We start from the raw sequence: 72,089 nt of genomic DNA, 5'->3' as shown, positions 1-72,089 counted from the left end.
TGAAAACTTCAAGGAAATACACTTGAAAATATGCTTGTAAATACTTGTGATAAACTTGCAAAGGTAGTTTTCCATTTTTGTATTAATGCTGATCATTTCCTAATATTATGATAGTCATTATGAAGACTACATTATAGTTTTCTTCCCTTCTTTATGATTCCTATATTGAACACTACAGAGTTGTGAATCAGACATGAACCAGGATCTTGAAAAAATGAGAACAGAACAGCATATTTTAAATATAAACTTTATAAAACCAAACAGGAATTATTTTTTATCATATCACCTTCTAAGGAAAACCATTGATGTTTTGCCTCTTTTCCACTCTATACTTCTACATGCCCTATTTCTTCAGTTTGCCACATTTTATATCACTTAACCCAGAACTTCACCTTCATAATCACAGTGATCAGCTGAGAAGGATGTGTGATCCATAGGAATAGTGACTATGTCATCATGCTTGGATAAAAAATATCACCAATGTAGATTTCTTTACTCAGGAATTTGCACTAAGAATATATACAACTTATGTTATAAATCAATGTTACCTCAGTAAAAAATAAATCTGAAAAAAAAAACCAAAACAAAAACATGAAGAATTTGCCTACCAGTGGCAAAGAAGCTTCTGAAAGGCCGTAAGTTAGGATGAGTGAGACAATTACAGGACACATGTTACTAAATGTTGGGAGACTACTTTACTTTCTGTTAGGATCCTGAGTGGTCAGGAATGGATAATTGGGGGTGGATTGGACAAGATAGCTACACACCAAGAAAAGGTTTTCAGGTATGATTTGTGAAATGATTGGTGCCCAGGTAGACTGTAATCGTGGTAAAAATGCTCAAAGTCTATGAAGAATGTATATAGTCAAATCTAGTTAATTTGGTGATCATTAGTCAATGCCAAAGTCAAACCAAACTGACCAATTTCTCATTATGCCAACTTAAGGGCTCAGAATAAAGAATGCCAGTGCCAGCTATAAGGAGGATGCTATGGAGAAATGTTGTCTCATAGAAGAATTCTCCCAGTGCACAGAACCCAGTAGAGTCAGATGTGCTATCCATTGCACAATCATAATAATACAACCCATTAGTCACTACTCCATATATTCTAAGACAGTAGGTTAATAACCGATAATATGATCAGCAGGAAGTAGGAAAGAAACCAGTGAAGGAGTGATACATGAGATGAGCTGGAAAAGTGAAGACTGTAAAAAGGAAATTCAAGGCAAAGATAATATCCTAAGTGAATTAATATGACATTCAGAAGTTTAGGGACCTAAAATAACTTTACTGTGGCTGAAGCAAGAAGTTCTAGATAAAGACAAGTAAGAGACATAGTTGGAGGTAAAAACAGGCCCAGATAATGGAAGGGGTTTTGGTCCATTCTATGGCATTTGTATTTGGTACATAAAGTGGTGATTATTCATGTTTTAATCAGGCAAGTGATCTGCCTAAATCTGCATTGGAGGAAGACCCTTTGAAGAACCTAATAAAGAAACCAGGTAGGTCAGTTTGCAATCTGTTATGGTACTCCAGGTTACACATAAATATGGCAAGAACAGACTGCAAACACCTTAAGAAGTTAGGATTGGAAGTCTCGGTAATTAGATGTAGGGAGTAGAGAGAGTCTGGAATAATACCTAATTTTCTTAGTTGACTGAATAAAGAAGGCTACTTTTCTCAAAGGCTGTAAGTAAAAATTATCAGATTGAGTCAGCAATAACAACTTTAGGTTTGGTCATGTTCTACCTGTGGTGGCAATGGACCAGACAAGTGGAATTCAGGTTAGTTATATCAAATAATCTTCCTGACACTTCCATTTAGATATCTGACAGACATTTCCATCACACCATGTTCAAAGTTGAAATCCTGATTATGCTTGTTTATTTTCTGATATGCCCAAATGAATGTAATGTCCATAAAAATAGGAAATGCATTTGCCTTGTTGACCCACTGTATTATCTGTTCAGCATTGTGCAAAGCTCAAAATACGCATATAGTTAATATTTAAATGATAAGTAAATACAAGAGGGAAAAACTGTAGTTTTATTAAAAGTTGTAAACAGCCTCAAGATGGCAGCTAAAATCCTAGGTATAAATGAAATTACTGAGAACCAGGGAATTGATAGTCTTAAATACAAGGCAAAAGGGACAATATTGTCATACTAACGTTTTTTTCCTAGAATACCATAGAACCTGAACCAAAAAGTTAAGAACTAGCAATACAGAGATTGAAAAGACTTATCTAATGAGCATCAGACACTGTGCTGGACACTTATATCACATGATCATCTCATATAAATTGCCAAGAACCTTACCATGTTTTCTTTGATTAAGTCAGATAAATTTTTGAAATATCTATTTTAAGCACGAAGATCTGAATATAGTGTAAGTAATTATAACACTATGAAAACACATTACATACAAATATAATGTGCACCAGACGAGATAAAATAGCTAACTCTATTTCTGCAAAACAAATAAAATAACTTGTTCTTGAAAAAGCATTTTGGAAGTCACTAAAACATTTATCATAGTTGATATGTTTATACGCATTTCATATACCTCGATTTGACCAATAATTTAAAAAAAAAATCCCATAGTTAAAATGCCTCAAGAAACACTGCTGACATGAAATGTTAATGGACACTCATGCTGGCATTGCCAAGACATCAATTACAGAATGCAAAGTTGATAGCACTGCTGTCCTTTGTACTCAGTTTTGTACTTGTGATATATTATGCTGCTTTGCTATATATCACACTGTGGTTCAGACATTACCTACGTGACTACTGTTCTTTATCTACACTGGAAAGTATTCCTATTTTATCCAAAAGCTGCAGATGCATATTTCTGACTTAAAAAAAAAATCCTGAAGGGCAACATCAGTAATTTATTAAAATTCTTCATGGTTTATCAGCAAATAAACTCTAAAGTAACTTTTAAAATAAGTTAACAAAGTACTATGAAGTAAATGAGATTTTGGAATTCATTTTAATAAGACATTGTGCAATGGTGTTCAAGTTCATTTCTATACATGTTCCTCAGACTTGGGAGGGAAAAAAGATAGCAAGTCGTCCTTTACAAAGTTTCCCAACTGTATAAGTTTAGATTATCTTCTTCCTTGATTTAAGATTTATTTTTAAAAATAGATAAAATCATTATATGAAATAATTGGGATTTGGAGTTGAAAAAACAAGAGAGATTTCAACTCAGGCGAGGTACTGTTATTTTTTGTTGTTCGATTTAGGTTATTTTCTGTGTGTGTATGTGTGTATTTACATTAAAAAACCTGAAAATATTATGAAATATACCAATTTACATCACACAAAAATAATTACATATGTCTTTTTAGGATTCTAACTCATATATTATGTTTTAACTTAATTCTCTAGGACTGAAAGCATGTTGCAAACCTCATGAAAGTAGAGGGGACAAAATATCTAGAGTGAAAGGTGAGGTACCAAATGCTTCTTGTGCTTAAATGAAGGCAAGTTTGACTTTGTTTTATAAATTGGGCATCCAAGATCCTTTCAAACAGAGATTCTTACTGTGAAAATATACTTTAAAACACTAATCTAAATTATATAGAGGAATACTACATAAATATGGTAACAATGGACAAAGTCTATCAGGTCTTTTTTCTTAGCCTTTTTGGAAGAGAGAGCGAGCTATCTGCTATCTCAGGTTCTGATTTTAAGGACTCAGCAGCACGATCCCACCTTTCAGAGGACGCTTTAAATCTTTGTTATCTCAAAGAGGTAAAGCCTTTTATGCCTTCTTACTGATTCAAACCTATCCTACCTATATATTTTACTCACTGACTGCTTTGTATCTATCTTGAATTTAACTTGTCCCTTTTACATTTTTTCTTTTAACATTTTTTGTTTTTTATGACTTTGTGTTTTGAGTGGGATAATCAAATCATGGCATTATATTTGGCATGTTATCTGACTAGAACTTTATTTTCATGTTGAAAATATACTTGCTATTAAATAGATTTGTCCACCTATTGAAGGAAAATCTCTTGTAAGAAAATGTGTCTTGTGCCCGATGTTCTTTTATAGAAAGATGATGTAATTATCTTGCTACTAAATATTGTGAATTAGAAGATATATGAGCTACGACAGCTATAAAGTATATGTTAATTATGTTGATTTACAGATAAAATGGGACAAAATGTATTGCATTTGGCAACATAATGCCTATAATAGATATGTAGAATAATTTACTATACAGTATAATTGCCTATGTGTTACCTTATAGTTCTGAAGAAATTACTTGCAAGTAAGACCTATTCGGTCAACTGTGGCATCACTTTGCCATGCAAAACCATTCTCTACAGCATATTTTTCCAGGAATTGGTCCAGTTTTAAATGATACAAACTGTAGGTCTTGGTAAGTGACTTCATAGCTGATAGAAGCATTTTATAGTGACAATGATGATATAAATAATAGCTAAATATAAGCTGATTTTACTTTTCTCTCCTAGTGTTGTAGGGGTTAGCACAATAATTGCAGCCATTAGTGAACAATCTATCATTCTGTTAACAAGGACAAGATCTTTAAGGTCGTAAGTTCTAACATTTCAATATTTCTTGTATTCTCTAAACATCCCCAAGGCATCCTCAGTTTTAACTCTTTTAAAAAAATAATTTTTTCACCCTGAGAGGCAGCTCACTAGATTGCATCTACCTGGTATTACTGTATTCATTTTCTGTCTTGCCAGAATCATGCCAAATATATCTAATTCCTTTTTCCAGTCATGATAGTCTTTTACATATTTCCTTCTCCTAGCTAACCTTCTTCCATTTCCTCCACCATTTCCTAAAATGTATGGTTCTAATTGCTTCCATTATCCTTAAACCAACTCGGCACTCCAGGGGAAAATAATCAGCACAGGGAATAATGCAAACATTATCTCTCCTGTTAAATGCAATCCATGTTTGTCCTACTTTCTATTATTAGACATTTAGAATGTTATTTCCTTTTCTAGGTGCCTACAAATCAATAAGCTAATATAACAATAAACGATATTAAATATTACCAATATTAACCTCTCACTGGAGTTTCTACTTACCCTGCTTTTGGGGAGAAATTTAGTTTATATTTTTCTGTCCACCATCTTCATAGTCTCATAATTCCTATCATACAATTGACATTGCTTTAATATCATCTACAAATTCTTTCAGTATACTAAGGGGTAAATGGTCTGAGCTATTTGTCTTAGACTGATTTAGCAAGCTAGTTGTTCTTTTTAGCTTTTTCTCAATTGCCTTTGAGTATCTTTTTCTCATCAATTTTTCTATTAATTTTTATGTTAATATAATTGACTGAAACAAAAGGAAGGGAAATAAGATGGATTTGATGATTCTGTGGCTGTATTTTCTATCAACATAGATAGATGTTGATAGAATTTACCATCCATCCATTCCAAGCAGCAGACTCAGATCACATTGTTCTTTTTCTCCTCCTCCAAATAGTGCCAAGAAAATCTGCTCCTAATTTTTGCATTTTTGCAAGTAGTAGTTTAATATTCTTATAGGTTTATAATGTCCTTATTCTTTCTTAAGTACTCATTCTCTGTTCATATTCATTAATTTTATATATGTATCTGTGCTAGAGCTTTGTGTTACATATGATATCCTTAAATAATTCATCTTTTCCTTCTTATTTTCACATCCAAAATCGCATTTTCAGAATGTCAATCTGAGGAGCTTTACAATTTTTTTTTGGTATCATCTTTCAAATTTAAGACTTTGAAGAGTTTATAATTTTTTCTCTGAAACTTGTGAAATCTTTCTTAAATCTAAGATATCCTGGAATTTCATAGTCCCCCCAACTCCACTCCAGGTTTCATTAATGTTAATTCATTGTGGACTTATTCTTTCATTTCTTCTTAGGAACTGGTTATTAATTGACCATGAATATTGTGTCTTTTATAATTACATTCTTTGGTTTTTCAACTTTCCAGAAAATAAAATTTTTCATGAGGCAAGTTAAGAATGTGTTACCTGCTACAGAGCATCCTTACAAAGAGCTACTTGTTTGATGTCTCTTAAATTTGATATAGTTTTGGAAATGATGGATAAATAGATGTTAAAACATTTATCAGCTTATCTTTTGTGCTTGAAGCCCTGCATTTTCACTATTATGTGTATAAGCATGGTTTTCATTTCACTTATATTGCATGGGGCTTCCTCCTTCCTGAAGTTCGTATCTTTTATAAATTTGGAATTTTTTGTTATTTTCTCTCAGAAAATTCTCTCTTTTCTCTTATTCATTTTTAGAACTCCAATATGTTAGAGACTTTTTATTTGTCATCTTTTCTTTTTACATATCTTTCATCTTTTCTTTCTCTTTGTTTCTTCTGCTGAGTTCTGGATAATAAATTTAGCTTTATCTTCCTGATAACAAATATGTTCTTTAGTTCTACATAATTTGCTTTTCAACCTATCCATTGTAGCTGGGAATATGAGGATGCAAAACAGATACAAGAATACAACAGAAGCAAACTGAAAGAAAATGTTACAAATTTACTTTGACTGTGAGTTTAAAATATTGCTTGGATATCCAATGAAGATTGTCATCAGGCATTTGGAAATATGAGAATATAGAACAGAAGTCAAAACAAGAGACATAGAAGAATTTGTGCATTCCAAGTATCATATAATGTCTTAATATACTATATTATTTACTTGTATTTTGTGCTGATTTTCAATGCTATAAAAATTAGTTTAATAGTTTATAGTAATACTAATAGCAATAATAATTTAATGTAATATAGGAAAAACTTTATCATACTCAAGGATTGCAGGCTAACCTGTTTGAGAATAATTTTAGAAGTACTGTTTAGAGAAATTGGGAAAGAGTTGTAAATAGTGAGATCTCTATGATTAACTGTACAGGGGCACCATTTATTAGAACACAATGTTATTCATCAACCCTGTGGCCATGGACACCAAAATCTACTAGTTGGCTTACATAAAAATTACAATCTCTGACTCGCGTTTTTATTAACCCACCAATTTTTTTTATTCCATGACTGTACATTATATTTAAAAATCATTTTATGCTGAACTTAACATTTTTCTTCATTTAGTGTAGGCATATTATTTATTTTTCTAAGTATAATGGCTGAATTATGTTTTATATATTATTACCTGGGATCTATAATGAGGCATCAACAAACCAACAACTGACTTAAGGAAAGTAAGCTTGAATCACACAAATTTCATCAGAGGAGTGAGTAAAACTCCATTTAGGAAATTAAATGATTCCTAGGCCTGCAGGGTTGACTAGACTTATACAGACACATATAAAGAAAGACTAGTAAATGAGAAATTGGTAATTGAGTCATCAAACACAGAAAAGGAGAAGATTTACATGGGCTAATGCTTTCAGAAGGCATCTGTGGTAGATTATATTATCGCAGAGCAAAAATCGACTCTCCTTTTCCTTCCTGAATGGAAGAAATATTCTTCCCAACCCCACTGATAGTGGGCTTAGTTAATTTTGTTCCTGCCACCTCCATGAAAAGAGCAAGTCTTTGGTAGCCACTGTCATGCCAGATTGAATCCTGAATGAGAAGACTGGGAGGACAGAGCTGAATCCAATCTACAGCCTGGACCAGAATTACTAAGAGCCATCTGCATATTCATCACTGGGAAGCAATATTAATTGTTATAAATCACTGAGATTATAGCTTATTTTTATGTAGCTTTATGCAGCTAAAGATAACCAATATTCAAAATCATGGTTAATATAGCAGGAGAGGTAACTTCTTAATTGAAAAAATTGAATATTCTAGCCACACTGGCAATGACCTATTTTTTGCAGAGATAGGTACATTAATACATTAAACACCAAATAATTTTCTCTGTTCTGGTTACACAGTTTTTAAAGAGCCTACCAAGATGACTGGACTACTCATAAGATTAGAGAAAAAGGATGTATTTTTTATGCTAACATAAAAATTGCATTGTTATATGTAATTTCTTTTCTTTCTCACTTGAAATGAATAAAAATTTGTCAGTCTCATATTGTTGGTAAAAGTTTCTGCTCAGATTTAGACATGGATTTATTCTATTTGAAAAACCTTCTCTGGTTTCTGAGCTTGCAGGACAAAGAATCCAATTTGAGAAAGTGGTAAATTCTTAAGGTAACTAATGATTCACTGTAGTTGCTTTTAGTGTTGGCTGTAAGCCAAGGGAAAATATCTCATTTTTCTATGCCCTGCAAGTGTGAGTTATAAATAACAGCTCTGTAAATGAGGAAAGCCTGAAATCTCAGTCAAGTGTTAAATGCAATGTTTATGTTATAACTATTATTTTCTATTTACCAATCTAGAAAACATTGTGCATTGAGGTTTCAAGGAAGATGGAGAAATTCTTGTGACTCATTAATAAAATTCATGTTTTTTAATCTTGCACCAGGAAGTGTAATAAAAAAAACAGAGTAGTGACAGTTTTGCCAAAGACTTGGTTAAAAGGCAATATCTCTATAGATAACAATTTGCTCTCCTGACAAATTTAAAATCACTTTTAAAGATAATATATGTTATATTGAAATCAGAGGAAGCTTTCTACCTTTGTTTTTCCTTTTATGAGACATACAAAAGACAAGGCTTCACAGGACACTAATGGGGATATTAGATTTAAAAAGTGTCTTTAACTGAGAGGATTTTAAGATCTTTTTACCCTATGTCAATTATCAAATTGTCCAAATAAAAGACAAATTTAAGAAAGGAATCAGTTATGAGGAATCATATAAAAAAGAGGGAAAAAAGACTTGAATGTAAGTGAAAGAATGATGACAGTGAAAACTAAAAGAGGTTCAGAGTTGCAGTTACAATGAATTATGCATAGACTACCCAGAAATTGCATGGAAGGAGTTAATATCGTCACCACCCAAAATAGAGATGAACATAAACTTAACTGCAGCAGATGAATAACAAACCCAAGCGCTATTCTAAATACTTTTCATAAACTATTTCATCGAACCTAACAAAAACTCTACGAGGATGACAATTTAATATTACTTTTACAAATGAGGAAACTGAAGCTCAGAGTGATGAATTATCCTGTTCAAGACTGTATTGTCACTAGGTCACTAGGTGTCAGAGCCCAGATTTAAATGCAATATGTCTAATCATGGAATCTAAGTCCTACGTTGTAACTTGGAGGCAGGAAACATACAGAGATGTGCTAGCACTGGAAGGCTGCACCCAACTGTAAATGTTGGAATTAAGTGCATTTTGTCATGATTCAAATACACCTTAGAAACAATGGAAATGGACAGCTCCAATATCCCTGTATGATTTTTTTTTAAGTAAAAGTGTTTATAAAAAGTGGCTTTAACATCCATTAAATAGCATTCTAAGGTTCTAAATGCACCAAGTTCATCATTTAGGATTGAGATAATACAAAATTATCAGAATCATTGTGCTATCTTCTTTTCCCATCATGGATTTGCTCTTATCTTTGTAAGCTGAAGTTAAGTAAAAGATAGAATCATGCCAAGACAATTTAGGCATGACCAAATTATGGCTTAACTCATTTATTATGTTTCATATTGTCCCAGAGGCACTAAGAGTTCCCTATAATAAGTTCATAAGTATTTAGGTTGCCAAGTTTTTTTCTCTTTACAAATAAGGAAGTTATACCAAGACTTAATTCTGCATATGTTGTAGCATCACTGTTAACGCTCAGCTAGATGATCAATCGTACAAAAGAAGAGCAGCACTGATTACCAATTACTGTTGCTGATGGAGCAGACATTTGTCACTTAATCCCCAGCTGAGCTTATTACAGAAAACCCACATCAATGATTTTGCTATTGTTCTAGTAGGAGAGTCTTCATGGTTCAAGTAATTTGCTGAATGTAATAAAGGACCGGAAACATGCTAAGAAATTGGTTAGCACTTTCTTTTTTGGTTTTCCAAATTAAAATTTGAAAGGTTTTTTGGCCTGTGGTATGTCAGACACATATAGTGCTTATGCAACAAATCCTGCATCTAGCTTGAGGCATCTGAGTAGTTGAAATATTTTTGTTCTTCAAAGTAAAAATGAACTATTGCTCTCAATTTACCACATACTGGAAATCACAGTGACTTCTATTCACATATAAGTGAAATCGTATGGTGTTTCTCTTTCTCTGTCTGACTTATTTCATTTATTATAATGCCCAAAAGTCCTTCCATGCTGTTGCAAATGGCAAGATCTCATTCTCTTTAATGGCTGAATAATGCCCCATTGTGTGTGCGTGTGTGTATGTGTGTGTGTATACATATATAGCCACGTTTTCTTTGTACCTTATGCTTCCATGGACATTTATGTTCTTTCCATGTCTTTTTTATTATAAATAATACTGCAATGGACATGGGTGGGTGGGTGTCTTTTCCCCATTATGGGTAAATACCCAGACATGGAATTGTTGGATTATATGGTATTCCATTTTTAATTTTTGAAGAATCTGCAAACTGTTTTTCATACTAGCTGCACAAATGTACATTCCCACCAATAGTGCACAAGTATTTCCTTTTTCCCACATTCTGCCCAACACTAGCTATTTCTTATCAATTAATAATAGCCATTCTAACAGGTGTGAAGTAATGTCTTGTGGTTTTGCTTTGTATTTCTTTGATGATTAGTGATGTTGAGCATCTTTTAATGCACCTGTTGGCCATCTAGAAAACTTCTTTGGGAAAATGTCTATTTAGATCCTATATATTGAGTTGTATGAATTTTTTTTTGTATATTTATAGATATTTACCTCTTTTCAGATATATAATTTACAAATATTTGCTTCCATTCCATAAGTTACATCTTCATTATATTAATGATTTCTTTCCTTGGGTAGAAGACTTTTAGTTTGATATATACAGCAACGTATTTCTTTTTAAAAATTAAAAAAATTTTCTATGATTGTTAATGAATACATAATATACCAATCATGTAGTGGTTTTAAAAGGAGTTGTGAGCTATCATTCTTTTTTTAATTTTTATTTTATTGTTATAGGAATACTTCACATGAGAGCAACCTCCTAACAAAATTTTAAGTGTACAACATATTATTATTGAAATTGGAATAGTTTTAAATATCTTATTTCAAACAAATACTAAAAAATCATTTATTAATCAATGCATCATAAATAATGTACATAATTAAATTTCCAGTGTATGTAATCAATGCATGCTAGGACTTTGTGTATCAAATATACTCACTGATGTAGTCTGTGATTTGAGTGAACTATAATATAAATATAAAATGTTATAATTTCCTTTTTCTAATCTATAATTGGAGAAATATTATTGGACTTGAAATTTTTGGTAAGGATCAAACCAGTGAACATTTTTATTACAGGATATTAGATCATTTGTGATTGATGTTTTGGTGAAGCACAGAGGTGAGGACTAAAATTTTGCTGTCTGATCCTCTGCGGCTGCCCTCCAGTTTTGTACAGTTCACACGCACACAGGACTAAGCCACGCATGTGTGGTCGTGATTCGGCCTGTATGACTTGTCTGATCTCATTTGCTATTTCTACCCCTTTACTTCACTCACTGACAGCCTTCTCCATTGTCCCTTGAACAGATAGTTATGGGCTCAGCTCAGGGTCCTTTGCAAATGCTGTTCACTTTACCTGGAACACTCTCCCCTCGACATAGTCCCAGGACTGGCTCCCTTTCCTTATCTCTACTCAAAAGTCTCCTTTTCAGTGAGGACTTCTCTGGATACCTTACCTAAAAATTATCCATCCACTTTTATACACATACACGTGTGCTTCACATTCTCTTCAGTTTTTAATTTTTCTACTAAATACTTACCACTAACTAATAATATAGTGTTCAGAATACTTCAGAGAAAAATTATATATATATGTGTGTGTGTGTGTGTGTGTGTGTATCATTCATCCTATATATTCTCTTAGTATATATTATGAGATTTATTTTAAGGAATTGTCTCATGTGATTGTAGGGTATCGTAACTCTGAAATCAACAGGGCAGACTGCCTGCCTGAAAACTCCTATAGGAGTTGGTGCTGTGGTCTTGAGTCTGAAACTTAATAAAGGGCAGGCCACAAGGCTGGAAATTCAGGTAGGATTTCTATGCTACACTCTTGAAGTAATCAACTAATTAATTGGACAAGGCCAAAGTGATTTCCTTAAAGTCAACAGGTTGTATACTATGTTAGTCACATCTACAAAATACCTCCCTAGAAAATTCTACACTAATGTTTGACTAAAAACCAGGCACATAGCTTAGCTAAGTTGATACATAAAATTTAACCATCACACATAGTATTTTATTTTTTTAAAGTCTTATTTGTTTTCTGATTCTCGCAACAGGCTTTAAGCTCAATGAGAACAGAAGTTGTTGTCTGCTTGTTTACTGAAGTTTCCCCCTGTCCAGAATGGTTCCAGGGAACTCAATCAATATTTGTTGATTTAATGAATGAATTTATGTTGGATTGTTGAGGGATGTTTAAAACTGATTTGGGAACCCCATTACCTATCAGGTTTTATGAAATTCAAGAGACTGCTATCGAGGGAAGTGATCTTTAGGGGAGGGAGTTCCTCGTGTGCTGTGCAAGCTGATACCGTCAGAGAGTCAATGTGGATGAGGCACCAGCAGCCCAGGTGCTGAGGGAGATAACTGTAAGCAGTAGTCATGGGGAGACTCAAGGAAATGTCAGTAAGAGGGTCTGAGGGGAGGGAGAATCTAAAAAAAGAAAAAACCAAAAAGACTCCTAAAAGTTCCCATGGAAGAAAGAATGAGCTCTAACCTCCCACAATGCCTTGATGTCAGAGCGCAAAAACACTTCCAAGCAAGAAAATCTCCTTTCCATTAATCACCTTATCCCTGGATCAAATCCTGGAGGACTAGAGAAACCCAGGAATGTGTGGGGAGAGTGGAAGTACAGCGAGAACGGGGATCAGACACAAAACCAGCCACATCCACTCTGTCATTCCGCATCCCTGGGCCTGAAGCCGTACCCAGCTGGGAGGAAAGGAGTTTTAATTTTAATTATTTTCATTTTACACTGGAATGGATATTTAATTATTGACATGGGCCATTTAAGCTTAAAACACCTAAAGGGATTTTTTTTTTTTTCCAAGAGTGACTGAGAATGTTACTAGGCCAGCTCAATTGTTCATCTAATGGCTTGGTAGAAATAATCATCTTCAGATTAGTTTTAAAAGGGTAGTGAGAAAAATAATCCTTCCATCCTCTTGAATTTTGTCCATGTAGAAGAATAAAACGTATATATTGGTCTTAAGGTAGTATTAGACCGACAGTAAGAATTTAGTTAATAATATCTTTATCTATACCATCAGGAATGGATGTTAACTTTGATTCGATGTTTAATATTCTACAAAATGTATGTTACTGAAAATAAACAAGTTAGACAGAAAGTACATACCCATTAAACCTGTCTTTATATGTTTATATTCATCATTTTTAACCCATTACAGATGCTCTGTTGCTATTTTTTGAAAGGGTGGAAATAAGAATAAGAATGACAAGCCATCAAAATGAATGAAAAACCATAGACACTGTAGGAACTCAAAATCAAACACCAGCATTGGCTAGAATGTGAGAGAGGATTCATAGGGTAGGTGAAACAACTGGTCACTGGAGGATTAATAAGCTATGGATAGAAGAAAAGAGGTTTGGTGGAGCTGGGTGAATTTGGAAAAGACAGGACAGGTAACTGGAAAGAACACAGGCACCAAAGTTATATTTATGTTTGCAGTGGATTGAGAACTTTGATGTAGTTTATTCTGAATTTCCAGTGATCATATCAGCCTGCTCAGTCAGCTGGACCCCCGTGTGCTTATGAAGGCCACTTTTTTTTGTAAACAACATAATATTCTCATGTCCAATAATGTCCATGGTTCTGGTAGTCATAATCCATTTTAATTATTAATTAGTTTGAATTTTAGCTGTATAGTAAATCGACATGTCTTATTATAATGAGTATTGATGTGTAAAGAAAGCAATTTCATTTTAATTTTAACATCAAATATCTTTTAGGTGTCTAAAAAGTAAAGATGGCTTAACTCAAACATAAAAGGAATTTCTGCATTAGAACCACAGAAAGAACACTTAACATGTCATTAACCTAGAAACTGGGAGCAAAACTAACAGCCAGTTCTTGACCATCAAAAAAAAAAAAAAATAATTTAAGTACCAAGACTACTTCTTTGACTTTTTTGTGTGCTTTTTTAAAATATAGCTATAAGCAATATGTGATGGTGTATCCCTAGCAGATGTTTATCATAGATCTCAGTCGTTTTACTCAAGAAACTTGTAACATGAAACAGAGATCCCTGTTATAAGACATGAGTCAAATAAGCACATCATTAAAAATTAAAAGTTCTTGTTTTATATATATACATATTTACATTTAATATTTTCAGTTAAAACAGTTCAATTTAGAAATACTAATTAAAGAATTTCTCTGGCAGTTCCATTAGAAATCAGAGCTATTTTTTTGACTCTATAAGGATTTTCTTCCCCCAAACTTAAACAAAATTGTTAATGTAAATTGGAATAAACTGAATTATAAGTGTTTATTACAAAACAGTCTTTTTAGATTCTTACTTTTCATGATAAGTTGCTAAATATATATTATAAAAAATCCTAAACAATATTTTTAGATACATGCATTGTGCTCTGGAAATTTTAGCTACTTACAATGTGCTTCAACAGAAAGTCTGTGACTTTAGTTATGTCACCTAAACAGAAAATAACTATCTGTTTTGTCGGGGAAAAAGTACTTCCCTGAGCCCCTGGAGGTTCCTCCGGGACTTCCACCTTTATCTCATTGGCCAAAACGTGTTACATGGCAAAAGGTGAGAAAACAACTTATAGTATCAGTTTTGCTTAAAGCTGGCCTTACTAACAATACAAATAAAATCAGAACTTTGTGGTAAGAAAGTAGAGGGGATATTAGATGGGCATTTAGCAGTCTTGCCAAATTTATTAGCGTAGGAGAATCTTGTTTTGATAACCAGTTTAGTTCTCATAAAGAAAGAATAACATAAAAAAAGGATAACGTGAAGTTTAAAATTGAGGGTGTTCTTAAAGTGAAAGATGACCAGGATAGGGCTGAAAAGATTAAGAAGTATGTTGAATCTTCCTTTTAGGACACCCAAAATCATATTTACTTTTATAGGTTTCAATATTTTTATTCTGAAAACACTCAGGGTACCTAGGTTGTAACCCTCTCTTTTTCACTCACTATTCAGAGTACGTGGATGTCTGATGCCCAGAAGCCATCTATTTAATGTACCACGTGAGCAAAACTGGACTTCTACTCCCCACAAATCTGCATCTGTTCCCAACTTCCCTACTCCTCCCAGTTGCAGGACCATTCTTTGTCCACCTGGCTTAAAACTCCACAGTTAATATTGGTTCAACTTTCTTTTTTATTTTCCATATTTAATCATCTTCCAACTCCTATGGTTTCCACCTCTAAAATTCCTACTGTAGTTCATATTTCCATTCTTACTGCCAGGATCCTAATTGAGGTTCTGCAGCGTTCAATATCCAACCAATTATTTTCCAGATTTGTTTACAATTACTTCAATTCCTTAATAAAAACATAGAAATAATTAAAATTCCTACTAAAAGGTTTCACACTGGCTTTCAAGCCTCTCAATAGCATCACTATTTTTCTGCTTTACTGTGTATTGTTTCTCTATGCTGACCTTTATTCCAGTAAAATTTAATTATTTGTTTTTCAAGTATTTTTTCTTTTTCTAACACCTGAACTTTTGCTCACACTGTACCTCTCTGCCTAGTGAACTCTTACTATTGTTTCTTCCTGTTTATATTTTATTCATTCCTCAAGTTCAAACTCAATACTCTTTTCTCCATTAAAGGTCCTCCTGACTTATCCAAGCAACTCTGATTTCTTCCTTCTTTTGCCCTCCATAGCACTTTATTTTTATTTTTTAAAGGGTTCAGCTTATTTGACTTTTAACTGAAGTGATTAGATATTCCTATATCCCCTGAACTAGACTGCATTTAGCAAAGTGTAAGGATTAACTACATAGTCCTCTCCTGCTCAGCACAATGTAGAAATGAGGTCTACCTACATGCCCAGAATTGCAGAAACTTTGGTATTGTGAATCAGAACCAAAGTGTTCTAAATAGCTCCCAGGTTCCTTACCAGAGTCTAACAGTGGCAGCCCAAGTGAAGAAGGATGTTTGCTAATAAGAGCAGACAGATAACATGGCATTCAGCAAAATTTCTCTGTGTTCAGACCTCCCAAGCTGTAAGTGGTACAACTAATCAAAATGATTTTTAACTCATTCTTGCACTAAATTAGATAAGGGCTATGAAATTATTACAAGAATATTAATGAGCTTTTAAAATATATTTCTAGTTGTGAAAATAGGTGAAATTTTGTTGTTAGGACCCTTAAGTAACATTTGCTAAGAAACGTAAACACATATTTAAAAAAAGAAATCATGTTATATATATAATAGCAATCACTACCAAATATTTTTTGCAATTTTTTTGTTTGTTTTGTTTTTTTAGGGCTGTTACTGGGGTGGAGAAACAAAGATATCCATGTCTCTTTTTATTCACCTTTGAGGACACATAGATTGAGTTCACATTAGAAAGCACAGAATTAGCTTGAGTGGCTATAACTGTCACCAACTACTGAGGAATAAATGCTGAAAGACAGCATTCACAACAGAAAACAAGGTATTTTCTATACATCTCACCAATATCACTAACTTATAACTCTCTACACCCCCTCAAAAAAAAACAGAATAATTACAATTATTATGTATGTACATAGACAAATCATTTAAACATGTCTACGTAATGCAGGACATTGCTTATATTATCTGTCTAGTAATGAAATTGCCATTAAGCCTTTATTATTAAAGCCATTGGGAGTAAAGTCTTTCATTAGAGTTAGTTGTTTAGACATTTAAACTCCAGTTGCATATATTCAACACCTACTCAACCTCCTTACTTGCATAATAGCCATTTTTAAGTTAGCACGTTCAAGAGTTAATATAATGTCATCATGTTCTCCCCCTTCTCTCCACATCTCAGTTAACAACAACTTCACCCTTCCAGATGCTCAGGGTCAAAATATCATTCTAATTGGTTTTACTCATTTTTCACTTCCTATAATCCAACCTATTCTCAAAAGCCGTCAGAGTGATCATTTTAAAATAATAGATCATGTCCCATCTCTGCTCAAAACCCTCTAGTGGCTCCCTAGTCATCCAGAATAATATCAAAATTCTACGTATAGATTGGACCCAGCCCTACCTGTTCGGGGCCCATGTACCTCTTTAATTTTTCCTACTCTTTCTGCTCACTCACTCCATCCCAAGGACTGGCCTTGTTTTCCTGGAACCAGCGGTACCTTAGAACTGCATGAGAGTGATCATTATTAAATTTTAAGAAATTTAGAAAATCAGTTGTCAAACCCAGTTATTATTAAAAAGTAAATTATATGCTAAAAATTAAATGAATTATATTAAAAGCATGGGTAAAATATACTTAAAATTTATCACATACTAATTATTTTACTAAATTTTAGTATGATCTCTATTCTAGAGGCTATTTACACCTATCATGGCTCTATTCAGATCTATCATACATATATGGTAGAGATGTTATAGCATGGTGTCTGAATTCAGCAACTTCATGTTGGTAGGTTGAAACTAACCATGGTCAGAATATTTGTAACACAAAAAATCAAGAAATCTATAAATCAGGGATCTCCCTTTAAGCTGGCTATTAAACCTTCACCACTGTCTAGAATACACAATTAATTTGCATTTATCTTTGTCTGAAAAGCATTCCTCGTGGATATTTTCATGGATGTTCCTTTATATTTCTCAGGTTTCTTCTCAAATATACTTTGTCAGAGAGACATTCTCCACGCATTCTATTTTAAATCACGTCTCACCTCTGACTTTTTTTTCCTTTATTGACTTTATGATGTTATATATTCCATATTCATAACTAAAAAGTATTCTTATGATGACCTCATATGAGCTACAAAATCTGGATCTTCTGTTCAATGCTTTAGCTCCAGCATTTAGGACAAAGCTTAGCATATATGCTTAAAAGATGCTTAATAGAAAAAAAAATTTATTTTCTAAAAGTTTGCCAATTGATATGTTGATTTTTCCTGTAGATGATCATATTATCTGAAAATAATGCCTGTATTAGGCAATAAAAAGTTTCAATGAATTCTGATGAAAGGATATGCTACATTTTTTGACTCTAAAGGAAATAAACAGAAATTAATGACAAAAAAATCTCATATTTGGAAACTAAATTTCCAGTTATTAAATAACCCTACATAAAAATTAATTCCATTATAAATTTTAAAATATACTAATGAGGCACAGCATGTCAAATGTCTAGGACATCTGTAAAGCAACACGCAGGAGGGAAATCTATGGCTTTAAATATTATGACTTAGAAATAGCAGAATCTGCAACTAAATATGATAAAGTTTTATTACAAAAAGTTGAAGACAGAATAAAGAAAATAGTAAAGTTAAGGTCAAAAATAAGAAAGAGAGAAAAACAAAAACAAAGACAAAATCAGAAATTAATAAAACCAAACTTCAGTCTTTTGAAAAATATATGAACAGAACTTTGGTATAAATGAACAAGAAAATAATACATAGGGTACAATAAACAAAATTGGAATGATAAAAATAACACCATCAAAATGATATTGTAAATGAAATTAACATGTATATATTAATGAAATTAAAAATATAAATATTCACAGTTTAAATCCAATTTTTTGACATAATACATAATGATCAGATATTTTTAAAACCCAATTATTTGCACATTATCAATATTCAGCTCATACTTGTATCAACTGAAAATTTCAGAATTATCAGTTTAGTGCTTATAGATTATCAAACAAGGAAAAAAATGGGGAAAATATTTGCAAATGATGCGACCAACAGGGATTACTTTTCAAAATATACAAACAGCTCATACAACTCTGTATCAAAATAACAAACCATCCAATTATAAAATGGGCAGAAGACCTAAGTAGACATTCCTCCAAAGAAGACACAGATGGCCAATAGGCACATGAAAAGATGCTCACTAATCATTAGAGAAATGTAAATCAGAACTACAATGAGGTATCACCTCACACCAGTAACATTTTGCTGTACCTGATAAAAATACATTGTAAATCAACTATACTTCAATAGGAACATTTTTTAAAATGTGTATCAAAGGTGAGTTTGGAGAATATTGAATTATTTTAACTATTTCAGTTTTCTCCCTCCTCTAAGTTAGCTAATAGTGACTTGTTTTCATAGTTGTGAGGTGTGGAAGTAAGCAAAGACCATCCATGTGAGAATAAACCAAAGGTATTTATGCAAAGCTTGCTGTAGCAAGGGAGTCAGCATTTGCTACTTTGTTGTGGTTGGCTTCTTGGGTTGGTCACTGTAGAGGTTGTGAGTCAAAGTTCTATTGTGATATGTAATCTGGCCATTTTTTCTGTATATTTGGTCTCAAAGGAATCTGATGTGAACTGATTTACAGCTACTTTAATTAACCAGCTCAACAATCAGAACATTATATATCAAAGTACTTTAATCTGAACAGAGTGCCTCAATTAGTTAGATGGGAGTCACAAACATTATTTCAGTGTTAATGACAAAAATTTTTATAGAGAACTGTGCATTGCCTAAAGGACAGCCCACTCCAGGTCATGTAACTCTAGTCTTTTATTGTCTTTGAGCTGTTTCACAACCTACAAATATGTCTGCTCTTCTCACTCTATCTTGGCCCAATTACGTTTCTGTTCCTTCATTGAAGGAATTAAATAAGAGCTTTTATGATTTACTCATTTTCATATCTGTACGAGGACCATGATTTTAACTTTTTTAACCTGAAAAAGCATCTTTTAACATAATTTGTGATCTTCTAGGAAGAGTTACTTAGATCTGTATTTGCTTTAGATTAAGTGGAATAAGAAGTATGTAACAAAAAGTGAGTTCAGATACACTGAGTATTCAGTGTTTCAAACAAGCCAAGCAATATAGAATTCGGACCTGTGGTTGTAAAATGCTAAGACCAGTAGTACTTGACCCTACTAATGAAACTGAGTCCCCTTAAAACCAAGTTCCCTTATTGAGCTTTTGATTAATCTATCTATCCAAAACTTTATTCTCTTTCTTGCCCTTCTGACTTCAGTCTTGTACTAACTTAATACTAATAAGCCAGAGTCAGATGACTAAAATTGTTATTGACCACATTGTTAATGTACTAAAATTGCCGTTACAGACATCACCATTAACTGATAATATCAGGTTGTTTCTCCAGGGCCAGTAGAGATAACAGACACCCCCTAGCCACACCTGACTCTTGAAACTGTGATTAAGAAATATCACAGAAATGTCACAAGATGAAAATTAATCCTAGCCTCTTTGTCCTTCCCCTTTAAAAAAAAAAAAAAAAAAAAAAGCTAACTAAAAGGCCAAGTTGGAGTGCATCTGAGACTGGTCTCCACTTTCTTGGTTGGTGCCCTGCAACAAATGGTACTTTTCTTCACCAAGATCCACTGTCAGTAGATTTTCTTTGCTGCTTAGGAGTCCAGAGTGGACTGGCATTGGGTTTACGAACACTAAAAGCATTGGCTTAATATTTAGCTGTAGATGAGGTGCCCTGAGCTTTAACCTTGAATTTATTTCCTGAAATTAAGCCCAGAAACCTAATAAAAAAAAAAAAAAAGCTGCCTATAATCACAAACCACACATCACATCATGACAATGACTACCCATAAATTATTCAAATGATCATTTAATATGCTTCTAAATGGTTTGGCATGAATACTAGAAAGAGATTCCGTTAGCTCAATTTACTTTTATTATTTTACAGCTGCACTTCCAGAAATATAGAGGCCATTTCCACAAGTAAAAAGCCAAAAGATTTTCAATGTATGACACTTCATCAAATGCCTAACCTCAACCAAAACAGTCATTCTATTTAAAAAGTTCTTTCAGAAAATCTTCTCCAACATTGCAATAAAATCTGCAGTAACTGTTGGTAATGACTATTTGTTATTCTTTATTACTAAATTGACCATTTCCTTATTACCCATTTACTGGCTTTGTGTCTTTTTTTCATGTTGATATGAACTAATTACTGTTCATTGCACTTTTGCTTTGATAAAATGGTTGAATTCAATTGAATGAATTGTGGGTTAATAAAGAGTTCACTGCAAAAGTAAGACATTTTGTACCCTGCTTTGTAGCTCTAAAGAAATAAGGAATTCCATGCTATGAAAAAAATGGACTCTCTTAAAATATTTTATTTATATTCATTTTACATAAAATAATATTATATGTATCATGAGAGTCTTCTCTTAAGATTTATAGGAATTTTTTTTATTAGTAGTTGAGTAAATAAGAGTAAAAAAAAACAACATTTGAAGGCTGTTCTCAAAAATAAGTCTGAGTGGATCTTTGAAATGTCTCCTAAATTAGTAAAAGCTTTATTAAAGAATTGTATAGTTTTTCTTAGTTTCTATACTTTTGATATCCTAAGGATATGATTTATCCTGTAAGTTTATAGATACACACACATAAACAGCAACAGCACACCTGCTCATTCTTTCCTAAATTCATCATTTTGTGCAAAATTACCAAGGCATGTAATGAAGTAGTTAAAATTGAGGATGTTAGTAGAAAAATATATCATCAATAAAGTTAATTAACTAAATACATTAACACAGTATGATAATCCCCAGGCCCATCCATGGTGCTGCGAATGGCATTATTTCATTCTTTTTTATGACTGAGTAGCATTCCATTATATATTTATATATCTCACATCTTCTTTCGCCAATCATCTGTCAATGGACATTTAGGTTGCTTCCATGTCTTAGCTATTGTAAATATTGCTGCTATGAATATTGGAGTATATGTATCTTTTTGAATTAAAGTTTTCTCCAGATATATGCCCAGGAGTGGGATTGCTAGATCATATGGTAATTCTATTTTTAGTTTCTAGAAAAATATCCATACTATTTTCCATAGTGGCTACAACAAATTACATTCCCATCAACAGGGTAGGAGGGTTTCCTTTTCCTAAGTGAAATAGATCAGATAAAGACAGACAGATATCGTAAGATATCACTTATATGTGGAGTCTAAAAAAAAAATTACACAAATGAACTTATTTATAGAACAGAAACAGACTCAAAGAATTAGCAAACAAACTTATGGTTACCAAAGGGGAAAGGAGGGGGCAGATAAAAATAGGAGTTTGGGATAAGCAGATACAAACGAGTCAGACTTGTAGTAAGACCACCATCTCTGGTAATAATCTAGGAACCCAAATAAAAACATCTGTAACAGTTGGCCCTAAATGGCCAGGACCTGATTAATACCTGCTAGTTTCCCTAATTTTTGTCTCACTTTCCAACTTAGAACCAACCAATAAAAGCCAAATGTGCAACCCTAACCAATTACATAGGATGCCTATTTCTAGTCAGCTCACTCCAGCTTCTCCATGCCAACAGCCTCCAATCAGGGCACACCTGCAGCCTTCTCTTTTTCCACTGTAAACTCCTCTGCCTGCCTGAGTCTCTGTCAAAACCTAAATGATGGTGGCTCACTCCCTTGTTACAGCAATCTCTGTAACAAGCATAGCCTTTGCCTGGTCTTCATTTATTTCCACACACATTTTAATCTTCTTTGAAAGTTTTCTCTGTGAGTAAACAAAATCTATTTATAGGAAGAGAAAGGCAAAGATTCACTCTAGACTCTTACAGAATTTGTTGAAATTGAGTTTACTAAAAGTCTTAAAGCATCCTTCACGTAGAAGAATGAGTTAGAAGAGTAAAATAGATGGTAGTTATCAAATTATGACTATGAATGAACCACAGTTCTAAGCGCTTTACCCTATTTTATCCACAACCCCACCCTTTGAAAGAGTTGTCTGTTATCATTCCCATTTTAAAGATGAGGGAATTGAGGAATTTGAGAGATTAAATTATTTAATTGAATTCTGTAATCTATCAAAATGTTAAAGCTTAATGTACTTAACCAATGCATTAACTGGATCTAAAATAAAGAATGACTCAAAATTCTGGGGTGGGGAGAATAAATTAGGGATTTGGGATTAATATATTCACACTACTATATATAAAATAGATAAACAACAAGAACCTATCATACAGCACAGGGAAATATACTCAGTATTTTGCAATTACCTGTAATAGAAAAGAATCTGAATAAGAATGGAAAAGAAGTGGAAAATAATATGTATAACTGAATCACCTTGCTGTACACCTGAAACTAACACAACATTGTAAATCAACTACACCTCAATTTAAAAAAAAGGTTATAAATAAATAAACAAATAAATAATGACTCAAAATTTTGTAGCCTACTTGTGTTTTTAAACATTTTCACAGAATGTAGAAGCTACAATAAGCTACATTGTAGCTACAACATAAATGCTATTGTTGCTTACTTGAGTAACTTTAGATTACATAGAAGTGCTAAAATGCTTTATAAATCAGTTTTGAATTAGTCATTAGTTTTCTATTTACAGAAATTGATGAAATATGGAACTCAACTTTAAGTTTTACATCTCAAAAAATGTATCTATTGGCTTAAATATTTAAAGTTGAAGCAACATGTTTACATAACAAACATACACTTAGGTTATAGTTTATATTTTCAAACATTTACCCATAAAATATAACATACTGTAAACTTCATGATGCTGCTATAGTAATTAAATATTATAAAATAAATTTTATCACACTTCAGTTTCCAAAAATCACAAGATTATTTTCTCCACAATTATATATAATATTAAGTACCTCCAAATGTCAAAAATTAATTTAGAATAAATTTTTATTTCTTTCATCACTCTCCAATCTTGAAGACTCAGAAATCTTTGATGATATTCTAGTTTCTTTCCCGCTTAATTAAAAATAGACATGGAGATGACCCAAATCCTTGAATCGGAACTTGAATTAGTCAGGTCAAGTTGCTAAAACAAAACACCATAAACTAGGCGGCTTAAACAATAGAAATTTACTTCTCACAGCTGGAGCTGGAAATTGGAGCTCAGGGTGCCAGCATGGTTGGGTTCTGGTTAACAGCTCTCTTCCTGCCTTGCAGATGGCAAATTTCTCACTGTGTACCGACAAGGCAGAGAGCAAATGGGTACCTTTTATTATAAGGGCACAAATCCTATGACAGAGGCTGCTTTCTCATGATTTTATCCTACCCTAATCTTCCCCCAAAGGCTTTATCTTCAAATATCATCATATTGCAAGTTAGGGCTTCAACATATGAATCTGGGGAGGACACATTCAGTCCCTAAGAGACCTCTAAAGCTTCAGGTTTTCTTTCCGTATTCAAATGCACCTTAAGGTAGGGACTTAAGGATGACCCATAAGTTTCAGGAGTTTAGATTCTTCAAACCTGTTCTCAATTATGCTGAAATCACTACAAAACACAGCTGAAATTTGACTGATCCAAGACATTCCTTTTCATCATCGAGCGTTCCTCCATTTCCCCTGAGAATTCACTCTCCTATTGAGAAGCCTCAACCTAAACTTTTTTTAGTTTTCCTTGCTGATTTTTATTCTTTTCTTCTTAAAATACTATATATATATTCATAATTAAAGCCAATAACCTTCCATTTTTCCTTTTGATTAAACTTTGCAAAGAGACAAAAATTCTTTTCTAAATTAAATGTCAACAATTACAACAACTGTTGCATTCTGAATATCAAAAATGGATATGTATTTCTCCTGAAAACAAACATTGATTACTGAAAGCAAAATGTTGCTAAAATCGAGTGTGGTTGAAGAAAAAAATATAGGCCTCTATTTTTTTCCCAAATAACGCCAGTTCATTTTCATTTTGTCTTTCCAGAAATGTGCTTCCAAAATGACAATGAAATGAGAAATTGAAGCAATTATCTACATCATTCACATCAAACAGACTCATTAAATAAGAACAGATGGTAAGGGCAGAAATTGTAGCTTGAAGTCTATCTTCCTCGTATACTACATATGAAAATAGATTGTTTCTTCAGTGCTTTTATTTTAAAACAGTCGACACCTCCTCTAACAGATGAGTTCATTTGAAATGTTAAGTGGAAGCTTCCAGTCATAAATTACACTTCCTTAGCCATTTAAAATAATAACAAGCCATTTACTCATCAAGCCCACAGAAGTGTAGTAAAATAGGTACTTACTGTAAATATTTTATTTGGGGGCCTGGCATGTCTGATGGACATCATGCAGCCTCCTATACCCCTCTGCAGGAATATGCAGATGTCAGGAAGAATGACACACAAGGCACCAATGGATGTGAAAAAAAGTAATTACTCACAGAGTAAACAGCAAAGCAATTCCTCAATAGGAAGCCATCAGGTCAGATTCTGAGTCAAACAAGAGCGAGTGAGGGCAGGTGTCCCTGATTTCTGTTTGTTTATATGCTGGAGGCAAGGTGAAGGTTCTGCTGGGCTTGGGTTTGAACGGTTTGAATTTCCCACAGGCACCAATAGGGGAAGCTCAGGGGCTTTCAGATAAGCTGGCTTGTCTAGAAGTGGGGCAAAAGGGGAGGGAGAGGAGTGGGGCTTGAAAGCTGCCTATAGTCCAGTATCACAAATAGTGTCAGACCTTTTATCACAGTGAACGTGTAGCTATGGGAGGCTGCTGGAGGACATAGTGACAAATTTCTAAATTATTTTGAATTATGTAAATTCAAATGCTTTTTACAATGTTCTAATTGCATTTGTAATCTAATTGTACATTCCTGATTTTGGAAATTAGTCCAGTAAAATTGTTACGGAAATTCACAAAGATTTTCATATAAAGTTTTATTGCAATATTGTAATATTGCATAACAAATGAATATAGATTCAAGTGTCCCAAACTGTAACAATTAAATTTTTATATTCAATAATGGTTAGTTTTATATATTTAATAACTTTTGTACCAGCACATATTTCATAATGGAAATTTTATAGAGATACTTTTACCCAAGACAATGATCAGATTATAATCATGAATGATGAGGATTATAAAACCTTGTATACAACATGATGCCCTGAGGATGTGTCCATGCATGTATATTGTTTTAGAAGGAAATATACTAGGTTACTAGTGGTTATTCTAATTGGTTAGATCATGGATGTTTTTTTATTATCTATGTATTTCACTTCATTTACTAAATGAATAAATGCTTTTATATAAGTAGAAAAAAGAAATAGCACTTATTTTCTTCTTCTGAACATGCATCACAGAATGTCTTTTGGTTGAATCATAGTCTAATAATTTCTTGTTGCATAATTGGGAAAAAGTTTATGGTAATTTTAGACACCTGTTATTTATAAATATACATGAATATTAAGAACTTTGCTTATAGTAAGATTGACACATTATAATTGACTGTACTTCAATAAAAAAAGAATCTTACTTCAGAATGAAATCAAACTATATTTGCTTATTTTACTTTACTTAGAATTGGGCATTCATGTTAATATTGGTAATCTAGAAATTATTATAACATAGTTATATTAAGTCTGTATTTTTAAACTTTTTTTAAACTGAAGTACAATTGATTTACAATGTGTTAGTTTCTGGTGTACAGCATAGTGATTCAGTTTTACATATATATATTCTTTTTCATTGTAAAGCCTGTGTTTCTAAATCGGAATTCCATACTGGACAGAGAAACAGCTAGGCATGTGAAATAACTATTAGAAGCTCTCCGTAGGACATTTTTTTCTATATAAATTGGAGAATTTAACCAACTTAGTAAAAACAAAAGAATTACTGAAAAATAAAATACAGTTTTAATTATGTATTTCTTGAATGTTCAATTTCTAATTATTACTGTGAATTCTGGCATCTAGTTACTGTTTTTTTACTTTATTACTTTTCTCAGTGCATGTACTCTCTATGGAGCACGATCCTGGACTTGTGGGTGGGGTTCCTTCATTTCTTCCTTCTCTCCCTCCCTCTCCTTTTTTTCTGTACTATATTACTATACAGAAAAGATCTAAAGTGGCTGCAGTCACTTCCATAAAGACATAGGGTACAAGCTATAAAATCGAGGTCATTTGGCAACATAGAATAATGAAAAATGACTACTGCATAGATTTTTGAGATGTGAACTATGATATGAAATATGTGGCCCTGGATAAATTTTGGATCTCAATGTCCTCATCTAATATGTGAGCTATCATACCTTTATAAGGCTTATCACCTGTTTGTTTGCAAGGTTCTTAGCAATGTTTAGAACACTTACTAAGCATTAAGTTATAATGTAACAGATTTTTTCATTCATTCAACAAATATTTACCGAGAACACATCATATTCCAGGTTCTCTTCTGGTTCCTAAGAATGCGGCAGTGAAAAACATAGACGATGCCCATGGACTTTATACATTATAGGGAATGCATTAACATGTTACAGGTAGTTACCTTGGTGAAATAGAACATTATGTTAGATTAAACATCTAACAGTATTTCCTATGTTCAACTAGACCTCATTGATGTAATAAATTTAAGCCACTGCTAAAAGTATATAAAAAATTATTCCACATATTTTCTTGAAATGATTGATGACTTCTTTACAGTTATCAAACAAAAAGGAAAATTTTATATTACCTAATTTCCAGTATTCATCTATTAATCAGAATTAAAAGTACAATGTGGCCTGAGAGATTTCTCAAAGAAAACACACTGAGCAAAGTTCAGCAGGTTTCATTAAAGTAAACATAATGGTGAGTTGTGTAACTGGATTTCTCATGATGTCCCCCCAAAAGCCAATGATGCATTGCTAAAGTGCAAGGGAATTAAAACAAATCTAAAAAGGCCCAACAGTGGGAGCTCATAACTATCTCACTGGCTCAACAGAGAGATTGCAAACCTGCAGATCATATGTTACCATCCACCAGCAGACATGTGTTTCTTTTGCCAGCACACAAATATCACAGAATTTCAGATAAATATCCATACTCCAGGTTTCTCTAGGAAAGCTGGAAGATACACCAACATTAGCCAAAATTCACAAAACAGCAACCATATTCACTGCTTGAATAACTATCCCCCTTAAATAAGCCACAAGTCCTCCAATTTGCTTGCTTCCCACTGTTGTTCCTGTTTTCTTGCCTGATCCTATAGGTTGTCTTAATCAGTCTGGGCTGCTATAACAAAGAGTCACAGGCTAGGAGGCTTATAATTAACAGAAATTAATTTCTCATAATTCTGGACATTGCAAGGTCCAGACCAGGGTGCCAACAGGTCTGGTGTCTGGTAAGAGCCATCTTCCTGCTGTGTCATCACACGGTAGAAGAGGTGATGGTGCCTTCTGGGGTCTCTTATAAGAGCACCAAACCCAATCTTGAGAGTTCTACCCTCATGACCTAATCACCTCTCCTGGAAGAAGACCCCAGTTCCAAATCCCATCATGCTGGGAAACAGGTTTCAGCATACAAATTTTGGGGTGACACAAACATTCAGTCTGTAGTAAATCTCTTCTCCCATATATAAATAGATACTTCAGCATAAGTAAAGGAATGGTTTCACTTTGTCTCCTTCAAATGTTTTTTTAATACTATTTTTTCAAACATATATATGAATACATTTGGATAGTATATTTCCTGACAAATAAGTATCTGTATAATCAAAGTGAACCATTTGAATGTATGGTCAAGCGAGCTGGCATAGGATTGATACTACTTCTGGAAATCTGGGAAGAGTGTCTCAACCCAGTATGGCTGGACAAGGTAGCTTTGTTGGCACTAGTGGTAGAGTGAAAAATGCCAAGTCCAAGTCATCATGGAGTTTACAGTTCTGTGGAGAATACAGAAAATAAGAAAAGAAATAAATCATACAATATTAGATATGTGCCAAAACAATAAAAGACAGAAGGAGGATCAGGAATGAATGAATATGGGTGAGAATTATTTTAGATAGGATGCATCAGAAAATTCCTTCCTGAAACACACTTTTTGAGCAGAGATGTGTTGTGTTTAACATTCATCCTTATTAGGTCTGTCCTGAATGTGCACAGCAGATATTCTGCATCAGATTTCTTATTAATTACCTGGCAGTAAGTAATAAGCGTTGTTGCACACTAACTCCCCTGCCTCAGGGATATTCTTTTAGGCCATGGAATGAAAACCACCAACCAGAGTCTGGAAGCTGGTTTTAGAGGAGTGAGACCCTTCACAGAAGAGAGAGGAGAAAAAAATGATTTTCTGTGCTTGTTAAGTGGAAAGAGGAAGCCACCTCTCTCCCTTCCTGAAAGATTTCTTCCTTACCTGAACATTTATTTAGGTAAATAAAGTCTTCCAGGAGCCAGATAGCTCTGTAAGTCTTGACTTTTACAACCTAGAAATGTTTCCAAGTTCAAGGGTGTCTCCCTTCCTGACATGTAAGGACCCAGGTAGAAAGCACAGTAGTCTCCCAGGCACGTGCCACTTACCCTGGAGACCTAGTCCAGGCTGTAGTCATTCAGGACTCTCATAGAAAAGAAGTTTTACTACTCATTTGGATCCAAGCAAATAATTAGACAAATAGCTATAGACACAATTCTCGTGATGCATGAAGAGTCTTAGGAAGTTGTAGCTTGTTTTAGAAGCACTTAACAATCCACAGAAGTTTGATTTCTCCACAAGAGAATATTTGGGGTTGGGATGAGGGAGATGCTTGAAGTATTCTGTACTGAACACATTTACTTTATCTCAATTCACTATTGCCCAATTAAAAGCTACAGATAATCTGATTATTTTCTTGACCACCTTTTTCACACAATAATGCACTTTGAAACAAAAATCAATACTGGAAAAGCTGTGCTTAAAATTTACATTTTTTCTACTATTAAATATGGTCATAAGGGCTTGAAAGGATTCAAAAGTAAAGTGATATAATATTGTACATGGGCAGTTTGTTAAACTAACATATTTGCTCCTAATTTGGGAGGAGATGTAACTATTTTTTCAAATGGCTCATACCAAATTCTGGGATGGATGGTGGATACACTGAGCCCGACCAAGCAAGGCAGTGACTGTAGAGTTGAAAAAGGTAAAAAAAAATCAAAGATAGGGACCTATTATTTGAAACTATCCCTGAAAGTATTACACAATGTCATTAATCAAAAAGCCTCAATCTACAGATGACAGAAAGGAGCTTAGAGCAAACTCTATTGATTATGTCAACAGATGTTTCTTGAGAGGTTCTGATGTTCAGGTGCTGTAGGTGAGTTGTGAGGTGAGGGAGGGAGTGACAAGGAAAACATCCAGGATTTTGACTGGATTATTTGAAGGTCCATTTACAGGAAACACAGAAGAAGAATGAACAATAATGCAAGATGATTCTGAAAATAACTCAATTTATCTCTTAAGGTACAGTTTGCCTTTTCTATAATACAAAATGGGAAGACACAAACTCATGATGGAGTTCTAAGAGGATGAAATATAGAGTTAGCTGAACACAGCAACTTAATATTAAATCTTCTGAAGATTTTCACATTGAATTGTAATGAAATAGTATTTGACTGCACTAAGGATGCATGTATGTGTGTATATGTATATGCATATGCATATATATATATATGGTGGTATAGAGGTATGGGGATTTCACTGTTTTCCTGAAGAGTTTAGGTCCATCAGTATGGCCAAGAAGGTCTTAAAGTTTCCTTCAGCTTGACTAAACTTTAAATAGGTTCCTTCCTGACTCTAGATCCCTAACTTCCCCCTTTTGTAGAGCAGTTACTTTAGAAAACCTTCAATTATACTTTTTTTCTCTACTCCTTTGACAGGTAAGCCTGTCTTCTCCCAGCCCCCCGCCAATGTGACAAATAGGGAATGTCTTTCTCATGGATGGTGGGGGGTGGGAGTGGGAATTCTTTTATTCATTTGAAATGTATTCACAGAAGTAGATAGCATCCCTCCCCTCCCATCCCACACCACCAGTCTGTGACAGATTAAGAGTCTAACTTCCATAAGAGACAATCAGTAAACACAGATGCCCTGAACACTTCAAATAATCTTCCTTCTGAAGTCCTCTACTGCTTTTCCTCCCATCCTTTGTTCCAGCAGAGTTGAGTTAAATTTCTCTTTCCTATGTCAGCTGTCTTGAATATTTCTTACCTGTTTAATTTAGCTGGTGAATTTTTCTTTGACAGATGAGAAATAACAAATACAACTGAAGATATATTCTCAACATCTGACTCAAATCTAGATGCTTTAAACTGCACCCACATGAGCGGCCAGAGATGGAGCATAAACTCTCTAGAAACACAGAGAGATGTCCTTTTGCCAAATCATCAGAGTATTGTTTTGTACAAAGCTACTTTGTTCTGTTTTCTAAATCATAAAACTACCATGAAAAAATGATGAGAAGGAAGTGCAAGTTGTTCATTTGGAGAAGCTCTGGTTTTAGAGAGGTATTTACTTCATTTTTGTAGTAATCATAATATTGATATGATAATAGTGATAATATTTTATTGAACAATCATTCAATCAATTTTCAAGGGCATCGTTAAAATCTCCTATTATGGAATTATCTGGTTCTTTTTAAATGTTTATCTGTATTATCACATTTAATTCTCAAAACTTGTTTTAAAAATAATATTTTTATACCATTTTACAGATGTGGAAACTAAGACTTAGATTAAAAATAAAACAAAAGTTTGCTTAAGTTACTTTTTCCAGAAAGACCAGTTTTCTGAGTTGCAGGAAACACTCTCTGTTCTTTTATTTGTGAAATCATTTTCCAATAAGGCATTGTGGACTATATTCAATAATATAGTAACAAAGTTTACCTAGATCAAGTTCTGAAATTCAGACAAGTATATGGGATTTACTCAACACTCCCAAGCAATCCAGCACCCAACATGGGTGATCATGGATGGCATAATTTGTTTTATAAAGACTTGATATCCCAAGGGAACAACAGTTCTCTTATACAAGCCAAACTACAGACAATACTATGTACACATTATCAGAAGGTAGACTTACAAATTTACACGTCCCAACGTTTTATATTGTTCTCTTAGCTCCTAAAGAATAATCAGTGTTGAAAACCTAAGGTGCTTAGCTGATGTTAAGAAAAATTTGAACAATGAAAGCACAAGTATGAATGAAATTACTGTATACTGACCAATCTTCAGTATTCCTATGTTATAATACAACAGACAGCATTAATCATTCTTTTATATAAAAGAAAAATAAGCACGTGACCATAGTCACTTAGCTCAGTTATGGGGACCGAGACCCAGATTTATGTAGTTTGATTTTTATGTCCATGCTTTAGTTGATGTTGTCATGGAAAAAAATATCCAAAAAGTTGAATAGAAAACAACCACAGTAATGGGTGGTGAATTCAGTTTTAGAGATGAAAGAAAAACATGGCATTGATCACAAAGTTCTCCTGCAAAAAATGTGGAATTTAGATGTTAGAGGAGATCCCAGTTTTATCCAATGCTATAAGAACTGCCCTCAGACAAGACTTAAAGTAACAAGATTTTACTTTTTTTTAAATTTTTACAATTTTTTGAAATTGATTTTACAATTCTAAATGTAAACGAATAAAACACTGCACAACATATGATACAGGTATGAATAAGGATTTAGGGATCAGCATGCATTTATGTGTAACTTTTGGTGGTAACCACCCAAAACAATAATATCTCCAACATGCAACAGAAAAAAGGCAAATTTGGAAAGAGCTGATATTGCATAAAGTATGCTTTCTTAAAATAAATACAATGTTTTGTTAAATTCTAAGATTTCTTTGAGAAAGATATGACATATTGTTTTTTTTCTACCGTGTCAAATGAATCTTTTCATAGCCCTTCATAAAAATAAAAAATAAAATAAAACTAAGGACTAATGTAGCTTATATTATCAACCATTTTTAATTTGAAAGTCCGTCCCTTGAGCTATTTTTAAATTTTTATCAAGCCGATAGAAAGTTTTTGAGCAATCTTTCAATCACTGATTCCCATGCCAATAATAAAAATTATCATAATAAATGTGTTTTAAAAATCTACTTGCAAAATTGAAATGATCTGCTTGTGAACACAACTATAATAATTTCTTTACTTATTTTTTACAATTAATAAATGGATTTAGTAAAGCTGCATATACAAAAGCAATATACAAAAAATCAGTTGCATTTCTATACACCAATAAAGGAGTATCAGAAGGAAAAATTAAGAAAACAATCCCATTTGCAATTACACCCAAAAGAACAAAATACCTAGGTATAAATTTAACCAAGGGTGTGAAAAACTTGTACACTGAAAACTTTAAGGCCCTGATAAAGAAACTGGAGAATACATGAATAAATAGAAAACTATTACATATTCATGCATTGTAACAATATGGTCAAAATGTTCATCTGGCCAAAGCATATGATTCAATCTCTAACAAAATTCAAATGGCATTTTTTACAGAAACAGAACAAGCAACCCTATCGTTTGTCGGGAACCACAAAGGATCCCGAATGGCCAAAGCAATCCTAAGAAAGGAGAACACAGCTGGAGACATCTCGCTCCCTGACTTCACACTACATGAGGAAGCTACTGTAACCAAGACAGTGTAGTATTGGTTCAAAAACAGGCACACGGACAAGAGGAACAGAGTAGGGAGCCCAGAAATCAACCCATGCATCCGCGATCAGTTAATTTTGACAAAGCTGTCCAGGACATACACTGGGCAAGGACAGTCCCCTCAATAAACAATGCCAGGAAAACTGGACACCACACACCAAAGAACGATACTGGACATCATCTGCACCAAACAGAAAACTGAAATCCACAATGTTCCACGTCCAGCCCTCCCTCTGCTGGGTCCTCTGAAAATGCACCCCTCTCAGTCAGCCTCTTGAGTCAGCCTCTCACAGGAAGCTTCTCCCCACTGTTTCCTCACCTTTTACTCTAGCGGTGGCACCTCCCTGTGAGTCTGGAACACAACGGGCTCCTGTCCGCATGGATGTGACGCAGTGTTGTCCCAAAGCTGAAGCTCTGGGATGTCCCGAGGAAACCGACCTCCTGTTAAGGTCACCACGCCCGGCGATGTTCAGAAGCCAAGGCCCTGGTGGGGGGCGGGGGTGGTCTGGAGGAGACCAAGCACCTGTCAGCTGCAGGAGGAGGCAAGTCCAAGCACAGAATCAAGTCCTCCAGCTGAACACGCGGGAGCCTCACGAGGCAGAGACGGGCTTGGCTCTGCCTGCTGGCCAGCTGGAAAGCGCAGGCCCCACCACTCAGCTCCGTGGCGCTCCCAGAGGGCAGGCCTGCAGGAGCCACTAAGTTTGGGAATTCAAACAGAAATTGAGCCAAAAATCCAGGACAAGCCACAATCCAGGCCTAGCTGAACCAAAGTTGTTGCGCTAGTCATCCCTGTAGGAGTCCGGGTGTTGTTAAGAGCCACCGTGAGAAGATGACATTAGGAGCCACCATGTCTTCAGTGCTGTGGATGACCTCTCCTCCCTTCTCTTCGCTTTTCCACAACTTGCAGAAAAATTCCCGCTCTCCTCCTCAGGTGGCTCCAGGTCGACCGCGCCTCCTCTGTGTGTGTGTGTGGGGGGAGGAAAGGCCGTTGCCGCCGCCGCGCTGAGGATGCTGGGATGGACACGCATGCGCCCGGGCGGCCCGCAGGGCGGGGCCTCTCTTCCTTCCTTACTGTGACGTACTACCTGCAAATAAAGTGTGATTCTTCAGAACACTGTGAGCTGTGCTTCGTGTCTGTGAAAGCGCGGCATTAGAGAATTGCACCAGGTGTAGAAACAAATGAAAGATTGATCTAAGTGTTAAAAAAAAAAAATTCTGAAGCCAGAAAGATGCTAAAGTACTCTTCCTTCAATTGTGTTTTCTTCTCCAAGCTTATATTCAAGGAATTTCCAATAGAACCTAAAGAAGAGCCAAGAAAATCTGCAGTTTATCTGTGTCTAAGCATTTTTTAGGAGAAAAAAGTCACAGAATTCATCCTTACTCTAAAATGATCCACAGAGCACATGCTGAAAGTCTCTTCATTTCATCAATATTGAAATCTCGTCATTTCAAGATATTTACATTGGGAAAGACTGTAAATTAGATACATCCCAAGGATATGTTTTGAATTCACACTAATAATATATTAGGAACATTTATTGAACCAAAGCTGAAGCACAAACTGCTGTGGTCTGAATGTTTCTGTCCTTCAAAATTACTATGTTGACATTCTAATGCGTGATGTGATGGAATTACTATGTGAGGACTTTGGGAACTTCTTAAGCCATGAGTGTGGATCCCTCACAAATGGGATTAATGTTTTATAAAAGAGGCTCCAGAAAGATCCCTAACCCCTTGAAGGGATACAGGAAAGGTGCCAGATACAAAGGAGAAAGAGGGCTTTCCCCAGAACACAACCATGCCGCTTACTTAATCTTGAACTTCCTGCCTCAAGAGCAATGAAAATTAAATTTCTTTGTTTGTGAGCCACCCAGTCTGTCTATTTTGTTATAGAGGCCCAATCAGACTAAAATACAAACCTAAGTCATCCTTCTATGCACTAAAACAGACCAACTTATATTAAATATATAACATTTCAAGCCCCACTTAGAACTAATTATATGCTAGAAATTCTTTTTTTTTTTCTTCTCCACTTTAGTACCCACAAGAATAAATGCTATTCTGATCGGAATTATCTATTAAGCCTATTCTTCTCTTTTTGCACTTTGGACATTGATATATGTGTTCCTTAATATATATATGAATATATATTATATACTTTATGTATATTTATATTTATATATTATAATATATATTTTTTGTTTCTGAACTTTATATAAATGAAAATATATAGTATTTATTTTTCTGTGACTTGAAATATTTGTTCAATATTATGTTTTAGAGATGCAGCCATGTTCATTATGCTTTCATTTCCACAAGTATATTAATAGCCTATTGTTTGAATATAACGCAATTTCTTTAATCATTCTAGGATGTATGAATATAATAAACGTTTCTCAGTGCACATGTGCAAGAATTCTTGAGTGAATATACTAAGGAGAAACATTTCAGGATTGTAGGATATTGACATATTTCAGCTTACCATTAATAACAATTCATTAATTCAATGTTCATAAAGATTCTACAGAACATCACTACTACAACGAATGAGAATAGACTATATCTATATCTTTATCTATATCTATATTTGACTTCTTTAATTGTCCAGAGGCCCAAGGGTGTCTGTATTTTGTATACCTGTATTCAATTTATGACACAACAAAGAGCAGAAACACAATGATTAGTAAGATCAGTTTCAGCACACTTAGATCACAATAATACTGGAAAAGGGTTTTTTCTTATGTCTAAGTGTGGAAATACATGCCCCTCAGTCAACAGTTCTAATAAGAAAACTTCTTTTATATCCTTGAAAATTATAGTTAGTGTTGTGTTTCAAAATACATAAGCTATTGCTGATATGACTAAAAGACACCAAAAGAAATCACTTACTAAAATGTGAGACATGAGAACTACTTACCATGAAATCTATTTCTTTCCATTTATCAAAATTTTCTCCTTTCCTAGACAGAAGCAGCCGGCAGTCTTGTTTCCCCAGGGACATACAAGCAGAACACTAACTGAAGCCACATGAAAGGTAAGTATACTTATCCAAGTGGAAAATATGGCAAGTACATATGTTATTTATGACACCAATTAGTTCTTGAATCAACAAATAAGATAAAATGTTTTCAAAGAAAGACATCTACAGAACTCAGTATACACAGGTAAATCCAAAAGGAAATCTTAAGAGATTGAGCTGGATAATCCAAACCAAAGGAGTTATTTTCTTTGAAATACCTGTGAATAAAGGATACAGAAACTAGAGTTGTTTTGTTTTCTTGTATGTCATAAATTTTTCTCTTGGAGTGAGTAAGCCAAATATATACTCAATGAAGAAATCCTCATTTAAGTATTCAGAATTTTTTTTGTATTTTGGCCTCATGAAAAACATTCAGCTAGGTATTCATATGAGGAAACTGATCCTTAGAAAGTCTAAGAAATTTGATCAAGTCACCTAATAGAAAGTATAGTGCTGAAACTCATGATCATTGCTGTCACAATACAAAATTTGCATTCATCTCGCTAAAGCAGGTTACCTCAGAATTCATTGAAATGCAAGATTTGCAATAGATTACTTAACTTTCATTATAAAGCATAGTACTCTCAAATTGAATTATGTTTGATGAAGTATTGCAAATAATTCCTTCTTGTGGCACTTTAATTTTCCTAACATGTCTTCAGTCTAAAGAGTATTAGCGTCAGATTTAACATTGTTATGTTCCATACTGAAATTTATCTATTTGAATCAGATATATTTAATCAACTTTTTATTTAAATACTTAATTGGAATCATTTTGGTTCACATTTTGGATCAACCAAGAAAGGAGTTGAACTCTTTCACACTGAGTTCATGCGCTTACAAAATGATTATGTTCATATGCAGAGTGGCTGTTAGTCATTTGTCTTCAAAAATCATTTTTACACTGAAACTAACATTAAAAAGTCTAAAACTGAGGGCTTGAAAAAATTTAGTGCTTTGCTATTCCATACAGAATATGCAGTCATTTAATTTTGGGAAGAATGATCAATATGTAGGATTTGTATGTTTAATATAAATTTGGCATCAGCAGAATAAGTGAGATAAGAGAACACAGAGAGAATGAATAAATAAATATGTGAGAAAACATCAAAAAGATCATCTCTACTTAGGATTTTTAATGATTTTTTTCTTTATATGTTCCTTCAATTTCAGAATCTCACATAAATTACATTTATGTAAAATGTTTAAATCTTTACAACTTTTAACTCTATGATGAGTAATAATAAATTCATTTTTAACAGACACACACACAAACACACAAGATATGAAAAAAGCTAAATTCCTCTTAATAAGGCACATGGCATTTCTTGATTGGTCAGCTGTGTATTTTTCATGGGAAAGTCTATACTTCCATGGAGAGAGGTGTGAGCTGGCACTTTAGTAATAGGTTCAGAGCTGACAGGCTAAAAAAAAAAAAATAAGGAAAAGTTATTCACAATCACTGATTAGTTGTTCAGTAGATGACCCAAGTACATGCAGAAAGGTGAAACTTTTTTTATATTGATATTTGACACTTTTATAAAAAATACCACTTGAAGGAAAGGTTGGGTTTTCTGACAGTTACTTTGGAGTTAGTATTTTTTATATATATATATCACACATTGCTGTGAAAGACAATTATGTTTTCAATAAAAGGGGCTCTACATGTTGGATTCCTGTCCTGTTCCTGTTACCTGTTCTACCAAGGACATACAGCAAAGGGAAGAGAAAAAAAACAGTAATCAAAAGTAGTGGGTTGCTTGGGAAAATGACAACACAAAGGAGGAAGAGAAGTGAGGCTGGACGGCCAGGAAAGGTGTGAGGTGGGAAGCCATTCCAGGCCTGATGTGCTTGTCTCCAAAGAAACATCTGGAAATGCTCCTGAGAATTCTGGTTCACGATTTATCTTCCCAGCGCAGCACAGAAGGTAGCGGTTTCTCTAGGTTTTGTCTGCCAGAACAGATGCTTCTCTGTGAACAGTTGTTTTATATGCATTCCTTTTACATAACATTGGGAGTCAGTTTACTTCTTCAAGTCATCTTGAGCGCAGTTCTTCTTCATTACAAGTGACAGTTTGGGAAAACTAATGTGCGACGTGCAGAACACTTAGCAAGATGGGAACATTAAATGTATGAATCTCTAAAGCCTTCTAGGTTGTAGAAGGACGGTACTTTACTGCAACAGCAGTCTCATTTCATCCAGTCCTGGGGGAAAAACCTTGCCTTACTTTCCAGCATAATTTGTATACTTCTCTGCCATCAAAGAGAAGTACCCTGAAGAAAATTTTCCATTTCAGTGAAATAACAAATTAAATATCTCCCAGTTGTACCTAAAACTTGACGTTGCTAAAAAAATTTTATATTCTAAGGTAAAAGAAGTTACATTCCACTGGCATTAGCCTATAATAAAAATGGAGTGCTGTAAGATAAATGGGAAGGTGGAGAGTTAGTTCAAATTCCTAAAACTCTTTCTCTTTGATGTACCTAAATGAATAAAACTACCAAAAAGATCAAAATTTCATCGAGAATAAAATTAGAAGAGTCTCACTGACATTCTATATATTTTATATGTATTTATATCCGATATAAAGAAATAAAGATTATAGAGAATACCAGTAGCCAACAAACAATTCTCTGTCTCCTCTGTAAAGTGCCATGTTCTTGTAAGCACACAGAAGACATCTTGAAGGACTCCGGTAATACTCCTTTTGACTATCACAGAGCAGCCAGGACTAAAGAGGAATACAGTCCTCTAAATGATTTCTTTTCAGACTTGACATTCTAAGAAAAAAGCAAATGGAGTGGAGACAAACTTGCTCTATAGTTGCAGTCAGAGGATGATGCCAGGCATAAGGGTCCCTTTATTGTCAGAGAAAAACCATTATGTAATAACTTACAAATCCGAAAACTATAAACATTGTGATGTCAACTCTACTTCCATTTCTCCCCGAAATAGTTGTTTAGTATACAAGAGGAGATGAACTGATATCTGAGGACACCCTATAATGAACCAGGTTAAGTCCTGAAAATTGGTGAAGCAGCCCACAGAGATAGGGTGCTACCTATTTGGAAAGCAGTTGTGTGCATTTCTATGACTTGAATTATCTTTGGTAAGTTTTTCTTCTCTCTTTTTTCAGGCAACTGATAAATTGATTTTAGATTGGACTGTGTCACCATCCAGTATCCAACACAATTTCTCAAATGGAAGAATATAGGATATAGGAAGGTTACCTATATTTGAGCAAAGTGCAAAACTTGATAGAGTAGTTTGCCTTTAAAGCTTGATTTTATCAATTCAAGTAACCGAGTAACAATTCTAAATATATTAGTAAACAGAAAATTATTTGTTGTGTAAATCTTAAAACGATGTGTTACTTGACAGTTCAATCCATATCTGGGTTTTCATTCCATTTTCAGTTTTACTGTAATAGTTATAGATAGAAAATAGATAATACAAAATTTGAAAGATCAGAGAGCACTTGGAAGAGAACGATCTCAAGGATATTTCCAGTGGTGGATTTGGAATCTTCCAGAAGTCCAACAGAATCACTAATATAATGGTACTAAGCAGAAAGAGATATAGGGAGAGATGGAGGTGAAAGAAAGACAGACAGACAGACAGACAGACAGACAGAGACATAGAGAGACAGCAAGAGAGGGAGAGAACATGAGGACAGAAAAAAGTGAAGTCTGAACGACAAGTTCTGAAGGTTTCTTGGATTAGTCCAACATGGTTGTGGGCGGTCTTTATTAAGGAAGCAGCATTACCTAGCATGAGAGGACTGATTTAGATTTTAAGGTTTGGTCTTTGACTACAGACTGTTCCAGTGGCTTGAGTACATCACCAAGTGGGAGCCTACTCCATCTCTGAATGTTGGTGATAACAGGTTCCTTCCAACTCTGGAAAAATGAGGTTCCAAGAAGTGTGTGGACCACCGAACTGCCTTTCTTTCTAGTTCAGGTAACTGAAGCATTGTCAGTAAAAATAATCTTCGGTGGACTTTTACAATGTTTGCCGTGTGTGTTTGAATGAATAATAGTTTCTTCTTTATGCATAGGTAGTAAAGCTATAAAACAGAGCAGCAGCATTTGTAAGGCACTCATCATGTGGGAAAGGCATACAGAATGTACCAAAGGATAAGGAAACAATTGCTTCTGACCCTGATAACTGCATGGGTTACATGCACCTAAACCTTGCTCTTTACAACAAAATAATAAAAATCAGCTTCAGAGGACATAAATGACTGCCCCAGTGAGGGGGCAGATAACGTACTCCCCTTGCGAGCTCTGAAGGGTTCATTATAAAAGGAAGAATTTCTTATCCGTAGAATCCCCTGAGGAGGAAAGGCACTGGGGAGTAGAGAAGACAAGCACAACATGAATTCTCGGAGCATTTTGGTGAGAATCTCCATGAGCATCTGCTGCCAGACAGTAAATCCAGTGGTAACAGGCATGCAGTGTGAGGGCCTTTCTTTCTAGTATGCATGGTTAGAGTGTCTTATCCCTTCTGGCATCACTGTTCTTATTCTATCTGAGCATAATGGGGATTGAAAGCTCCACAAGGGAAGTTAAAGGTGAAGAAAAATGTGACAGTATTAAAAAGAAAAGCTACTTCTAATAAACTTGTTTTCTTTGCATGCAATTCATTCTCATTTTCTAATTTCATCAGGTCACATGAACTATTTCTCAGTCTTCCAAGATCTGTCATTATGAATGGAAACGTGCATTATCTCCTTTAATTCTACCTCTTTATTGTTGATCTCTCAGTAGGATGGAGACACATTACATGTGTACTATAATTTTCAAAAGTGAGAGGATGGAAGAGTTTAATAAGCAATAGAGACCATAATGAAACCACTTTGGCTGCTAAGGACTGGGTGAGCAAGGTCTGCTTAGAGATACATGAAAGTATTTGTTTCAGTGAGTGTGTGGTAATACAACTTAATTTGACATTATAGATTTACAGTTAAACACAGGCAATTTCTAAAGGAAGTATTAGTGCTATCTACCTTTCTTAACAATTATATTGTAGTTGTTTCTCTCACCCAACAAATATGTGAAATCTTCAAAATATTTCAACTACATATTTAATATATGTATCAATTAATATTGTTTTGTAACTGGGAGGCATATAAAATAATCTAAGTATAGTAGAGAAATACCTTAGTTGAAAAAAACGGATTTTCTATAAAATGGGATCTGTCTTTGACCTGCCCTAGAGGGCTTATTTACATATGATTCTCATGAACCTTATTATAACAGGAGCATCTCAACACTAAGCAGATGCCTTAGTCTGTTAGGACTGCTATGACAAACCATGATGGACTGAATGAGGAGGAGGGGGTAAAACTCAGTGGTAGGGCACATGCTTCTTAAGACTGAGATTTAAGCAGAGTTACAGGGAAGCCGTCACTGTGCCCTTGATACCAGGTTAATGACAGTTGATCATCAACTGACAATCCTTCTCTGTTTTATTCTGATCATCAGAGAATGTAAATAATGAGAAAATAACACATGCAAAAAAGTAAAAATATGTGCTTTTCCCAAGCCGGAAAGTGTGAGGTGTTTTTGCTGCTTTCAGGTGAAAGTAAATTATAGAGGCATCAGAGCAATTACGGGCTGAACTGTGTTTCTCAAAATTTTTATTTTGGAGCCTTAACCTCCCCACCCAGTACCTCAAAATGTGAATGTATTTGGAGATAGTGTCTCTAAAGAGGTAATTAGGTAAAATGATGGTGTTTGGAAGGGGAGCTTAATCCAGGCTGGCTGTTACCCTTACAAGAGGGGGAGATTAAGACAACAGGAAATCACCCACCACGGGGACCACTGTGTGAAGAGGCAGCATGAGAGTGGCCATCTGCAAGCAAGGAGAGAGGCCTTGGAGGAAATGAACCCTGCCAGCACTTGATCTTGGACTTCCAGCCTCCAGAATTGTGAGAAAATAAATTTCTGTTGTGTCAGCCCCCCTAGTCTATGGGATTTGGTTATGGCAATCCTAGCAGACAAATGCAAGGGCTTCGGCCACTCCTCCTTCCACTCCATCACCAGGTGCACGAGGCAGTGTCTGTATAGGAAGGAGTCCAGATGCTTCTCCCACAAACTCTCCTAATGGCACCACAATAGCACTTTTTTAAATAAAACGGCCCGCCAGGCAGGTAGACCATACGTCTGTGCGGAGAGATGACTGGGAAGCCCACAAGTCTTTCCACTCTAGCTCATGAATCGATGGCATTTAAGTACACGCAGTGGCAGCATGGAAAGTCTTGCATTGGCTCTGTTGCCAGTGGCCATTCAACACAAAGGACTGACAAAGACAGGCCGGATTCTGAGACAATGATCACAGATACTGGTGATCTCCGTTCCACAGGGCAATTTGCTATAATGACTCCCCACAGATCTTGCTAGGACTCCGTCTCCCTTCACCACAGAAGTTCTAAATTTCTGGCCTTCAGATTCTTTTTTTTTTTTTTCTTTCTGATGCACCCACATGGCAAGAGTAAGTAATCTTGAAGAGGAAGCAACAGAATTTTAAGAAGAGTGTTTGTAGAGAGGAAAACATTATTGCTGTATTAAGGTTCACATTTCAAGCAGTGAAAAAAACAAATTTGTTTCTGATACCTAATCACAGCTGTGAAAGACAAATCCTCCAAGAACCTAGGGATTGTGGCCAATGACAGATGAACAAATTTCAATTGCTGTAGAAAACCCACAGGATAAAAAATGTCAGCACTCAGCAGTCTATGGTTTCTTCCAGTACAAGGATACAAGAATAGTGTTAAAGTAAGAAGGTATAATAAAGCCAAAAGCTGTCACATGAAAGGAATTCAGAAAGGCCTGAACCAGGTCTAATTGTCTCTTAAAAGGTCCCTAAGGGTGCATTTTCTCTCCTGAATAATGAATCCCTGAGATATGCACAGAACACCTCCCAACCAATTCTTCCGAATAGTCTAAAACGCCGTGGGTCATGTTGGCACGTTCTTGTTGTATAATCAGCCCCAAAGTCACAGGCCTCAGGAGGATCTTTTGTGAAAACAGTGCTAATGATGTTAAACTTTACCTGAGCTCTGTGCTCCTGGACAACCATCAAGGTTAGGGAGTCCCCCACCCTTTTGTGTTTCAGGAAATGGCTACTGCAAAGAATCACCCTTCCCTATTGACATAGATAAGCCTTGTGAATGACGCCTAGTTTATCTATGACAAGACCAAGCACAGACACTCCAGATTCCTTTTTTTGTTTTTTTCTTCAGAATGATTAGCTGAACTATTTGTACCCGCTGACCAATCTGGGCAACATACTCGGTCACTTGACTTAAACACCAGTTAAGCCTCTACTTCCCCACAGGCCCTGAACTTCGACTGCCCTTTAAGATGAAGCAGGAGTTGGTTTGAAGAATAATCCCTCCAAAAAGACCCCGTTCTGGAATCTACTGACTTTGGAGGGAAAAAACATTACAAACTTCCATGCCTAACTGTCTGATTACGCCACCCACCCATCCCACTCCTCCATGTCTGGTCATTCTAGACCTGGTTTCTCCTCTTTATAAGAGCAAGTTCCTTTCTGCCTGACCATTGAGGTGCTTGCAGACCTGATCTTAATATTCTCCTTATTCTAAAAGTGCCTCTCCCCTTGTTGCAGTAGATTTCTCCTTCTAGCAATTCTCCTTTTGAATGAAATCTCTCCTTATCTAAGCTTGGGTTTGTTTTGTATTTGAAAGTGTAAGTCATCAGTGTCACTGTTATTAACACATAGTGCTGGTAAGCTGCCCTCAAAACTCCATGGACACCTGGCGACACAACAATACTCTTAGTAGCATTCATAGTGTTTCAGTGTATTCCATGCCATGTATGTGGACGGGTATTTTGTATAAAATTGTATAGTTGAGAAAATCAAATAACAAATACGAAATCTGACCTAACCTGACTTAAAAATAACTACGTGGATAGTTTTTTTTTTGAAAAGCAGATAGATCTGTTGAAATATAAATTGTTCAAAATAATTTTTAAAAGGTTGAGAAGCCATCAAATTTATGTAAAGAGCTGGTTTATGTTAGATTTTCAAGCCTCACAAAAGTTCCACAAATAAAAAATAAAAATAAAAGTAATAATTACATTCTCTTGTATTAGTAGATGTAAAATTCTAACTAAATTAAGCAATAAACTCAAAGAATAATCTGCCACAAATGACTGAGTTTTACTTAATGGACTGTTTAATATTAAATGAGTGTTAATATGTTAATGCACAGATAGATGAAAATTTAAATAATGTTACAAATTGTATGAAATATAACATGAGAACTCAGTATTCCAGTCAACATAAAATCTGACCATAGCTAAAAATAGAAATATGCTTAGAAAAAGACCACATTTTAAAGCATAATAAAATGTTCATCTTTTTATGATAGGAGGTTCTGTTTATTTTCTTAATTATTGCTCAATTTAAATTAGTTCTACAATATATATAAATTAAGAATATAATAATAATTTGTTCAGAAATAACACACGCTGCATGAACTAAGGAGTAAAATAATCCAATTTTCACTGCAGCCCTGGACTCGAAGTACATTTTGGCTGGTAAATCTTTGTTTGCCACTCAGACATACGGGTAGGATTAGATAAATTTGACCAGGGACTCAGGTCCCTTATTGCAAACTGCAAAATGTGAATAAACAGAGTGCCAGGACTCTGCTTGGGCAATTGTTGCTGCAGGGTAATTGGCAGCAAACATTGTTTTGCTTCTGTTGATCATTATTCCAGAGTAAGTAATTACACTTGATTGCATACAATGCTATTTTCATTAGTATTACTGATATTGCCTGAAACAGGGATGATCCAGTCTCACTGAGATTTCACAAAGTGAGATTTTGGGGACATAGCATTTCTTCTTGCCACCCTTCAGTCTAGTGATCTTTTTGATAAGACCTGCTAGGACAGCAGAATTCTCTATTTATTTCAGTAATTCCATATTTATTTTGTGATTTTTTTCAATTGTTCTTTTTTCCTTCTGCCTTTCAATTCAATTCATAGCACTTCACAGAGAAATAAGAATCAAAAAAGATAAGTCAAATATATCTACTAAAGCACAGATTTTAATCCTCTTTTATAATTAAAGTAAGTGAGCTAAAAAACAGTAAAGTATTTGATGCAATAAATAGCTTAATACTATTGTCTTTTCCTGAGAAAATAGTCACATAGACTTCATAGAGAGAATTTCTTAGATACTTTTTATAACAATTTCTTGTCCTAACTAACCTCTAGTTAAAATAAATAAATAACTAGTTACATTAAATATAAATAAATAAATATGGTATAAAGTAAATGAGGCATCTTTTGGGACTTAAATTAAATAAATTGTAATGTCTATGATCTTGCAAATTATGATTTTTTTTTCTATTGTGAAGATGCTATGGACTGAATTATGTTCCCGTAAATTCACTTGTTGAATTCCTAACCCCAATGTGACAATATTTGGAGATAAGACTTTTAAGAGTTAATTAAGGTTAAATGAGGTCACAAGGGCAGGGTCTTATTCTGGTCGGACTGGTGGCCTTTTAAGAATTGGAAGAAAGCAACCATCTAAAAGGCAAGAAGAGTACTCTCACCAGAACCCAATCATGCTGGCACTTTGATTTCAGATTTCCAGTCTCCAAAACTGTGAGAAAACAAATTTCTTTAGTTTAAGCTACTTAATTACGTTTCATTTCATTATGGCAGCTAGAACAGACTAAGATGCATGATTTTAACCAAACATTTTAACTTTTTCAACTGAGGTACAAAGACATGTAAAATTGAGACCATTTCTAAAAAGATGTAGTTTAAATTCCAGTACAAATAGAATATACCAAATGACAAGCAATACCGAAGTTTCCAAGAAATATGTGATGCTATCAATAAATAGCTCCATTGAACCCTACTGGCTCATGCTTCTAGAATTTATTTGGGGGGCGAGTTACTAACCCATTTTCTCAAAATTATTTACTGGGGACTAAAAATGACAAGGGAAACTCACTGTTTGCAAAACATGGATAATATAAGCATGAGGAGTAGTGTGTGCTAAATTATACCCCAAAGTGCATGGTGATCTGTGAGAGTAGGACAAAGTCTGACCTGGGCAGTCGTTGGAGAGATTAAGCTGTTACGTTGCAGAGCATAGTTTGCAGATCCTCAATAAAAAATGGGAATTAAAATGTAATTTTCCAAGGGGGCTGTGTGTACTTATATGATTTTTTTTCTCACAATTTCAAAATATCAACAAAGTAAGTGTTGACTTTATGGTCCTTTTCAATATCGTAACGTTTTTTAAGGTTCAGACACAGAAATTTTATTTTCTTATTTTTGCATTTGTAAGATTTTCTTTTCTGGTGTTAAAATTCACTTTCAAACACATGATCAGGAAATAACAAGATGCCAGTTGTAGAAATTATGCAGTTTTTAAATTTTCTCGGTTGTTCCTTTATCCACTGAAAGTGTTAGGAAGTTAGATAAGTGGGGGCACCAGGCAGACAGGTGGAGGAGAGAGAGAATGTTCTGAAAGATGGCATTATGCCCTGACTCCAGCATAAAGGGACTTTACTTCTTCTAAATGAGTGCCAGGAAGAAACTGGTTAAAACCTGACAGCCAAGACTGTGAGGGAGCAGAGAAGTCTTAACCAGACATGACCCAGTGTTCATTGTATTATAATTAACATTGTGGTTTAGGCACCCCCCCCCCCATGGGTTTTTGTGTGTACATGCACAAAGAGGCCAAACATGACTAAGCATTCCAGAGACAAGAGCTGTCAATCAATCAAGAGACCACCTCTAAGCGAGGGTGTAAGACAAAGGGGAGACAAAGACCACTGCGTTTTCCTCCTTGGATCAGCACCCCATTCCTGGAGGTGTACTTTTCTAAATAAATAAATAAATAAATAAATCTTTAAAAATCTTTCATTACACAATGCACTGACTCCCAACTGCAAACTTGTCTTTTGGGTATGACAAGGACTGGAGTTTTTACCTTTTTGGGTAATAAAAGTAATTCCACAATCCAACATTTTTAGGCAAAACCTTTTTTACTTTTGTTGGTTTCTGCTTGTTTAGGCAACAACAACTTCATCTTTAGTATCAAGCCTTCACTTGGACTATGAAAGGAAGCGTGTACCACAGAGGATCCCAAACTCAGACGTCTGTCTTACAAACTTCACTGATAACCTTTCGCACATTGGCAGCTATCAATCATTTGATCCAATGTTGCTATTTTGGTCTCTAGAAATTTCTCTCTTCAACTACCTTAATTTCATGTCCAGTTTTAAATAATTCAAGTATTTGGGGATGTCATGGCAAGTGGAATTTCGAATAAGCTTTGAAAATCTTTTTTCAGTTTCTTTTTTAATGGATTAATCTCAGGTATTCTTTCTGGAATAGCCACTTTAAAGTCTGCATGAATTTCATCATCCAAAATCCTCTGAATCAGATTAGTTCCCTCTGCAGATGCAGCTATGTTTTCTTCTGCTCTTGTAATCTTTGATGCATCTCTGTAAATACAGCAGCTTTATTAATTTCTGAAGCAAAAGGGTATGGAAACCTAAGAACACTGGCAAATGACTTAACTTTTTATTTTTCTTTTTCCCATGTGCTAAATCCAGTGTCAAATCCAAATAAGCACCTTGCTTTGGATTAGTACAGTCCTGAATTTGAAATTTCTTAAGTGAATAGCTTTATTAACCTTGTATATCTCCTATGGGTATAAGTGCTTTAAACAGACATCTTCAGGATTGCTTTCCACATAGTGGTATGACTTCTACTTTTTTAATCTTATCTTTATTTTTTTTCTTTCTCATTTGATGCTTTTCCTTTGAAATCACTTTTATTTTTGGCTTTGTAGCAGCAGCAAAATGTCTGATGGGCATTTGAACATTTCCAGAATGAGAATAAAGAGATAACTGATAAACTGTCTTAGAAAGATTGTGTCTTTGATGAAGTATTAAGACTGTACCAAGGCATCTCAGGGGCACTATTTTGGATTATGTTGACCTATTATAACCTTTTTGTTTTCAAATTTGCCAAAGCAAAGATCTCCCTATTACAGATTCCAATTTTAACTTTCAGTATTTTTTATTATATGGAGATTGCTCTATGAAAAACTCCAGATTAAGACCAATCTATTTCTTCTCTCTGTATTGATGAAATAGATTGAAGATGCTACTGATTTGATGGATTTTGCATAACTTGATAATTCAAGTCATTTCTATCAGACTGGCACCACATTCCCCAATTCTCTAGCCATCTCTAGAAGCACATCTTTAAGGAAATTCTGAGGTTAAACTAAAGTATGGCTAATATTAGTTACTCTGCTGGTGTTCTCTCTATTAGCAACACTACGTAGACATTTAAACTCTACATGATAGAAAAAGAATTGGACTTCATTCTCACGTTGCCATGGAAATGGGTTTTCTTTTATCTTACTTGCTACACTTGCTACTGTAATTTTTTTGAACGTCATATTCTATGAGTCTCATATTGTACATTTTGATAAGCAAGGAATAGACTAGAGCTCTGACAAGAGGATAGTGAGAGAGGAGTACACTAAAGGGAGGTGTTTCATTTAATAGGATAGCATGTATTACTGGAAAGTAATTTGGTACCTAACGTGTTTGAAATTTACATATATGTATATATATTCAAATTTGTTGTCTTTGGAGAGGAGTGAAATTATACAACTATCTCTCAGGGGAGAAAAAATATGTATATGTATATACTATACTGTTCTTAAAATATGTATATGTATGTACTATAACCGTCCTTATTGGTTTCATTTTAACTAACTCAACACTAAAATTAAAGTTTCTTTCTTTTTACCTAATTTTATTTGCTAAATGGCCCCATGAATCCCTAAGTTAATCATTTCTACTCTTCTAACTTATAATAAATTTATAATGATCTGCTCAGAGAAGGTCTTCCTCTTTGTTACCTCATGTGAACAATTAGATTCTTCTTAGTTGCCCCAGATCAGTTTCACATCTTGCCCTTATATGTTAAACATCATCTTGCTTCCTATAAACAATTTTTTTTTTTTACTCTCTCTTTTCTATACATTATAGAGCACTGTCACCATTTCAGAATTTAAGTTCAGTGTGTGTACTCACACTGATTCTGGTCGTAGTGATACATAATATCAGTGGAACTGCGCACTGTAATAGGAAGAAACCAACATGTAGGAATTCTGCTCAGTATCTCTAAGCAGCATTAACTGACTGAACAGCATGCCAGGGACACAAAAATCATTGAATTGCTAAAGTAAGACTTGGCAATTTGTCTTTTCCCCTTTAAAGCATTCTGGTAGTGGAGGATTAGAATAAGGAGGAAGCAAACACTGTAATAATTGGGTCAGCAAATAAACCTGCATTCCAGTCATTAATACCAAGCCACTGGTGACTGAGTATTCAGCACATGCTTAATTATTATTCTCAGTTGATAGGGTGGAGACATTCCTCACAATTGCCTCTTTATATGGTTTTCATGGAACTAACCTGTAAAACACATTTTCTTCTAGACAAAATAACCTCTTAAATCTACCTCTCTTTTCTTCCATTCTAGTCTCTAGTCTGTGTTTCATTAGGTCTGTTTCCAGTACTGTTTTAGTGGTTTTTGTGAGGCTTTTTGGCGTAAAAGACTTAAGAAAAAAAAATCAATTTATTCAGGAAGATTCTTTTACTTTTCTTGTTTCAGTTATAGCCCATATAATTTCATAGACAGGTTTTTAAAAATTTTTAATCCTAGGGTTATAATTCTCTTTTTAATTTTATAAATAAGGGAACCCTCAGTGACAAAGCAACTTTCCCGGAGTAGAAATGTACCACAAACAACAAAATAAATCACCCTTCATCGTTGGCTTTTACTCTTCTAAAGGAAATTTTCTCACAATTTATTGTTGACACGTCGCACTATGTATTTTTTGTTGTTGTTCAGGCTGTCCTGTGTACTGTAAGATGTTTAGCAGTACCCCTGGTCTCTATTCACTGGATGCTAGGAGCGCCTGCGTACACCCAGGGATGACAATCAGGAATGCTTTCAGACATTCCCCTTTGCCACTATTATTGTGTGTGCTAAAACCACATCTTTGCTGTGCCAAATTTATTAAGTTATCTTTTCTTCCCATTATACATACTTTTCTTTAGGGTGCTGATTTTCAAGGGTCAGTCCTGCTACTGTCTGAATGTTTGTCTTCCCCAAATTCACATGTTGAAATCCTAATGCCCAATGTCATAGCATTAGAAGTGAAACCTTTGGAAAATAATTAGGTCATAAGGGCTCTGTTCTCATAAATGAGATTAATACAAAAGGCTTGAGAGAGCTCCCTAGACACTTTTGCCATGTGAAAATACAAGAAATTTGCAACCTGGACAGGGGCCCTCACTGGACCATGCTGGCACCCTAGTCTTGGACTTCCAGCCTTTAGAACTGGGAGAAATAAGTTACTTTAACATGCTTATAGGCATTCGAGGCTGCAGCATTTTGTTATAGCTTGTTAAACTTTAAAAGATTTTCCCTGAAGCATTAGGTCTGGTCTCTATTGCTCATTAACTTCTTAGCCAACATTATATGGGTCATGGTAGATTTGCATACGTTATATACGTCACAAATTGGTTAAATCCAAATTTACTATTCATGGGGGGAGGGTATAGCTCAGCGGTAGAGTGCATGTCTAACATGCGTAAGGTCCCAGGTTCAATCCTTAGTACCTCCATTATAAACAAACAAATAAACAAACAAACCTAATTACCCTATCAAAAAAAAAAACTAAATTACTATTCATTTTAAGATTTGCAAATGTTGCTTGATTCTTGTAAAACAAAATGATAGTATTTGCAATCAAAGAGCTTATGGAGGAAAGACATCATCTGCTTGTAGGATCTACATTGGTCTTTGTTTCATTCCTATTCATGTATGGATGTAGTATACAAACAGACATACAGGCACAGAGCTGCTTCTGTGCATAATCATCTTCTGCTCTACAGCAGCTAGAACAATAACATGACTGTACTAAAAACACTTACATTTGTTTTATTGTTTCTTTTACTTATAAATCAGGTAGGAAGGGACAAAATGTTTTGTCAGTTCAATTTCTATATAACTAGCTTTCTGATTGTCCCAAATGGATTGAATAATTATTGATTCACAGAAACAGATGCTATGATTGAAATGCATTGATGTAACATAATGATGTAATGATGTTAATTTCACACACAGGTAGTGGGAAAACCATTTTTTAAAAATTTTATATAAAGTAATTTATCTATAGAGATTAAGGATTTTTTTCCATGTAGTTAGTTGGAAATTTTCATATGTCTGTAAAGCCAAATTATATTTAGAAATAAAAATGCATATGCAAGAAATTGGCTGAGTTTACATGGGAAGAAATTCACTAAAGCACGAACTATACCACAGAAGTATTGATGCTAGAGGAACAAAGGAGAAGAGAGAAAATGTGTTCATAAAATCCATTGTAGAATTTCCTTTCTAATTTGAGAAACTAACACACAAATATAAAACATAACACCTTAGAGTTTACTATAAGTAATGTTATGGCCTGAGTGCTTAACAGTTAAAAATTTCCAGTGATGGCAAGAGGAAGATAGGAATGATCAATAGCAACCATGGTTTATCTCTGGAGTTCCATAAAATCTCCAGATGTGCAACACAGGTATAAATATGACCACACTCATCTTTGCAAGTTTACTCAATAACATGAAACTGTATCTGTTTGCCTCTATATCTCAGTATTTACATAACTTATAGTACCACAGAACAGTTCATTTTGGTAAGGATTACTGTTTTCTTATGGAAATAAATCCTAGCATTTTGATTTTGACCTTCATGTTAAAAATTAAGCAATACAGATGCAATAGTTTTCAGTGTTTTCCCTTCTTTATAAGCTATGATCTTCATCTATATGTTTGGGATAGTGAAAATGAAATTTTCATGAATGTTGTACGTCTTCTTCTTTTCTTTGCAACCACACTTGAAAAAGGGAAGCTTTTTTGTAAGAACATCCTTGAGGCAAACATTTGAATCTACTAAAGAAATTGCAGGGGGGAAGTTATAGCTCAGTGATAGAACATGTGCTTAGTATGCACAAGGTTCTGGGTTCAATCCCCAGCACCTCCATTAAAATAAATAAATTAAATAAAAACCTAATTACCACTGCTCCAAAAAAGACTAGTTAAAATTAATTAATTAAAATAAAAAATAAATTACATACCCAGTAAAAGTAGTCTACACACATTGTTAATAGCTATAAAACAGGATTTGGAATAGAACTTCTTTCTTTTTTTAGTCTTCCAGAATTGTGGCTAAATCCTAAAGCAGAGGAGAAAGGAGACTCTAATAACAAATTATTAATGTTTTATACAAAATCAATATAAAAAGCTGTGTAGTATAGACTAACAATGAATATTTAAAATGCTCTTTTAAAAATACTAAGTTTAAAATACCAATATAATATGATATATTTAGAAATAAATCTACCATTGTTTAAAATCTTTAAAGTGAAAATTATAAAACTTTAAAGAAATGTGTAATACATATTTCCAATAATAATCATACCACAAATTTAATTTCCATTGTAAGAATTACAATGCACTGAGATGAAAAAACCTGGGGAAAAAAAGCAAAACATATGAAGAAGAATTTTATTGGCAAGGAACCATATTTTTGTTTAGGAGCATCCAAAATAAAACCACAAAGAGATATAATTTTGCCATCTTCAGGTTGACAAATGATAGCAAGAGACAGAGAGAGAGACTGGAAAGAAGAAAAGGAGAAAAAGAGGGAGAAAGAGGGAAAAATGGTCATCAACCAGTGTTTGTAAGTGGACAGAGCTCTTATTTGTCACAGCAACTTTTAGAACTGTTTGATACTACCTATTAAAGTAAAAATGACTATACACTACTACCCAGAAAATTTTTTGCTAAGTGTATGTCTTAGAGAAACTCTTGCTCACTTACACAATAATGTGTTTTCATTTGTTGAAAATTATTTGAATTTCCACCTTATGCAAGGCACTGATGGAGACATTCATGAAGCCTACATTCCAGTGGGAGGGGATAAGTATTAAACCAAATAAGTAATTTCATTCTGATGTTGATTAAAAAAAAATAAAATAAAGCAGGCAAGAGTAATGAATAGTAGAGACTGATATGGGAAATTTTCTCTAAAAATGGCAATTGGAGACAAGATCTGAATGAGATACAGGAGACAGCTGTGCACATCTGGGAATGAGGATTCCAAGCGGAGGATACAGCATGTACAAAGATGCCCAAACATGATTGCCTAGAGAGTTTGAGAAGAAGAGCATTTCAGAAATGTTTATAGTGGCTAATGTTCTTAAAGAAAAAATTGACACAACTTTCATATTAACAATAGAATGGATAAATTATGCTACACTTATATAAAAGAATGTTAGATGGCAGTCAAGATAAATTAATAAACCTGATAATTATTAACTATCTGTTAATAAGTCTGATTCCATTTTTGATATTTGACTGCTGACATCTCCTCCCTCTTCCTTCCTGCTCAAATCTGTGAAAATTAATAAGAAAGCTCAGGGGCTCCCTTCTTTGGCACCAGTGGGAAGTTCAAATTTATAATACTGCAATTTATAATGGAAATATATATTTGGTCTTCTGGCACAGAGCTCCTAAAATCCTTGGAATCTCCTGTGCTGAGCGCAATGAAAATGTCTTTTGTCATTTTAATAAAGTGACTTTTGGACCATACCTAAGGATTTGGGTTGACTACCAGGAGAACTAGCCCTGTGATTAGAAAGTGGGAACTTTCAGTCCCACCCCACTAACCTCTGGGGACAGGAGAGGGGCTGGAGGTTGAACAGACTGCCAGTGGCCAATGATTCAATCAATCATACTTAATGTAATGAAATCTCCATAAAAACAGAGAAGAATGGGGTTCAAAGAGCTTCCTGGTTAGGGAAACAGAATGCTTCCTCGTGCCAGGCCCCAAATGCCATGAAGACAGAAGCTCCTCTGTTCACGACCTCCCACCATATAACCCTTCATCTGGCTGTTGATTTGTATCTTTTCATAAACTTTGTAATAAACCAGTAATCTAGTGAGTAAACCTGTTTCTTGAATTCCAACAAAACTCTAGCAAATTAATCAATCCCAGGGAGGGGTTTGTAGGAAGCTGTGACTTACAGCTCATTGGTCAGAAGCAGGTCACAATCTAAACTGGAGACTGGCTCTGAAGTGGGGGGCAGTCTTGTTGGACTGAGCCCTCAACATGTGGAATCAGATGCTATCTCTGGGTACAGGGTCCCCCTGGGTGGCAACACCCATAAGGAAAGGGCAGTCACTAAGTTTTACTCTCCTAAAAGCAGGTGGTTTGCTAAGACTCTAAAAACTGCTTTGCTGCTATTGTTACCTATTCCTCTTTTATCAGAAGAAGATCATGATCTTTGGGGTCACAATAAAAAATTCCAAGGTACCATCCTGGCACAATCAAGGTATGAATTCAAACATGACTTAAGACTAAGTCCCTAAACTCAATAAAGCTACCATTGTTGTGAGGGAAGTTCCTAACCCTTATGATACTTTCTTGAGACTCTCTGGAGGAAAAAACATATAAATATAAATGGCGTGAAGAGGACTCAACTAAATCCCCTGCATTACATTCAGTAACTGTTAAAGAAAACAAAAACAAAAACAAAAACAAAAAACAACTGAACAGAGTGGGAGGAAACAAAAAACTGAATCATATGTCTGCAGTTTTCTGATTTAAATTAGATACTCAACACTTACTAAAAGAATTTATATAAGAAGAAATATAAAATGGCACTGATGGTTTTTGTGCTTCTACAAAATAGGTTATAAATTAATTTTAATATGTGTTAAAATGTACCAATTGACAAACTTTCATGGACTTAATTAACACTGGGGCTTAAATTATAGTTTAGTCTGTGAGTCCTAATAATTTTAAACAAAATATCCTCTTTAATCTAAGGAAAGTTACCAAAGATAAAATAGAGGAAAGCAGGTACACTTCGCCTTAACCATCAGAACTCATGTCTTTCCCAATTCCCCATGGTCATAGCACCTATTGCCTTAAAATGTCTTGGCATGGATGGATATACTTTGACTCAACAAGCAAAATATTAAAGTAAACAGTCATGAATAGTAACTAATAATAATAAATTAAATTAAATTTGAATTAGGATTTTAGCCCTTAAAATCCCCTTGACAAAATACATCTCAATATAACTTAAAACAAGACCTTTAAAGATTGAAACTGATTATATAAGGCCTGTTTAGATAAGTGGTGATTATCCCCACTGCTTCTCTACTTAACAGCTCAATATGGCCTGTTCTTAAACCTGGAAAGAATGACTGGTGCTTCACGGTAGATTGGCTCCCATACTCAATATCATTGAAATTACTGACTCCATTCAGTCAGAAACTGGTAGATCCTTTGTCATAGATTTGGTGATATTCTTCTCAGGGACTATTTCACCAGCATTTCAACCCCAGTGTGCCTTCACCTTCAAAAAGACATGGTATGTCTTTACCTAGCAACCCGTGGGGTACAATAGCCTTGCCATCACACACAATTCTTGCAGCCAAGATCTCAACCACATCCAGCTTTCTCCAGGAACACAGATACATCATCACAGCAATTCCATCTTTCTGTTAGTTGACTCATTTGACATACAGAGTCAGGACATCCAAATATCCACAGAGAATGTCTAAGAAGGAATGGGCCACTGCCACACGTAAAGTACTAGTTCCCACCATCTCAGTACATTTCTGAGAATCACCTGGTCAGTGGAGATGTTTCATCCCTGACATTGATAAGAAAGAGCAGCTAAACCAGCACCCATAATATTAAAATGGACTCAATATCTTTTAGGGCTTTTTGGGTTCTGAAAAAAAACATGTTTCTAATTTTAAATTTTATCAAAGCCTAGAAATGCTTTTATTCATAATTTGACCCTCTTTGAATGTCCCTCCTTCCAACCAAAAAACTCTAGAGTCTGTCTAAATTACATTGTAGCAGATACTCCAAATATTTCCCCCCAGAGACCCCTTCATTCTACAGAATAGAGGAAATTCCTTTCATGCCTCCTAGACTCCTAGGACCAACTGATGGTCATAAAACTTCCATAGGCTTCCCAATGTAAGAAACTCTTCTTTGTTGCATGTTACCTGACATTAGGGCAAAAATTGCTGGATATATACATGGATCTTATTGAAAGAGAAGCTTTCACAGGCATTAAACATGGAACCTTCTATATCCAACTGCCCATTACGAGTTAGGCTGTGGAAGAAGCACTCCAGAAGCTTGACATGGCCTCTTGCTAAATGAAAACAGTGTTAATAGAATAGAATGAATCCTGGGCCCTCTAGCATATTCCTTACTCAAGGGGGTGGCTTGGCTATCCTTAGTACCTTTCAGATGCCATGATGTGGATGCAGTCATTCCTCTAACAAATCTTTTGATTACGTGAGAGTCCATTGGGATTAACTGACTGAACATCAAAGAGAATTCATATAATATATGAATGGCAGCCCCGTCATTACATGTGCTAGAGCCCTCAGGGGAGTCAGCACCATCCTCTCCTTAACCATGTATCTCGGATCAAGACCAAGACACCTGGGTCAGTACAATAATGGATGGCTTGGGCAGCAACAGCCCCATCTGCACATTTTGACAGACAGTAGGACCATTTTCAATGGTATGACCATCTGATCTGGCCAATAGCCAAAACAACAATTCCTTATCCAGGGCTGCCCCATCTGGGAATAAAGATCACTGAAAATCTCTTACTTCATAGATACCCAAAATATAAAGCACAATCATACATGTCTTTGCATGCACTAAAGTCACAATACACAGCTTCATCAAGACACTGCTTATCCCCTTTAGAGTTCAAGATATCATTGACAGTTACCAGGGCACACATTTCACATCTCAAAATACTCAATGCTGAGCTCTCAAACAGCCATTCACTGCGACTTTGACATCCCTAAGTGGCCTCAGGTTACCAGACTGATAATGTGCCAGCCGTATAGCTTATTTAAATAAAATTCAATCAAATAGAACATGGGGAACATGGCATAGCTCATCAATCTCCAGGACTGAATAAAAGTCTGGCTCCCTTTTTGATGTTTGACTGCTAAGAACTTCTAAGCCCTCCCTTTTCTTCTTTTCATCTTCCCTCACATGTGGTCAACCCCAAGATAAAGCCCAAGTGCTTCCTCTTTTTGCACTAGTAGGAACATTAACCCTCACCCTGGCCTCACCCCAACCATAATAATAACCAGAACCATTCTCTGCTCTTTTTGTTCTCAAGTCATTTTCAGACTTGCATGGAAACCTGCCTGGCTCTCTTTAGAAAGTCTCAGTATGAGTAATAAAACTTTCAGTACTGTCTTGTTGTGTGTGTGTTTGTATGTATGTACAAGTGTGTGTAGTGTACATATAATATTTGTGTATAATATAAATATAACATATATTTCCACATACATGAAAATATGTATATATATGGAAAATTACAGATAAATGCAATTAAAGTTAGCATAAATTCACAAGAGTGGCTATATAGGCAGTGAGGGTGGTAGATGAACATAAAATATATAGAAAATAGATATAGGATATATAGAAAATTTTTAAAAGATTGGAAATGTTGTATTTTCTAAGCTGGTTGGTAGGCACATTGAAAACCATTTTTCCTTCAAACACTTAACTTGAATGTTTGCATTCAATTGTAGAATGCAAAGAGGATAATATCAATATTCTAGTCATAGGAAAAATGAAAATGAAAACTTGAATTTGAAGGGAAGACAAATTTCAGGCATTTGAAAGGAAATTTGAAAGATTTAAAAATTTTTTAGTTGTACATGAACAATAAGAGTTTCCACAGCAATACAGACGAGATACTATCTAACGAATAGCCCTCATCACTGGAATTTGAATTGTTCCTTATCTATTTATCATATGGCAATATTAACTTCAACAACAAAAACTTTAAAAATTAAGGCAAACTAAAATATTTTCAAGTGACTTAGGAAAAATTTAACTTAACACTAACGGCCTGCATTTTCATTGTGCTTAATACAGATTATAATTTTTATATACTATTAAATTATGACTGAATGTCACTGACATATGATGAGTTTAATATCTTCAAGAGTTAGATTTAAAGTCAGAGTTCAGAGGTAAAATCTTGCTGTGTTAAATAATTTCTATGGCCCTCTGTTTCCCCATCCATAAAACAAGGATAATAAAAACCTTTGCAAGAGGTTTGCTGTAAGGAATAAAAGATAATAAAAGTGAAAATGACTTTCACAATGTCTGACTTACATAAGGGATTCAATACATTTTTGACATGATTTAGGAATGCTCTTAAAATAAGAAAATATTTTAAATATTTTATATGTGTGCTTCACTGCTCCCTAATGAAACAGTGTAGAACTGGCTCTTGCCCCTTGAACACTGACATAAATTTAGACTATTTATTAAGTGCCTGCAAGTTTAGGGACAATGAGAAGGGTCAGCATGATGAGTTTCGTAAGACAGGAATCAGGGAACACTCAGGGACCAATAACATCAAAATTCCAGCATTCATGTATTTCTCAGGAACACAAATTTGTTGCTGGGGGTGGAAAGAGTGACAAAGGACTGGCTGCCAGTTCTGATAAAATTGTTAATTTGAATTACCAGACTATTGCTATTTAAGACTGAACTTCTGTCGAACTTCCTGATATTCTGAATTTATCCCATGTCATCTCTGCTTCATGTTTGAACCCAAAAATTTGTGTGTGTCTTTTCACATCTATATGTGACTTCTGCTTGATTTCTGTGAAGATCCAAAACAGAAGAGAATGGAAATTACAAGTCTAGCTAGGGCAGAGGTCATGCCCAGTGGAGACAGTAATGGAGCTACTCAGGAAGGAAGTTCAGGTGACCAAACAGAAGGAGGTCTATGGGATCAAGTTACAGTGAGAAACAGCAGTGGTACTGAGCACTCCATCCAGAGGCCAGTGCTGCTATACGGTGGATGATCCTGTTAATTGTAGCCTGATCTGGATACATTTAAAATTAAACCCCTAGTGGATGAGTATAGCTCAATGGTAGAGCACATTCTTAGCATGCATGAGGTCCTGCGTTCAATTCCCAGTACTTCCACTAAATAAGTAAATTAGTAATAAAAATAAACTCCAATAACTTTTGAGGCCCACTGGGAAGTATTCAATTGAATAACACCCTGCAGAGATGCTACCTGATGTTGATCTTTTATTTGTTATCCTCAGCCCCATCCTGGCATAGGAAATTTGGGTGTTGCTGGAGACAGAAGGGACTTTGTAGCTTTCAATTGTAATTTAGCCTTTATTCTCTAAGCCTGAACTTAAAATTTTGAAAAAATAATTTCTACCTCTGTACTTTAGCCACAATTACCAAATGGGTTTTTTCAAAAGTATCTTAAAAATACTGTAAGGAAGGTGTTGGAGAAGGTCATCAGGGAGGATGTGACCGTGACTTCTGATTGAACTGTGAGCTTGACCTGGGCAATCAGAGACTCCTCAACCCCTCCCCAGTCCTTGTGATGTATGTTTGCCCATCTTCCTGTAGCTGGAGCTGTTCCAGGGATGTAGCCTTGAGAGAATAAGGTGATATTGAGACCATCTGTGCTGTGTAGTAACTGATCCTTATTAAAGTCTATATAAACTTCTAAGATTCCCAGTGGGTGGATGCAGAGATCTACAAGCCTCGTGTGTGAATTCTCTTGCTTATTCTTTTATTTTAATTGAAGCATAGTTGATTTACGGTGCTGTAAATTGGTGTACAGCATAGTGGTTTAGAATATATATATATATTAAAATAATTAACAGTTTAATCTACAAAACAGAAAATTATGGGTATTATGGAAACTCCTTTATTCATTCTCTTTCTCTCTCTCTCCCCCTCTTTCTCTTTCTCTCTCCATCCATCCATTAGTCCATCTATCCATCTCTATACTTCTCTATTTAGCCTGCCATTTATTTGGATAATGCTAAACATATAGCTGCTTTTCAGTTCTATTATTAAAAAGAAATAGGATGAAACTCTACTCATTTAGAATAGTAGATAAAAATTAACTATAGGTAAAAAGGACACGTAAATGCTTTAAGTCTGAAAGAACAAATAAGTCGCTTTCCTTTTGAAAGTGGCTAACACATCATTCTAAGAAACTTTCTCTGAGAATTTGTTGTGATAGGTACAAATTCTTTCAGGGTAGTTCTCAGTGTTTTGAAGAGAGATTAAGAATAAACTGGGTACAAAGGGAAATGCAGTGTAATGCATCTAAAAAATGTATTATTAGATATATATTTCAGTCACTTCTTTTTGTGTACAAAATGAGTATTTGTTTTCCTGAAAGGACATCATATTATTAAATCCTGGAACTGTCCTCTAGAAAATTGACCTCTGAAATATCTTATTATTAATTTTTAACTAAATAGATAATTTAAATGTTTGACATATTACTATACATAGCAATATATATGTTACTTTATAGATTTATATATATTATATATACTTTATATATGATAAATAATATATAAATATAATTATATTTTCTAAAAAACATTCTTTTCTACTATATTATATATTATTACTAATATACATTACTACATTTTTTAGTATTACTAATGCTATTGATTTATTTTTTCCAGTGAAGTTGAACACTGCAATCTATGCACACATACTAGAATTGATTTACATGTCTGTAACTGATAATAGAAAGGAGTATTGGTGGTCATTTCAGTTCTTGACGTACCAAAATATGTAATTTATTACATACAAAATTTTTATCTCTTTGGATCAAAATGTAATTTATCAGACATATCTTGAAGCATTTAAATTGTTTTTTCAAAAGCATCAAATTTAACAGAAAATCCAGGTTTCAGATGATGTCACTGGACAATTCAAAATTAAGGCTTTAGTAACTGATGAGTAACTAGGACAATTTGAGCCCATGAGTATAGCTGATGCCAGCAAATATCTTCACTCTGCTCAAAACTAGTGAACTGGCTCAGGCCACAGGAAAAAGAATATTTCAAGAAATAAGAAGGAATTGTCATGCTAAAATGACCCCAATGTTGCCAGTTGTAACTAAATGAAATCTATCACCCTCATTGGTGACAAACAGCTGGCAGGCATGCTCACTCTTAGCATTCTCTCACTTAGCATATTATTTATGAATCTATTTAGTTCTGAAAATGCTTAAGTATGATGAACAGAATAGAGAGATGATTATTTCTCCATGCCATACGTGCACAAAGGAAGCATGCATGCACATTTTAAATAATAATTGGCTGAAAGGCCTTGACTGCAATGCTTTGGCAAATACGTTTCTGCTCTCTTCATATTGTAATTAAATATGCAAAGCTTGGTTCTTTTGGCCTGTTTTTTTATGATTTGCTATTTCATGGAAGTTTCAAAATAGTCTGCAAACAGAAAAGACCTATTCTGTCCTTTATAAAACAATGCAGAGAAATGTTTATATTTGCCAAGCCTGAAAAAAATTACTTGAAATTAATGACATTTATTCTAAGGGAAGTCAATAGATCACAAGTCATAGAAGTTAATTTAATTAATTCTGGGAGTTTATTGTTACCGAGACTGCTGATGTTCCTCAACTCCCTCCCCTCAGTCAATGTTTTTTGTTTTTTTGTTTTTCCATAGATTATATGGTTACTTTTAAATCAAAATTTCTTAGGTTATCTGAACTTTGCCTGACAATCATGCAAGATGCTATCTTTGTTTCAAAGGATCGAAGCTTATGACAATGTAACACACTTTTATTCACACATATTTGCTTTAATAATGTCAAAAGACATAATATACTACTCAGCGTGTGAGACTTTATAAGAATCATATCCATTCCTGAGGGACTTATTTGGACTTGGAGTACCCACCTCCCACTGAGTTAATTTTGACCCAATTTTTCCTTTACACAATGTAGATTTGATGGTTAAATGATTTCCCTGCTGAAAAAACAGCAGCTTAACTAGTTGTTAAATTTGAATAAATGGAATAATACATTTAAAAGAGGTTGGGAGCTATAAAACACTCTAAAATGTCAATTATTACTATTATTTTTGTTATACTTTTACATTTCAGAAAGCAGTCAGCCTAGTTGAGCTCAGTGTAAATTGTTATTATTTTTGTTACACCTTCACCTTTTAGAAAACAGTCAGATCAGTTGACCTCAGTACCAATTAGTGTGATACTTCATTTAATTTCCTACTGGTCCTATTATGAAATTTAAAACATAATTCACTGACGTCTACATAGAGAGGAAGAATGCAGGGGGCCAGAATGAGGGAGAGGAGGGGATGCTTCTAGAGAGAAAGAGTAGAGATATGTGCTCATAAATCCACAGTTACCAAAAAAAAAATCCCACCAACAACTTACAACATCCTCTTTTGTCACTTTCAAGTAATAACATGAAGGCAGGAAGTTACTCCGCTGTTTCCTTAATAGAGAATAAAATGTTAACTTCATATATTCATGAGGGAGCAGTCTTATTTAAATTTTATTTCAAGCTACAGAACAAATTATGACCACATAAATGCAATAATAATATTGATGAGTAAAGAATGTCAGCTAATGTTTATCAATTATGCAACACTTTGCTTAGACTTCACTTGCATCAACTCAGCGATCTAACATCAAAAATTTAAAATCATGTCATAAGAGATATTACTGAAGCTTAGACAGATTAAGAACTTGCCTAAGGTCATTCAAGTTGCATGTGGCATTGAAGAATTCTGCGAGCTCCTGACTCCAGGAACACAATAACTAGCATGCACTGAAACTTTGCCACAATTACCAATACTGAAATCTAATAGTGAGGCTCAAACTCACATTTGCCCTTTGAAATGTTGACTACTCTGTGAGAGTTTCAATACTGGATTACATATGGCTTTAGAACTCACTGAAGATCTTTAGATACTGCTAGTGTAGAAAAGCCGTACAGCGTTCTAGATTTAGTTGAAAAGTGCGTATCATGAATACAGAATCAAAATGATCATCTTCCCTGTGGAAGTAAATAAGTCTTTGTGTCTGGGGCATTTTTATCACATTAGAGAGTACTTCATCAGTAATACATGGGCTTTTTTTAAAGGAAGTAGAAAACTTGTAAATTTCAAAGGGGTAAGCAGAAAATAAATGACTAGTGAAACTGAGAACTACTCAGTCAACACTATCCAAGTTAGAAGTCTGCAAACGGTTTCCAAAATTAAGTAAACTGCAGAGAATAAATGGTACTAGAACCTGTTCACATTGATTTCTTTTTTTTCCCTTTCCTTTTTTTTTTTTTCTTTTTTATTCTCCTCAGTGATTGTGCTGGTTTCTAAGCATCGAAAAAGGAAGGGCATCAGGCTGAATCCTGATGTGACCCTGACTCCGTGGATGGAGCATCTGTTGTTTCTATGAGCTTGTTTGTTTGAGTGACTAACTGATTATGCTACTCAGGGTTAAGGAGAGACAGCACCGTCAAGCTGGCTGACAGCAACCATGGGTCTGTAGCTAGAGTTGCTCACGTTGAGTGGAATTCTTGGTCTTAGGCTAAAATAGGCACGGTGTTTCTTACAGATTATTTTGATTTTTGAATAAATTTATATTCATGCTGTCTATTAAAATGATCACAGGATATGCTGCTTTGTTGTTCATTGCAAACATATGTAAAGCAATTCATTATTAAAACTCTAGTAAAGTAGATTGCTTATTTTTTCTTTAAAAAATTATTTTTAACAACTTTATTGAGGTATAGCTGATATATAAAATCTGCACATATTTAGTGTATACAATTTGATGATAAAACTATTACTACAATCAAAGTGATAGATATAGTCAATACCTCTAAAAGTTACCTTATGATTCTTTGATTGTATTTATTTATGTATTTATTTATTTTGTGATGATAAGAACACAACATGAGATCCATCCTCTGAACAAATTTTTAAGTGCACAATTCAGTATTGTTAACTCTAGGCACTATGCTGTTTAGCAGATCTCTAGAACTTACTCATCTTGTGTTACAGAAGTTTTATACCCTTTGAACCACAACTCCTCATATCCCGCGTTCCTCCAGGCCTTGGCAACCACCATTCGACCTTCTACTTTCAGGAGTTTGGCTATTATAGATTCCTTTCTCTAAGTGGAAGTAGCAGTGCGTGTTCATCGGTGACTGACTTATTTCACTTACCGTAATGTCCAGATTCATCCATGTTGTCACATATCGCAGGATTTCCTTCTTTTTTTTAAAGATTGAATAATATTCCATTATATGTATAAACCACCTCTTCCTTATCCACTAAGCTGTTGACGGACATTTGTATTGTCTCCAGGTCTTGGCTATTGTAGATAATGCTGCAGTGAACACAGGAGTGCAGATGTTTCTTTGAGACCCTGATTTTAATTCTTTTAGATAAATATCCTGAAATTGGTAGATTGCTTTTTAATTTTTAATCACTACAACACTATCTTTAGAAAACTTGATAGGACATGCAATACTTATAAGGAAATCAGTTTGACAAACTTCAGAAGAATCTGAATAGTTAGGTTTAGCCCCAAAGCTGGTCTTTCTCTGTTTTTTAATCTACAAGGCATCCGACTTCATAGTTTGTTGCATAGGTTTCTGTTGGTTATGTATTCACTTTAGTGATTGATGAATTTGTGAAATAGCTAATTAAATTTTAAAAACTGTTGCATTTGTATCTTCGAACATTTGGCTAATTATCTTCTTGGTCTGATCACTGAGAAAAAGCAAATTCTAAATAAAACACATAAATATATATGCATATATTATATTATAAATATGTATTATATTATATAAATATATAAATATACATTATAAACATAATATAAATAGAAATATATATAAATATAAATATAAATAGTATGTTTTATATATAATAAAGCATTCATATTATATACAGCATACTTATTTATATTATATGTTATATAAATATATACACACAAATCACATACAATTAATTATATATTATTTAAGTGATCTATCTTTGTGCTGCTCATTGAATTAATAAAATGGATTATTTCACTGAATTAATACAAATTTAAAGGAAGAGTGGAAAATTAACAATGTAATCTTTTAAACTGGATCTTTCTCTTGGATTTGTTTTTAATTGGTAGCTATTTCTCACACCTGTCCGTATTAAGATCACTTCCAACTCAAATGATTGAACTGAAAAAGCAAGACTTAATCACAGAGGAGCAAGTAATGTATCTCCTCTGTACATTCCTGTATCCTTGGTTCACAGATAGTGCCTATTACACAAGAGGTGCTCAATGCATATTTGTTGAGTGATTTGAATGAATTCAGTTTCTTGTATGCTTTAGATTCTTATCAAAAGCACTGTTGGTTTTTTAGCTGAGGTGAAATAGTTGAATCCTCAGGTAGATATTACTTAGAAATAAGTAGGAAGTTTAAATGCGCCACATGAAAAAGAGTAACTGTACTGAAAATAAAGTTATTTTGCATCAGGACACTTCTATGAGCTTTTGAAAGCATTTGCAAGGCTGTGATTTTGGTGAAAATATATATAAAGAGGTTACAAAAATGAAGTTAAGGTGGACAGAATTTTGAAAGCATTTCAAAAATCAGTTTGCAATGGACTGAAGTCAGAATACATAGATAGCTAGCATCTGTTAGAATGAGCTGAAGGTTCCAATTTTTACTTTCCAAGTTTGAACGAGTCATTCCATAGTGCTGGCACCCCATTTCAAAGAAAGTGTTACATCAATTAACTTTAAGCAATCTGTGCAATTTTTATTAATCTTTCCAACAAGTCTACATAAATCCTATTGCTAACAAGGTCAAAGCGTGCTTCAAACTGAAAGCAAGACCACTGTCTTCAAACACAGGAGAGCATGAACAGATTTTCTACTCTCCATATTCACTACTATTTCATGATAGAATAATGTCTTGAAAACCTCTGTTACAGTGGGTGGGGGGTTTATCTCAGTGGTGGAGTGTGTGCTTGGTGTGCACGAGGTTCTGGGTTCAACTCCCAGTGCCTCTGTTAGGGGAAAAAAATAAAATAAAATGATCTTAAAAATAATTAAAGTCTATGACTCATTTAAAAAACAAGCACAAAAGTCTCAATGGGAATCCTGGTTTACAGCTCAGATTTAGCAAGAAAGCAACCTGTCAGCAGACAGGAGGGATGTCTTGGGAAAACTAGATGTTGCCTGAACAACATCAGATCTGCTTGTAAGTTGATTCATCCTTTCTCTCCCTCCATTCACTTTCTTCCTCTACTGGGTTTCATATTGGTTCAAACATCAAGAGACATTCTGTATCATCTAGGCCTACACTAGACTATTCTTGAAATTAAAGTTAAATTAAATTTGCATATCTGGCTTTTAGAGTTTCTCTTTCAAAGTCCTTTGCCTATTTCATAAGGAATTTTGATCCCCAAGTGAAATTATTTTTCATATCTGTTAAATAATTTACTCTTTAACTGTTTTGGAAATGAAAGTAATGACGTAAACCCAGGCTTAATTTCATTCTTACTGTGCTGACTGCTACCAATAATCAAATGAACTGATTACTTAACCTTCTAGAACGGTCTCTAAATTTGCCATTAATGGAGAATCTTTCATAAACTAGTAAATCAGAAAGTTCTTATCATAAAGAGATTGTGGAAAATGAAAATTGCCCTTAGTATTTGACTTTTGAATTACTTAGGAAGACTGATCATTAACATAAATTAACTTATTTTAAGTGACTAATTGGGAATAGACTCATCCCTTCATATACCCTGGGGACTAGTTCCAGGCCCTCCTCAGATACCAAAATTTTTGCGTGCTTGAGTCCCATAGTTGGCTCTCTCAATCCACAGTTCGGCATCTGCAGATTCAACCAACTCCAGATCGGACCGTGTAGAACTGTAGAATTTATTGAAAAAACCCATGTGCAAGTGGATCCGCGAAGTTCAAATTTGTGTCGTTCAAGGATCAACTCTACTTAAACAGACATTAAATATTTGATCATATTTACTATGTGATTTCAAAAAAAAAAAAAAATGCTCCTGAATTGATTCCACCTGTACGTAGTGAGCACCAATTATGTGTCAGCCATGTTGCCAAGGACTAGAACACAAAGAAGAATGAGAAATTTTGATTTTTTTTTTTACGTGTAAAAAATGTACAGTCTAAGGAGTTCCCTTTCATTTTCTTGTTGATTTGCTTCCTTAAAATAACAGAAAAATTTAAAAGCTAAATAAGAAAAGATGTGAATCAATACTGAAGGTCTTTTCAGAAGTATTATTAAATTTCAACTAACTATTAAATCCCAAAATTGTGTTACTATTATTATCATCATTATTATTTAAAAATAGAAGTAAAATGTGAAAATAACACTAGTCATAAATAATCATTAGTAGCTAGTGCAATATTCACAATTTTTTGCTTTATGATTTTCTTTAAAAAATATAACCCTGGGTAAGATTTATTGTCTTCTCTAATTCTTCTCTAGAAGTCAGTATTATCTGCTGCATGAAGAAATTCTTAAAATGCCAAGTTGGTTTTTTTCAGTCAATACACCTGTATGTGTATATCCAGCTATTATTTTCACATGTGTTTGGTATATAATGAATAACCAACTTAATTTCCCAGACTTCCCCTTTCTTTCACATGGGCTGAGGACTACTGTACCACTAGGGGGAGGAGTGGGATAAAATTAAATTGAAGAAGTTAATAGTGCTGGCTGAGTAAACCAGGTGGAGAGAAAATTGGTGGGGATGACAGCCAGAGTGACATCACTTCTTTGGTGTCTTTGCATAAACCACTCTGTTTTCAAGATTATAAACTCTTATGTATTTTAGGTTCCCTACTAATATTTAAATCACAATCCAATGCTTTATCAAAATCTTATTAATTGCTCTTTTAAAATGTCAGAGTTTAATTGTATTTGTAGTATTATGAATACTAGCAATAATGGTAGGGATTACGTTCATAACAAAACTAGTGGTGGTAATATAAGTTATGATTTATTAAAGGTTCATCTTGGCCAAGAATTGTGCTAACTTTTGCATTCATTATTACTTGTATTCATTCACAATGCTTCGACAAGTATTAGTATTTAAATGAAAGCCATAACATATTTGAAAACCTAATGGCCACTGAGGAAACCGGCTTGACAAGATAAATACTCTGTATTGAGTAGAAATTTGATGCTTTAGATGGGTGTGGTTTTGAGAATATTCTTGAAATCCAGAAACATCAGTTGACTGCCCAAAGTCATATAGATAATTATGGAAGATTTAGCAATGGAATTCCTGACCTGTGATCATCCCCTCTTACTGTTTCATAATCTCTGATAAATAGTGCCATGGTTACATTTTGTTTGAAGCCTGTTTATAAAACTTATTCTTCAGATTTGACTTTGGAAACATTACATTAAACCCCTTGTCTCCATTTCTTCATCTTTAAGATGCATGTTATAATAGTATCCCCCTCATAAGATAATTCTAAGGATAAAATGATAAAACTGGTGACGATTTCATGACCATTAATTCACTAGAACAGTGTCAGACACAGAAAGCATTAGCCACTACTGTTCTAAGACTAAATGATCCACTGTGAACATTGCTTTAATTAAGTATACAGCTAATTAATATCCAGGATCATTTAGTGGTTTTTTGGCCATAATAGTCAAATAACTACATTTGTTTATGTGACTGTCTAATGGCCTTAGATATTTAGCACATGTTAAATAAGTGGTAGGAATGGAAATACAGTCAATGCATTTTCTATTTGCACTGTCAGTGGCAAATGCAAAGGAAATGTAAGTAAGAATCACAAATGACTTTTGTTTTTAATTATACTTTTCTAATTAGTTGTAGATTCAAGATTATAGTAGCATATATATTACCTAGTAAGGGTAATGCTACAAAAAGTAGCCACTAACTCTGGTCAAATTATTAGTTCTTGATGTGCAAACTAAAATATCCAGGAGACAGAGAAAGCAATAGCTATAGGGTAACCTCAGGCAACAGACCTTATGACTTGCTGTGAATTCTTAGTACATAAATTGAGAGAATTCCTCAAAGTATACACATGGTGTTCCGCATAAGCGAGGGAAACTGCATCTTTAAAATATGGTGAAGGCACATTTGTCTTCCTAATACAGCTGTTAAGCACTTCTTCTATATTAGGACAGATGTGATTTTTATGGAAAGGAACTGCAGGACTCGTTTCTCAGGATCCCCATTGGTAAAATGGAATTTCTTTCTCAGAGTAAAGAAAAATTCCTCAGCAATTACGTCAATAATTTAAGCAAAAATCTATCTACCATTCTAAGTAGACAGGGGACTAAATTGGAAAGACAAAATTACAATGACATCTAATTTTCTTGTGATCCTATACGATCCTTTGTATTTTTATGGGGGATAGTGCTGTGTTGAGTATTTGTGGAGTTTTCAGGAAAAGGAATGCCCAAGACCTATTTAAAGTTCAAATTTGATACCCACTTGAAAGAAGAAGATTATAACAAGTTACTAAATAACAGACTAATCACCATTTCACTTTAACTAAAATATTAAATTTGAGCTCCAAATGTGGCAGATTAGTTATTTTAGGTTTGGGGGGAGAGGAAATGGGATGACTGATTGGGGTCCTGTGCTTGGGAGGGTGGGCCAAAAGATCTACACTTTAGTTTTCTGACTTTCATTAAGTATAACTTCACAGTTTTGATCTAAATATATTCAAAGATTCCCAGACCATCTTTTTCAAGTGCATTTATCTTGAGCAACCTATACTGGTTGCTTTGTTCCAGTTGCCTGTTCTCTCTCATGGCTCAGATTCCATTCACTGCAGGTAAATCAATGTAGGTTGGATCCTCTTTTCTCAAGGAATTTATTATCTAATTGGGGAACTAAAGATACAAGAAAGTAAATAAAATTTGTGAAATCACAATATATATCTGTAAAAAGTGGTGTTTATAGCACAGAAGAAGAGTAAGTCAATGCCAGTGAGGAATGATTTCTTAGAGGAGAGAGTATCTGAAGGGGGAAAAAAACATTTAGACATACCCTGGATAGCTTGTTCTATTTAGGCACCAAAACTTTTTAGAACTTAGTCTTTAAATAGTCCTATTACCTAATTTTGCTACTCAAATAATTCAAGCCAAAGTGTTGCCTTGTTCCAATACTAATTATTTTATTTTTTATTAATCATTTAATTGATGATTAAATCTCTCCATTGTAGTACATTAAATGTCACCTACTTAGTAACAAATACTTAGGTAATAGATATTTTGTAAAATTTATATTTTTGTAGATCTTTTTTATAGCAATATGGAATATGAATATTGTTTCATATATTAGAGTTTTAAATATCTAGGCCTAATAAATATTTTTTTAAAATTTAGTTATTAATTTGTATTATATACGCTTTTCAGTCTTGCTGTAATATAGACAAAAATGATTACCTTCTATATTTTTAGAAAAAATAAAAAGTACCATTTGCAAATTGTGTCACTAAAAACATTAATTTTTCTTCTAGAAATGGAATATTTGTAGGTAATAAAATATGTTATCATATATTTCTTTGACTGAAATATGGGTCAAGAAAGTGGCTTGATATTAGATATTAAAAAGAATAAAAGAAGACAATTTTGACCACATTCAGTTTTGTGGTACAAAGAATATCATTCAAAGGTACAGCTCTAATTTTTTCCACCAAAGTTGAGAAACTACTTTCAAAAATATAATTCTAAAATATTGCTTATTCTTGTTGAGTCTTGAGTCAAAAATAGATTAGAATTTTAAAGTAGGGAATGATTAAGGCTAATTTATGAAATCTTTCCTCCCTTCTCCAATTCCTCTCAACCATTCTTCTCCTTCTTTTCAAAATACGCAGTGGCTGAGTATAATTTCAATGAGTAATTTTGTCCATAACAAAGGCATCATGGTTTTGTTTGTTTGTTTGTTTGTTTGTTTGTTGTGGACTGCTACTCAATGGTAAAGTTTTGTAAGTTCCTCTTTATATATTACTTGTAAGAGGTTTTGTGTAATAATCAGGATTGTCTAGAAATGACCTCTAATGTTACTATGGGTTACTTGGGCAAGAGCCCAATTAGGACCGTGATTTACTCCAGTCTAGAGGACTGACAGTTCCATTTCCCAAGGGTAATGAAGCTGTAGAGTAAACAACTTCCAGTTATTTCTCTCAATTCCCAAGATGCTATTTTACTAATTGGCTGGATTTCCCAGGTCTACAACTCATGTAGACAGCTGATACACCAAATGCCTGGCTCCTTCACTTAAAGTTTTCATCTTATGTTTGCTTTTTAACAAGAGTTGTGGATGATCAGAGACCTCAAACTCACCCTCTTATTGGTTTGTAAATGTCTCCTATAAGCCTATGCTTGTTCCATGT

The 72,089-nt window shown here is 34.4% G+C and overlaps 1 pseudogene; it reads right to left on the bottom strand.

Moving 5' to 3' along the window:
- Nucleotides 1-47,682: 47,682 nt before the first annotated feature.
- LOC102508700 lies at nt 47,683-64,793 on the bottom strand (annotated as a pseudogene).
- Between the last annotated feature and the right edge of the window lie 7,296 nt (nt 64,794-72,089).

This window comes from Camelus ferus, chromosome 1, assembly GCF_009834535.1.
Source record: "Camelus ferus isolate YT-003-E chromosome 1, BCGSAC_Cfer_1.0, whole genome shotgun sequence".
NCBI lineage: Eukaryota > Metazoa > Chordata > Mammalia > Artiodactyla > Camelidae > Camelus > Camelus ferus.
This window is presented reverse-complemented; position numbering and strand designations above follow the sequence as displayed.